Raw genomic sequence first — 54,875 nt, 5'->3', positions numbered from 1 at the left:
CTCTTTAGCATTTCTTGAACACTAGAGGTATCAAATGTATATTTGCTCACTCATTGTGAAAGCTTTTAATACCACTTAAAATTAAATGCTTTCTTTAGTTGTATTAGAAAAGGAAGCTTAGCACTAGAGACAACCTTGGAAAAAAATTGGGTAAGCATCTTGGCGGCTGTGTTCTGTGCCATGATATAAATGAGACTGTTGATCATCTCTTCTACACCTTTTCTACTATACGGAAGATCATTTGTTTTTCTCTTGGGGTGCTTCACCCTCAATTAAGTTTTGAAAATCTATGCATTGATTGGAGGTTGAACCATTTTACAAAATGTGCTCAGTCCATCATTCTTATATTGATTGCTACTATATGTTGGACCTGCTGGAAAGAATGAAACTCTAGAATTTTTCTAAATAAAAGATCTTCAATTGCCTCAATTACTATAGAGGGACTTAGATGTTTTAATGATTGGTCAAGGCTATGCAATTCTAATATGCAGATGGGGCTAGAAAGAATCTGGTCCAAAGTGAAGAATGTTGTCACTAGGCTTGTGGATGATTGATGAAGTTGAACAAAGTAGTGAATGAATTTTAGATCAGTTGGATTTCTATGCTAATTTTTTTCATGGAATGCTCTTATTTTAGATTGCTTCAACAGAGAATCCTATTTTTCCTTATCAGTATGGTTTTGCTTTGGTTGCATATGATAAAAGTTTCAGCCAACTGTATCTTCTATGAGATATCCTCTTGGAAGTCAAATATGATTTGAGCATATTATGCTCTGGCTACTATTTAACTGTCATGCAGTCCTTGAAAGAAAAGAAACTGTAAAACAAATCAGCCCCACCATCGACCTGTGCTTCAGCTGCAATTAGCCTCTTCAATGATTGAGGGATTGCAGCTTTATTTCCTTCAGGTACAACTCCTATTCAACCTCTGTTTACTATCATTTGCCATACTAAAGCTTTGGCCATTATCAAGGTGGTGGTTCAGCTGAGGTACTTTCATCTAGTTTTGCTGAATTCTCGATAGCACAGTATGCTGCCTTTGAAGGTCTATTCTTGTTTCTTCACTTAGTGGAGCCTCACAATAAAGAAAGGAAGTATTCTGATAGGGAGCTAAATTTAATTGGAAACCAGTCTGACAGGAAGCTGAACCTAACTCCTAACCATCGGCTTGGTGCAATCTTCTCTTCATCATATTGCTTGTTGTTTCTTCTACTTTTTCTCACTAATTGTTACTTATTCCCCTCGCGCTTCACGTTGTGCATTTCATCCCTATCTCCTTTGACTCTTATATATATATATATATATATATATATATACTTCTCTCACATATTCAATAAATTGGGTGGCTCAGCCTTTCCTTCCCTTCGAAAAAAAACGGTAAACAGAAATACTAGAAAAGCAAGATCCCTCCAAGAAAAGGATCGTCTATGTTGATTTTACAGTCGTGGTAGGGAATACCTTGAGCCTATCAACATTCGCATTATAAAATAGGGGAAACTAATGTCCGGTCCATTCTTTGACCGGACTGTAATGTTTAATCCCTGTTGAATATAACTTTAACAACCGGTCCATACCCATTTCCAATGCACAATAAATTTTCATAAAAAGACCATAATGCCCTTCACCTCCTTCATCTTCATTTCCCCTTTTTCTTCCCCTATTTTGAATCCTATTCCTTCCAAGCCATCCCGTAAGGTCTGCGTGTGCCCGCTCCGTTTCCGCATCATCGGCTCCGATCTCCAGGCTAAGTGCGACTCCCTCTCCGCCGCCGCCTCCCTTGCCCTCGACCTCCACCCGTGCTTCTTCCCCACCGTCGCCGCCTGCGAGAGAATCCGGAGAAAAAATTATCTCGGCCGTACTCCACCGGCCACGTCGCCGAGCCACCGCCGGCCTCGGCACTCTTCCGGCGCCGCCAGCCTCGTGGGAGGAGAAGGAGGGAGGAGAAGAAAGAAGAAAGAAGAAGAGGCATTGGGAAGAAGAGAAGAAAAAAGAAAAGAAAAAAAAGAAAAGAAAAGAAAGAAAAAGAAAAAAAAAGAAAAGAAAAATAAATAAATAAATGTATATATATATATATATGAATGAACGAATAAATAAATAAATAAATAAGATAATAAATAAATATATTTCAATAAAATAAAATAATAAATAAATAAATAACTAAATAAATAAATAACGACCGGCACTCTTCCGGCGTCACCAGCCTCGCGGGAGGAGAAGAAAGGAGGGAGGAGAAGAAGGAAGAAAGAAGAAGAAGCTTCGAAAAGAAGAGAAGAAAAAAGGAAAGAAAAAAAAGAAAAAAAAGGAAAGAAAAGGAAGGAAAGAAAAAAAGAGAGAAAAGAAGAAATAAATAAATAAATAAATAAATATATTTACGATGAACGAATAAAAAAATAAATAATTAAGATAATAACTAAATATATCTCAATGAAATAAAATAATAAATAAATAAATAAGAAGGGAGGAGAGGAAGAGAAGAAAACAGAAAAGAAAAAAAAAGAAGAAAAAGGAAGAAAAAAAGAAAAAAAGAAATAAATAAATAAATAAATGTATACATAATTATATCTATGAATGAATGAATAAAGAAATAAATAAATAATTAAGATAATAACTAAATATATTTCAATGAAATAAAATAAAAATAAATAAATAAGAAGGGAGGAGAAGAATATAAGAAAAAAGAAAAGAAAAGAAAGAAAGAAAAGGAAAGAAAAAGAAGAAAAGAAAAAAAAAAGAAAAAGGAAAGAAAAAGAAGAGAAGGAAAGAAAAAGAAGAAAAGAAAAGAAAAATGAAGAAAAAGAAAAATGATTAGTGAGTGGCAGTTAGGTTAGTAAGTTTGGTACACATATAATATAGTATGGCACATATTTAAATAAGCTTGACACACAGTTAGTCAATGTTTGAACACTTAATCTAGCCTAGCACACAGTTAAATCTTACTTAACTGTGTGCCGAGAAGATTTAATTATGTGTCAGGCTAGATTAAGTGTTCAAACATTGACTAACTGTGTGCCAAGCTTACTTAAATGTGTGCTATGGTATATTACCTATGTGCCAAGCTTCTCTGCACACACTTAAATCTTCTCTGCATATAGTTAAGTATTCTATACATCACATAGTTAAGTTAAGTATTATCTGTACACAATTAAGTCTTTTTTGCACGCACTTAAATCTTCTCTGCACACAGTTAAGTGTTATATGCATCATACAGTTAAGTGTTCTTTTTCTTTTCTTCTCTTCGTTTTCTTTCCTTTTTCTTCTTCTTTTCTTTTCTTTTTCTTTTTTTTCTTTTTTTCCTTTTCTTTCCTTTTTCTTCTTTTTCTTTCCTTTTCTGCCTTTTTCTTTTATCTTCTTCTTCTTTCCTTTTTTTTCCCTTTCCTTCCTTTTTTTTTTTCCTTTTTCTTTCCTTTTTTTCTTATTCTTCTTTTTCTTTCCTTATTTGCCTTTTCTTTCCTTTTTTCTTTTTTTCCTTCTTTTTCTTTCCTGCTATGCACACAATTAAGTATTCTTTGCATTACATAGTTAAATATGTGCAGAAAAAACTTAATTGTGTACAGAAAATACTTAACTGCGTGCATCACACAGTTAAGTATTTTTTGTAGGCAATTAATCCTTTTCTGCGCACAGTTAAGTGTTCTATGCATCACACAATTAAGTTAAGTATTTTCTGTACATAATTAAGTCTTCTTTGCACATACTTAAATCTTCTCTGCACATAGTTATGTGTTCTCTGTACACAATTAAGTCTTCTCTGCATACACTTAAATCTTCTCTGCACACAGTTAAGTGTTCTATACATCACACAGTTAAGTTAAATATTCTCTGCATACAATTAAGTCTTCTTTGTACACACTTAAATCTTCTTTGCACATACTTAATTGTGTACAGAAAATACTTAACTGCGTGCATCACACAGTTAAGTGTTCTTTTTCTTTCCTTCTATGCTTTTTCTTTCATTTTTCTTCTTTTTATTTCCTTTTTCTTTCTCTTTTTTTCTTTTTTTCCTTTTCTTCTTTTTCTTTTCTTTTCTTCTTTTTCTTTCCTTTTTCTTCTTTTTCTTTCCTTTTTCTTCTTCTATTTCTTTCCTTTTCTTCTTTTTTTTTCTTTGCACACAATTAAGTATGTGCAGAGAAGACTTAGTTGTGTACAGATAATACTTAACTGTGTGCACCACATAGTTAAGTTTTTCTGTACACAATTAAATCTTCTCTGCATATACTTAAATCTTCTCTGCACATAGTTAAGTATTTTATGCATCACACAGTTAAGTATTCTCTGTACACAATTAAATTTTTTCTACACACACTTAAATCTTCTTTGCACACAGTTAAGTATTCTATGCATCACACAGTTAAGTGCTCTTTTTCTTTCTTACTTTTCTTTTTCTTTTCTTTTTCTTCTTTTTTTCCTTTTCTTCTTTTTCTTTCCTTTTCTTTCTTTTTCTTTCCTTCTCTTCTTTTTCTTTCCTTTTTCTTCTTTCTTTTTTTTTCTTTTTCTTCTTTTTCTTTCCTTTTCTTCCTTTTTCTTTTCTTTTTTTTCTTTTTCTTTTTCTTTCCTTGTTTTCTTTTTCTTTCCTTTTCTTCTTCTTTTTTTCTTTCTTTTCTTTTCCTTTTCTTCTTTTTCTTTCCTTTTCTTTCTTTTTTTTTCTTTCCTTCTTTTTCTTTCCTTTTTTTCTTTTTCTTTCCTTTTTTTTCTTTCTCTTTCTTTCTTTTTCTTTTTCTTTTTCTTTCCTTCTCTTTTTTTTCTTTTTTTTTCTTTTTCTTTCCCTTCTCTGCACACAGTTAAGTCTTCTCTACACACACTTAAATCTTCTCTCAACATAGTTAAATATTCTATACATCACATAGTTAAGTTAAATATTTTATGTACACAATTAAGTCTTCTCTGCACACACTTAAATCTTCTCTGCATACAATTAAGTATTCTATGCATCATATATTTAAGTGTGTAGAGAAAATTTAATTATGTACAGAGAACACTTAACTATGTGGATCACACAGTTAAGTGTTCTCTATACACAATTAAGTCTTCTTTGCACTCACTTAAATCTTTGTTTTCTTTTCTTTTCTTTTCTTTTTTTTTTTTCTTTTCTTTTTTCTTTTTCTTTCCTTTTCTTCTTTTTTTCTTTTTTTCTTCTCTTCTTCCTTTCTTCTTCTTTCTTCTTTCTTCTCCTCCCGCGAGCTGGCGGTGCCGGAAGGGGGCCGCGGGAGAGGGCCTGACCGTGGTGGCTTTATTTATTTATTTATTTATATTATTTGATTTTATTAAAATATATTATTTATTTATTCGTTCATTTATATATATTTCTTTCTTTTTCTTCTTTTTCTTCTTTTTTTCTTTCCTTTTCTTTTTTTTTTCTTTTTCTTCTCTTCTTCCCTTCTTCTTCTTTCTTCTTTCTTCTCCTCCCGTGAGCCGGCGACGCCGGAAGGGGGCCGGGCCGTGGCGGCCGTTGGAGGGAGCTGCGGGAGAGGGCGTGGCCGCCACCGGCGACGGCCGCTGCTGGCCAGTGGAGAACGCCTCTCCTCCCGCGAGGTCGGCGGCTCCAGTAATGGGCCAAGCCGCGACGGACGCGGGAGGAGGACGGGTCGTGGCCGGCGACGGCCGCAGGAGGGGGCTCGTGAAGGGGCGGGGGCAGGGGCATTCCTGGCGGCGCGGCCGTGGGAGGGGGCGAGCCAGGGCTGGCGGCGGCTGCGGGAGGGAGCTTGGGCAAGGGCAGGCCATGGGAGGGGGCTCGGGAGGGGCCGACGGCAGCTACGGGAGGGAGCTCGAACGGGGGCGGGCCGCGGTCAGCGGTAGCCGGGCCTTTTTCTTCTTCTTTTTCTTCTGGGAACAGAAGATCAGGAGGGGCAGGGGCACGGGAGGGGGCGAGCCGGGGCCGGTCGCGGCCGCGGGAGGGAGCTTGGGCAGGGACAGGCCATGGTCAACCGGTCCGTACCTCCTCCTCCTCCTCCTCCTTCTTCCTCTTCTTCTTGGAATAGGAGATCAAGAGGGGCAGGGGTATTTTCGGCATTTTTTGAAAAAATAAAAGGGGCTCAGGGACCGGGAATTAAACTTGGTGGAGATATTGGACGGAACATTTTAAGAGTGGTCAACGGGGACTTTTTGTTATAACGCGGTCTTTTGGAGGGTGGGGAATTAATTACCCCTATAAAATAATAGATTATAGAGGATAGACGAGTGGCTCAAAGAATTTACCCTTGTAAATAGGTCGAGAAGATAAGGCCACAAGATAATTTCCCATGCTTGCTCTTACGAATTTGCAACTAATTACAAATAACCACTCGCGCGCGCGCGCACACTCTCTCAAAGAAAAGAAAGAAACTAATGAACAGTCTCTATTTTATTCATATTTTTATTTTTAGGTTTCATCATGTAAGAGATGGGTGCATGCATGCGATACTCTTCTTTATTCTTATTTTTACCTTTGACTCCGGGTTATGGGGCACGTTAGAGATGAGTGCATGCAATAGGTTTTATCAAGCACAGCAGTAGGTTTGTGCGGTGTTAAAGTTGGTTCACGGAGGTGAAAAGCTTTTGGAGGATCTACTTCCGAAATCCTCGGCTTTGTTTCCCTGGCATTCTTCCCTTTCTTTCACTGTTTTCTTTTCGTTTTCTTTCAAAACCTCCGTCCACATTCTAATATAAAAACATATAAGGGTATAAGTGCCAGATCAGCTGGACGGTAAAAGTGGAGCACAGCCTGTTGGAGGGAGGGACTGCCACGTATCCCAACCAAACCTTGCGTCGTGTCGTGCCTAGAACACCAACTTTTTTTTTTTTTTTTTTTTCTCTAAAAACGAAAATATCAAACATGAGAAGTATGAATACATCCAAAAAAAAAATTTTAAAAACATTACATCACAGAGTGCACTAGAGGATATGGTTCTCTGTATGGTTGATAACAAAAGAGGCCACCTAATCTATAGCTCCATTGGCCTCTCTAAACACGTACTTCATCTGGAGCACCATCCCACTACGGATTATGGTCCGGATATCTCTTAGCAGTGGATGATAATTACCGACCATAATCACCGACCCTCTGAAACTCAAGAGAAGCTGCAAACCCCACGGGTGCAGCCGGCAGTCGTACATGGAAAACCGTCATATGCACCACCAAATCGCAGGTAAGGATTTGGACTGATGTGGACGGAGATTTTAGCCAATGGTTGGGTTGGTAGGTGACACGCCCACGCGCCTGCCCGGGCCCGGGCCCCGGCCGGCCACGCCATGCCCTCATCCTTGTACTCCTTCAGGTCCCTTTCCCCTTCTCTGCCGACTTGGGCGCTGCTCTCTTTTCGGGCAGGGGATTCCCACCAGTTACCTTCTCTTTCGTTCTCAGCGGTCAAATTGATTGCAGTGCTACTTCGGGTATAGCTATGTTATCTTTAGAAGGATACAATTCCAAGAGGGATTAGGTGGAGAGAGAACCCTCTGGTTTAGTTGGACCTTGCCCTTTCTAGTGGTTAGTGAGAATTGCTTGATTACATTTCAAGTTGTGGTCTATCACACTCTCCAAAGATGATTAAATAAAGTTCTAGTCCAATGGTTGTTGCCTTTCCACTGGGAGGACATTTTATACTCAAACTTGAGAGGTCTTATTCTTAAACATATACAATGGTTGATAATACTCTAGTGTTATCATCCATCAAGAAAGAGCAAACTAGTTCTAAATTACTCCATTTCAGCAACTGACACCTGGTTCTTTACTCGACCATGTTGAAATATTTAGAAAAGAAAATAAAAGAAAAGAGAGAGAAAAGTGATTTTTTTCTTTGTTTTTTTATATTTGGTACATTTTAGGAGTTATATATACTTGCGTACAGATTTCATACATGAAAAATAATATAGGCTGATATAGATTCTCACTAACAATGAAACATATTATAAGTGATACAGGTTGTCATGTGATCCCTAAAATCACTCTAATAAGATTATGTTAACAAAGAAAACTAATACAGGCTAACAGAGAATCACGTTGATAAAAGAAAATATTATGAGTGATGTAGATTGTTATGTGATCCCTAAAACTATTCTAACTGCCCATATTATTTTTTGTTGATTGAAAATTTTGTTATCATCCCTTGATTTTGATGGCCATATGTGCACTTAAGTGTAAATACGTAAGTAATTGTATGCAAAAACGGATGCTGAGTCTGTGTAATTGTATGCATATAAAATGTTAATCATATAAGGAGGAAAAAGAAGAAGAAGGAGAAGAAGAATCATCTTATGAAATATGCTGATACCAAAACTTGCATGTATTAAAGCAAAAAATCTTCCAGTAAATGCGTGCATCGAGTACTCTTCTTGTCTTGAGCAAAGTGAAGAATGTGCTGCTTCGACCTACTGGTGAACTCAGGTGATTAGTGTATGACTCTGAGGAAACAAACAGCTAGAGCTGGTAGCTAATCCTCGGAGGGGTCTGTCTGGTTATCTTTACTTCCCGGGTCCCTCGAAAGAAAGGCAGAGAGAGCGGGGAAAGAGCAAGAGAAACTGAGAGATGGGCAGCGGGCAGGAATACAAGCTGGTTACTGCTCCCCTGAACGAGAAAAGAGAATGACAGCAATTGTACCATAATTGGCGATATTATCAGGCAGCACTGTATCAGTAGTACTGCAATCTATGCTCTTCTCATATTGATCTTTTCCTAGAAAAATAAAAAAGAATTTTATCCACCCTCATCTTCCCCTCGTAACATTTTTAACCATGCAAAATAATTGAAGGAAGGTGGGGCCAAGATGGATAAGGGTGACAATGGTGGTGGGTGGCAAGAATCACAATCATAGGGTGTAACATGAATTCGATAGCAGAGGGAAAGTAGGGTAAGGCTGGCTATATATGATCATTGAGGATGGTGGTACAGTGGAGATTAGATAATAGAGGTCATGTGGATAAAATAGTATAGCAATTGCTAAAGGGATATAGGAAATTTTTACATAAATGTATGGTAGAGGCATTGAAGGAGACAAAATAATGCTTTGTTAAAGGCTGGGTGGAAAACTTTGGCTGGAAACTAATACAGTCTATGATCACCTTATAATGCTCCATTGATCATGAATCTTGAGTTCCGCATTCTTAATAGATAGTTATAGTATGGATGCATCTTCCTTGCTTTCTTTCAAAAAGGACTAAACACAAAATTCAATTCCCAAGCCTTATATAAATAAAGTCACCATCCATAGTAGCAGCGAGTGTACCATATGATGATGGTAAACTTATGTTGATAAGAAAGAGGTTGCATCAAGATTAGCTTTGTACAATGCATCATTAGGTCCGAAAGGGCTTCGTCATAGCAAATCCAGGAGCAATATTGATTATATAAAAAAATGTGGGGGCTTATATGTAAAACACCTGGTTTGCTTCTGTATTGGAAAGGAATTCTTGCTGTTTTCGAATATAGTAATTATTTAGTATATTAAAACTCATCCATTAATTCTACAAAAAGGTAAGATTAATGTTTCACTGGCCAGGGATATCAAAGGCATTGGGGGAGTTGCTTTGTGCTCCACTTTTGGACACAAACTCTATCAATATCTCTAGATATTTATTTTTTTTTGGATGAATCGGATATATTATACCATACATGAATAGAAATACATTCATGAGTATCAGAATATAAATTATTCAAACAATCAAGAAAAATATTTGTAGCTGAGTCCCATAATATAGTCCATATATGGTTAGCTTCCTTGCACATAAATATTGCCTCCAAAAAGCTCCGTGATAACTGTCAAAGAATCCCTTTCTAAATAGATCCCTCTCGGCTGCATGAGATTTCGAGATACCTTGATCTTTCCCAATTCTAGTTCTCAAGGTCTTATCACTTTTTTTTTAGAGGGAGAAAAAGGCAATGAATTACTTCTCCCAATTTATTAAGTGCAGAAATTACATACAGAATGAAAAGAAAAGCAAAGATATGGAACATAAAGTCGAGTACATAAGCTGAGCAAGGTAAGACAAAATTGCTTGATAGCTCTCTCATCACTCATTTCAGATTGTGTACATCATAGAAAGAGCAGAGTGAATTTGAGAGAAATTATGCGACAGAGCTAGAAATTATGTGACCTCTATTTCTTCCTTCCCACGGTTGCAGGGGAAGTATTGGGCTTTATATATGTAGAGTAAAATCCATCAAGGCTTTATCTCCAGAGAAATAATTTTCTCTGCATTTTAAAGTAGGCACCTTCCACCGGTTCCTAAGGCATTTTGCCGGTTTGTAACTGGTCAAAGCCTGTGACAAGAACCGTAAGATAAGACATATTAATTGCTTGAAAATTTTTTTAGTGAGTATATCTCGAGGGAAACTTCTTCATAGTGATTGATTGGATACGGAGAGTGGATTGTTACGAAGATGGCCATTCGTTAATTAGTGAGACTCGCAAATTGGTAAGAGAGATAGAGTCATCTTAGGCAGCACATGTATTTCGGTAGACAAACAAAATTGTAGATTGGGTTGCCTTGTGCAACACTTTAGAAATTTTATTTAAACTAGGGTGGATGATATTTTTTTTTTGTATTTTTTTTTTTTTTTGATTTGGCTGGCCATACCATGTGGGAGCAATATAAAATGCCGATTTTATCAAAAAAAAAAAAAAAATCATGAGAGGAAAAGAAAAAAAAAAAAGAAAAACAAGGGGAACCAGCAAGCCTGCCAAGAGGGTGGTAAAAGCTTGGAGAGGTGAAAGTCTGTGCTTGGGAACTTGAACCGTGCTAAGTGTCTTCAGAGGACTCGCACAGAGTGATGGGATTCTGGAGCACTTTCCTCTATCGATCTATTTAACCCTCCCAAAGCTCCAATTGGCGAAAGGAACTTCGCAGCTACTTCACTCATGTCCTTTTCTGTTTATTAGTAGCAGCAAACCTCCTCTTCCTTCAAGAGCTCCGGAGTGTGGTGGAGGCAAGAAGGCGGCGACTACTTAAAAATGAACAAGCCTGGACGCTAGACCGAGAAAGAGGCTGTGCATTCTTATGATTCCCATCGGCAGAGGATCTTCTTTTCTTCTTTGAGCAACTCATTGACAAAGAATTTTGTTTCCCACTTTGTTTTTTTTTGAAAAAAACAAATTTTGCCAAGGATCTTGAAAGCTATCCTCTCTCTCTCTCTCTCTCTCTCAATATCTATATCAAATCTGGTCGGCGATATGGGGGTAAGGACCACTACTTGTAAAAGCTTTATTGTTAGATATAGGAGAAAAGATTGCGTTTCATTTGCTTGCTACTCTTGGTTTATTAATGGAATCCGTGGGTTTCATTTGGTGTAGATTTTGAGTTGGGTGCAAAATAAGTTCAACGGGAAACAAGAGAAGCACAGATTCGACGTTGGTTCGAGTTCAGCTCGTCGTAAGTGATCCACCATACGTTTGTATGCTTTGTTTGATTTGAGTGCTTTTTTCCGACCTCCCCATGGCTTTCCCTAAGTTGACTGGTTTTGATTTCTCGTATTGTCTTTTTCTTGATAACCTTGAGGATTGTGATGGTGAAAGGGAGAAATCTTGGTTTGATACCATGAGCTCTGCTGATAACGCTAAAGGAGCTTATTTCCTCAAGAGCCATCTCTTTTCTTAGTAGTGAATTCAGCTTTGAGCCATTTCTTTTGCTTGGTTAGCTCAGATGAGTCCTTTTTTCTTTCTTGATATAAGGGGGAAAAATGGCTTTTGATCTTGTTGATGGTGATTTTTCCACCAGAAGTTAGCCATATTTTTTGAGGGTGGATTGCCATATTATTATTTGCATCCTCACTCTATTGTTCTTCTTTAATTAGATACTTCGATGCAAGATGCCTGCAAAGAAGAATTCAGTGATTGGCCTCAAGCATTGCTGTCGATTGGAACGTTTGGCAACAGAGAGTCGAAGGAAGACCCACGGAGACATGAGCCCTCAGAAAACTTGGGTTCAACTCAAAATCTGCCGGACTTCACATTAGAAGAAGTGAGAAAGTTACAAAAGGAGCTAATAAAACTATTGTCCGGCAAGTCAAAAGCTGGCACCAAGGGAGTAGAAGTGGGAGAAGAAGAGAAGGCCAATCTCCCACTGAATAGATTTCTCAACTGCCCATCAACCTTGGAGGTCGATCGGACTGCTTCCCTTAGGCTGCATGAAGATTTGGATGATAACAATGGCGATCTCTCGCCCAAAACCAAGATCATCTTAAAAAAGGCAAAAGATTTGTTGTTCGATAACCACGACGCAGTCAAGAAAAAATCACTCACGTTTCTTCTTAAGAAAATTTTGTATGTCGAAGCGGCTTCTCACCAGCTCGGAGCTTGAGGGATCCCATTCCAGAGACAAGGATGGAGAAGGTATGTTTCATGCATGCATTATCTTGACAGATGTGTCTCTCACATTGGCAGTCTAAATGGTTCCTTAACCTTTATTTTTATCTTCTTTCCTCAAAAGATCTTGAGGACATTAATTCATAAGAAAATATACCCTCGAAGCTCTGCTTCATCTTCGACGAGGAAGTACTTGGAGGAGAGACCCATGGAGAAGATGCAGGCAGGGAAAAAGGAGGAGAAAGGGGAGGATCGATGCAAGTGGGTCAAGACCGATTCAGAGTGTAAGTTTCATGCGTCATCACAGCCTGAATGCATAGAAAAATCTATAGTTTCTGAAGCGCGCAAACATATGTTTGAATGGGCGCTTACTCTATTCTTTTCTTCTTCCTTTGCTTCCAGATATTGTTCTGGAGATCTGAACACATCTGATTTTGGTGAGTCCTCAGAGTTTAGCTCTTTTTCTTTGCATTGTTATTTCAGAAACTCTAAGCTAAAGTCATAGCAATGCTTGCTCCGTTTAAGCTTAATTTGCAGGTATGTTGCATTTGCCGAAATCCAAATGTCTCGCATCTCAAGCCATCTAGATGATTGGGGCTACAGTGTTGTAAAGGAAAGCTAATCAATGTACTCAACCATCCGTTGCATTGGTCACAAAGAATACAACCCTAATACAATGGTGGAATGGAGACTGAGCTTTTGCTCGAGCTTGTGCAGGTGTATGCCTAGGAATGTCTTGCAGTGCCATGACAGGATATTTTGCAATGTTCATAGAAGAATTTTTCTTTTGGCAAATGCCATGTATTTATCCTGCAATTTTACTTATGGTTCAGTCATCTCTTTCTCTTTTGCATCTTATAAGGTGACGCACTAAATTTTAGAGGCTTTGAGATATTTCTTTGTAGGAAGTTATTTCCAATGCAGGCTTGAGGACAGTCGGTATTTGATCGGAATACTTCGACACATATCAAATGCAAGAACTTGATCACGGCTAACACTGGATTTTTGGCATATGATCAAAGAAGAAATCCAACTTGAGCTCCTGTTTGCATTCCGGTAACAGATTTGGTGGGCCAGAAATTAAAAAATGAAAGCCCTTGATAGATTGTCCCTAGGACACTTGCACGAGCTAATCAATTCACCGTATCAACTTCTGTTGAAGTCCTCTTGTGAAAAATTGGCTCTCAACCACTCTCCTCTCTAGTGGTGACTAACTTTACCTAGAAGTCCCCTTTCAATGATGTTATAATCATAAACCTTGATGGCAGTGCACTGGAAAATGGAACCACCGGCGGCGTGAATTTTAATATCCAGTATCGCAACGGGTAGGTTGCAGCAGATATTTCTACTTCGGTAATATTCTTACAATAAAATTGAGAGCTGCCTGGAAAGGAATCGACCATACAATCACCAAATCATATATTACAAATGTATGGCTGGATGGTAATTCTCAAATGATGATTAATTAGATCAATCGATGGTCACAAGCTTATCCATCCTGCATGTTGATATTTGGCATGTTGGGGTCATTTTCAGAGGCAAAATAAGCTACTAATTGGGTTGTATCTTATATTGCCCGTCACGCAACTGACAATGTTTGGAACTCTGTCGATGCATGCCCATTGGAACTTAGAGATTGGTTGTTTTCTCTAATTATCTTTGCACTCTTGGGTTCTATTGCCATTTGTTATATCAAAAGGGGGGAAAAAATCTATAACGAACATAGGGAAAGCTCTTTTGCAAATAACCTCCCAACGAATTTGACGGCACTAAATATAGACACTGGACGTGCGGCTAATTATTATCGAATACATCTAAATCTAGTACTAGTAGTGTACGTGTCCAAATATGACACGAGTGTCATAGGGCCTATACGGCTGTACCCCACTTGATCGTATCCGATGCAGAAGCTGCTCCGTGGTGGTGTTTTTTTTTTGATTCGGGTAACAACTCCCTGGTGATTTTAGTCAAAGGAGCAGTTCTTTTCCTTGTCAGCTTCCACCTCCCGTCTCTCTTCCTTTCTTTTTCGATGGGAGGCGGAGAGAAAGGGGCTATCTTTTTCGAGAGCAGGGAAAACTTTCATCCTTCTTCCTAATTATTTTCCCTCGATTCCTTGTAATCGATCCGGCCTTTTCTGTCCCGTCGAGAAATTTCTGTTTTTGGGACTAGGGTTTTGATTTTCGGGTAAGTAGGGCTGGGATCTGGGAGCGTTTCGGTGGAAATTTAGGGTTTTGGCTTGTTGGTGGTGGTGCGGGTAAGGAAGCTAGGATTTCGAAGAAAAGTTGGTTTTTTTAGGGTTCTATTGGTTGAGGGAGAGTGGGAGAGCTTGATTTGGTGGTGGGTTGGTGAGGCAGTGGAGAATTCGGGCTGCCAATGCGATTTGTCGCGGTCTGGGTGGACTCTTCGGTGATTTTTGACAGGCCGAAAGGGTTGGGGCTCGATGTCGTGGGCTGGACCGGAAGATATCTTTCTATCTACCTCCCTTGCGAGTTATCTTGACAGTAAGCTTAAGCGCCTCTTTTCCCTTCTTTATACTCTCCGAGCTGCTGTAAATTTTAGGGAATTAATTTGATATGAGATTTCTTTTCCCTTGTTTCTTGGATACATTTATTTCGTTTTTCTATTTTTGATGGAATTATTAGCTGAAAATGATGTAATGAATTGTTGTTTATCTTCAAATTGTTCGTGAGCTTCCTACAAGTTAAGAAAGGTGTCTTACCGTTGTTTTTAATTGCATTAATGTTGGGCGAAGGTTGTGCTTCGCAATTATGTCGGACTGAGCTACTTAAGTTGGCGCTGGTGGTAATAGGTTTGCTATGTATTTTTGCTCTCAATTCAGCAATCCTTTTTGAGGTTTGTATGCATCTTGTGAAGGAGGCTTCTGGTCTGCTCTTGGCTTCTCCGGTTTTGATGAGGTTTTGACAAAGTAATGCAGTTTCTTAAATATAGTTGTTGCTGGCAAAAAATGACCTGCAATGCATGCTCAACTCTTGCACAACTAACTGCTTCCATATTTTGGTGTTTACTACTACTATTTAGTAGATATTTAGTACTATGTTGTTTAATACTAACTCTTGCACAACTAACTGTTTGCACATGCTTAACTCTTGCATTACTAACTCAGAAAAATGCTTGTAGATTTGTAATTTATTGCATGTTACTCATATGAGCATTGCTGATAAATCATAATATTTTGCTCAAGGTTATAATATGGAGAATAAGTAAAATTTTTGGATAAGGTTGACAGTTATGTTTAAAATGGAAACCATGCCTTATATGTTAAGTTTTTACAGTTGTACACCGGCTTGTTAAACTCTTTGAAGAAAAGGATTTGGGGTGAAGTTCTTATCTATGAGGAACATATAGTTTAGTCAGGGGTGTGGTATTTCTAAATCGTTCATCAATTTTTGCACATCATAGCCTATCAAATTTTGCTAAGGAGACCTGATAACCTCTGGTTTTAGGAATGATTTACATTTGAGACATGTTATGAATCCTTTATGAATTTGATAACTAGGCCACTTACTAATGGCATTTTTATAGTTTCTTCGGTCAAATGGGGCTGGCTTCCTGGAGAAATCAGCAAGCATGCATGTATGACAAGGGTGTCGTAGTTGGAATGAGAAGGATCTCAGAGGGAAACCTAAGGAATAGTTGATACATTAAGTGATTGAGAATTTTTAGGTGATTGTTTAGAGATCTATTTTGATTAATTATCTACATATCATGCTTTAGCTATAAGCTCGGTTGAGGGAGTCAGAGAATCACGAGGATTACATTTGAGTGGTTTACATCGAATGATGCATGGAGAAAATATTTGGGAAGTTAATATGAATCCTTGTTGCATTCTAGTCTTTATGGCCCTTGATTGTATCCTTAATAAACATAAAAAAGGCGACTCAAAAAATGTGGACTTTCTTTACAGAGCAGTTCAGTTTGGAACTATTGACGTGAGAGGATTTGAAAACAAATGGTGGCATGGATTCAAAATCAACGAAATGGGAGTATCATTTGGTACCATACTGTTCTGACATGAAACTGGCACTGATGCGGATGCTAGGCCATTGAGACCATCCATGTCGACATGTATGGGCTATGCCCGTGCATACCAGTGCATACCAGTGACACTATAATGATCACTGTATATTGACAATTTTTTATTTTCATTAATATTTTCAGTTTCGCTACTTATCATCGGTATTGGTACTATGCCATATTGTTTGGATAGAAAAGTGGTATGAGATTCAGTACCAGTATTTAAAATCTTGATGGTGAACAACCCTCCATCATTCTCACAGATTTGGAATATTATAGATCTGAATCATTTTATGCATGTCGTTGAGAGAAGGAACAACTATTAAAGGTGGTTAGCTGTTAGTTTAGATTGATATAAACGACGACACTTGTTTTGTTTAAGGCTATTGTGAACACTTTTTTTAAAGCCCTAGATCGAGGTATAAATTTTAGATGTTAAATCATTCAATTTTGCCCAATGTATGTAGATGCTGCTAAAGTTGCTGTGGCACTTTCATACATATTTCACTTCTAGATAGGGTTGAATAACTTGTTGATAACAGGATTCAAAGAAATAAAAAATCGGCATTCTTAGTTGCAAGAAGATAACCTTATAACTTCCTTGTTATGTTGAGAAAAATTCAAATCAAGGGTTTATTGGAAGATATCTGATTTTAATTTAACAAGAATGCGAAAGCATTAGTTGATGTGTCAAGCATTTTAACTATTTGAGTTTGAGTTGCATTGGGAGTTTGTTGGAATGCAAATGGTAGCCTGAACTAGGGTCGGGCTGATCTGACCTGACAAAAACTTTGCGTGGGCCTAAGCTTGTTTTAGGCCCACCAGGACCTGACTTAAGCCCATGGATTTTAGACATGCTTGGCTTGGTCATAGAAGTTTGATGTGGGCATCATCCAATTGAGGCCCGGCAAACTAGACCTACCGACTGCCCTGATTCAAATCATCACCAATCTTTGCATATAGAGTTAAGTCTCGCAGAAAAGAGCGGGAGCCAAGAAATCTCATGGAAAGGAGAACAAGAGACAAGGATTTGTTTACAAAGTGTTTGAGAAAGAGAGGAATGGCTTTGGACATTTGGAGGCATTGGGGGAGGAGGAGAAGCCAAAGGAGAGATGTAATGAGGTGGGAAGAGGAGGCTGGGTGTTGGGGGGCTCTGGAAGCAAAGATGAGAGAAAGTAGGAAGTGGTGATGTGGGTAAGTGGGAATTAGGTATTGAGCAAGTGGGTTTATTAGATGTGAATAATGGGAGGAGACGCCATACTTTTATGAGGATGATTGATAGCTATCCATTGATTAAGTAGGTGGAACATGTTGGAATTTTATCCTTCAAAGCAGCCATATTGCTATAATTTGTAGTTTTTCAAAAGTTTAATCTATCAAAAATTCAAAACAATGACAATTAACAAATATGAACTCATTTATTTGGCTGGGTAGGTCTTGACCTAGCCTGTTTTGAAATAGTTTTGGATTCATAATCTTGACACGACCAAACCCTTTACCTAGTGCAACCCATTTGAATCTCTAAGATAATCTATGGACTGTTTAGTCCTGTTACTCTATTCCATTTGACATGAGTTCGATCATGCATTCAAATCTCTCCTAAAAGAGAAAAGTTTCTTGTGTTTGCCTGTTATGAAGCCACATCCAATTGGCCCCTTTTTCTCTTTGGAGTTGCAGCAGTTTTTTATTTTGTAGGTAAAATATTTGTGTCTATGCCTAGATCAGCTAGAAGCATGTTGACAAAGGATTAAGAGTTAATTTGTACATGATTTGGCCTGGTTAAGGAAATAAGAAAAGTACAGAAATGTATTGTATATTTAAAAATATTAAAAGAGAAATGATTAAATAATATTTAAAGCACATGAGTGGCTAGGTAAAATTCAACAAGATTCACAAGCTATTCTTAATAAAGTTAGATGCTTCTTAGGGTTGCTGTTTTTTGAACATGTTCCCCTCTCCCTGACAGTTAAAATTGCATTTTTTTTTGAATTGGTAACTACTGCAGGAATTTCTCATTGGTTCAGAAAAGCATGTCATCACTTTGTTGCTCCTCAACCACCATAATTTTTGGGTAGTTTATTTTTTTATGGAGGGAAATAATAAAAGAATAAAAAAAACAAAATACCCTGTTTAGAGGACAAACACAACAGTGAATACCAGGACAGCTTTGGATTATTTTTTTTTAAATGGTAGGTGTTCCTCATTAGTACATTTTTAACCACCGTAGTGGGGTAGTTTATTTTTTAATGAAGGAAAATAGCAAATTAAAAAAAATAAAAAGATAAAAGTACTCTGTTTAGAGGACAAACATAATGGTGAATACCAGGACAGATTTTTTTTTATGTGGTAGGTGTTCCTCCTTAGTACACTGCGTATTAGTTATGGGTGGCCATATATATTGCCATAGTCATATGGTCATTAATTCATGGACAACTGTGAGAAGGATTTAAAATACCGTGCTTTTATCTTTTCAGATGATAAAACATCTACATGTGACATGCACTCATCGTTTTAAAAATCAGTTGCTATGGCTGCTATGGTAGATGCTATAGCTGTTTCAGCCCAAAACCCACTATGGTTAGTATCACTGCAATGTTACATGGGGCTTGAGTATGAATCACCCGATATAGCTAGGGAAAAACTGCTATGACGACTGCTATGTTACACTTGCAATTGGATGTGGAAATTTGGAGGAATAAGACTATTCTATGGAATAAGAGTTTTGTGTGTTTGGTTGGATTGATAAGTTTGGGGGTTATAGAAGAAAAGTTCTGTTGTGATGTTTGGTTGGCAGAATAAGCTGAGGGGTAAAAGGGATTTATGTTTGGACAAAACTACCCTTCCACCATTTGTGAAAATTTTGCTTACAATGATTGGTTGTTGAAATCTCAACAGCCTCCCCACGCTTCACGCTAGCTTCCTCAACCCTTGTGCCAGGTCCACTGGCACGGAGCAAAATTTATTAAAGTAAAATAGATGAAATCATACACTTTATATATCTTTTTTCTATAGTTGATGTTATGCAATTGTGGACATTATTATTTTATGGCTGATGTTGTGCAATTCTGGACATTTTAATTCTATATGTTATTATGTTTTATGGATGATGATATTTGTCATTAGAATGCAGATCTTTACATTGTATGGATGTTGTAATGATGTTAAGATATTAGATGGATGATGTTTTATAGCCTTGCCTTTGATGTTTTCATTATTTTTTTCATGAAATTGATGTGTATCAATTTTTGCTAAATAATTAAAAATACTGATAATTTATAGCAGCCTGCTTTGGTTACATAGTGCCCGCTATTTGCTACCTGCTATGTAACCCTCTGGCTGCTAATTGCCCAGTATCTGATTTTTCGTACATTGTGTTCACCATTGAAAATGGTGGCTGGGTAGTCAGAGCCTTTTTTCAATAGCTAGTGTAAACGTTTCTCTACTCCTTTGGTAATACATGGTCTATACAGCATCATCTTTATATGTGTGTGTGTGTAGATGTATAAATGTATTTATATGTTATATATGTACATAAGTATGTGTGTATCTATGTATATATCTATACATACATATTTATGAGTAGGATTGCATACTTTATGTTAAATGTTTCGGGAAAAAAAATAATGATTCAAAACCAATGATGCAATTCAGACCATTAAAGCCGATCTACACTATAAATATGCTTAGAAACCAAAAATCACCTACTTTGGTAATATCCAACGTAAGCATCAAGTGGATGGTAAAATGAATGATTTTGCTAGTATAATATTGTGTTTTGCTGGCATTTAATTATCAAAACCTGGTCAATTTAAATCTACCCATCTTTTAAGATGTGTAGATCATGATCAATAAAGTGGATTTCAATTTGTATACCCTATTATATATTTTGCTAGTGCATTTAATATCATTCATTTTTGTACCCACTTGATGCATAGGTTAAAGACCATCAAAATAGGTGAATTTTGGTTTGTATTTTGGAATCCATTAGTGACATGCATAGTACCAAGGTCTCAATCTGTTTTAAACAGTTTGTTATACTGTACTGTGTTGGATTGGACACATGCAACTCGTCCATTTTCTCATGTAATTTACTTCATTTGACAGAAAAGCTTCTTGTCTTGCTACGTGATGGAAGAAAGCTTTTGGGAATTCTTCGCTCTTTCGACCAATTTGGTATACATCTTTCATGGCTTTGTTTTACAAATAGTGTTGTATTTGTGCTTCCATGCGCAGATGCTTATTGTGGAACTGTCATCTTTTCACAGCAAATGCTGTTCTTGAAGGTGCTTGTGAGCGAGTAATTGTGGGAGATTTGTATTGCGATATCCCATTAGGTCTATATGTGATTCGTGGAGAGAATGTTGTGTTAATTGGAGAGCTGGTATTATTTTCTCTTGCTTAATTGACTATTCATGTGTTCTTGGGAATGTGGGTATTGCCTCATTTGGTTTCTTATCTTGTAGGACTTGGAGCGAGAGGAGCTTCCTCCCCATATGATTTGTGTTTCAGCTGCAGAGATAAGAAGGGTATAACTACACATGCTTGTTAGACATAATCTCTGTTTCTTTTAGTGCCTGTCAATTTACATATGTGGTCCTTTTGCACTTGTGTTTTGCTTTATGTTCATTTTCTTACTTCTGGATGCTGTCACCTGTGCATGTGAACTGAATGACTTTGACCTTGCACCAGCATCTGTGCCACTATTATGTAGACAGTTTGCACATGCCAAGTGTCCAGATTTTCTTAAGTTTCCAGCATCAAAACCTCCAGGGAAAACCGGAGAAGAGTGGCATATATACAATACATACATTTGAAACTATATAAACATATCAGGGATACATGTTAACTACTAGACTAAGTTGACCGTGCAGCTGAACTTTACATTAAACAGAAATTATGTTTATATTGTAAATCATATTTTTGAAAGGATAGAAATATAGGAGAAGCTTTACTGGAGTCTAAACATTTTGGGCTAATATTTTCTAGTGCTTCTAACGGTTGATTATTAAGTGCCTTCTTTTGTAGCTGACTTGAGGACTCTCCATTTCTCAGAGTACTAGGCAGTGTCTTGCTCTGTCATGGCCTCTTAATGTTAAAAAGTGCCAGCATGCAGAGTTCCTAAAAATCAAAGTGCCCATATACACATGGTATTTAGTGAACCTAAAAGTCATGGTTGTTAGGTGGCTCTATTTATATGATCATGACAATTTGCAAGCATATTGTGCATCAGGTTCTTTGCTCCTTTTATGCATTCTCTGCGCCCGAGTTGATGCCTAAATTCTGAAGTACAATAAGTAACTGATTTGCCCAAAAATTGGATTCAAAATCTTCACCTTTATGAACTTTTGGCTTGTTTTCCAGTGACTTTTCTAAAGAAATGCACTAATCTATCAAGTCCACTAGCTTCTATTTGTTTTTTTAATTTTAGTTTTTCTTTTTCAAGTGCCCCTGGGTCTAGCAGAACCAGTTAAATTCAGATGCACTTGGTCAGCTGTTAGTTTTTCCTCTGTATCTCATCTTGAAAATAGATATGTCATGCATCTACCCGTAGTTAGTACCCCAACCATTTTCTTCGTCAGTTCTGAACTGTTCAATCCTTTCTGGAGTAATGAAGTTGTTACATTTCATCTGCAGGCACAGAAAGCAGAAAGAGATGCTACAGATCTCAAAGGTTCCATGAGAAAGAGAATGGAGTTCCTGGATCTGGATTGATAGCGAAGTTATTTGCTCATGCTCACACACTACCGTTTTGGTGAGTGGTTATGTCATCTTACCCGCAAATTTTATCGCGGTTTGGTTCAGGGATGCTACCTAAAGCTTTTCTTGGCCCTTTTCCCCTTGTTTGCTGCAATATTTGCCAAAATGGTGGGTACCGTTGCTTTTCATAGTGTAACTTATCAAAGCTGTGGAGTGGTGCATAGTGAACGGATGGTTTTAGCATCAGGATGTTTCTTTTGATTGGATAAAGCCTGCTGTATTTCAGTTTAATGGTAGATGCAAATTTAAATTAACCTCAAGAGTCTTTTACCCAGCCAAGTATCATTCTGAATTCCGATTTTCATGCCTTTGTTTTCACAGAATGACTAATACAGCTCTGGTTGGCTAGGTCCATTATATATTACTGTAGTGTTATCTACTACTGGTCTACTGCTGTTATTCCTAATCTTGTTTGCTCCCAGCAAGATAGCGAACATTCACAGGCAAGAACCAGATTAACTGTGTATGATGCCCAACAATGGCTTGTCAAGAACTTTTAGTGCCCTAGGCTGACCAGTGACTTACCTAGATGTCAGAACTCTGGATGACTTGAGAATTGAGAGTTCCTATCAACAGCTATTTTAATAAACAGAATCTATAGATCTTGTAAAGTCGGCATGAATCGTTCTTTGCTGGTTATTGAGAGATGCATGCAAAGTAATGGATGCCAGGTGCATGAATCATTGCCGAGCTGGTTAAAATGAACCAATTTGCTAAATGTGCTTTTTCTTCTCCCATCTGCCCTAAAACTGCTCTGTGACTTGATTACTACAGTGTTATCATTAGAAACCATGTATTAATTAAGATGAATAATTCATATGTAAATGTTATAAATTATTAGGTGTAGAAAGTTTTGCACAGTTGCATTATTTTGATTTTGAAGTTAACCCAATTCGATCAAAGAGTAAATTTTGTGTTGAGAAGCTGCGCCCTAGCCAAGCAAATGAGGAAATTTTGTTAAGCATCACCGTTGCAGTTTTTGATAAGCTCGATATATTTTGAATTGGATGATTCGAGTACATCGATCATCTAGCTCTATGGAGGCTCTTCTTAATTGCCCCTCGGTTTGCATTGTTCGTGACTTGAAACAGCTGTTTGCACGCCCATATCCACGTGTGTACAAGTGCACGCACGGAAAATGCCAAACAAAAAAGAAGCAAAAAAAACAATTAAAAAACAAAGTAGGAGTTTCCACTACCATATAATGATATCAATGATGGTATTAATACTATGGACATAGAAGTTCATATGCAATGATTTCGTCAGCCAACCCCAGCTAATAGAAAACAAAACTGTTGCAGAGGTATAGCCTGCATGTTCACAGGGTGGAGTCAAACCCAATTAAAAACTATGTGGTGGGTATTAGAAGCGGGCTAGAAATCGATAGCATTCATTCACACTGCGTTGACAACAAATCTGAAAACGAAAAATCATATTATAAACATGTTAGGAAAAAGGTGAAAATTATGGTGATCAAAAATTCGCATCATACATGGGCCTGACTGATATTTATCGAAGGGAAATTTTTCGATAATAAATACACCCTGTTCTAGACAAATATTTTGTATAATATGCAGAATAATATTGTTAAAAAAAACTAAAGATTCTAATCTTTTTGATTAAACAAAAAATAATCATACGGATATTAGATGGAAACTTGAGTATTACTCAAACAATATTAAATTTTTGCTATGACTATTTGTTGTGGTGTAGCTACTGGGTTGGGGCCATACGGATGCTTATTAATGTTTTTGTACCGTGTTTTAATATCTACGTAAATAAAAATAAAATATAATGAAAATAAGATTATGATGTATTTTTATTAATACAAATAAATCAGTCCTAATTGCTGCATTCTAAGATTTTTCTCAACAAACCCTTTTCAATTTCAGGTTATGTTGGTATTCAGTCTATTCAATGATTGGTCTATTCTTCATGAAACAAGTTGCAGCATGAGCTCAAAGGAAAACCCTGCTCAATAAAGTCTCCGTTAACTGTTGCATCTTCGCCGTATTTACTGTTGATTTGTATTGACTGCTCTTCCGTTGGATCTTGTACTATTTGCCAATCTGGTTGTTATTGATTTGAAGACCCAAATTTGATACTGAATTGTAACTCTATTTGAATTTAAATAGATCCTTGTACTCTGCTAATTCTACTGTACATTCTTCTTATTCTCTCTACATAATTCTATTTCAATAAATTTGGATGGTCCATCAAAAAAAAAACTTCAAAATTTATCTGCAAGCAAATCTATAGTAAAATTTTACCATCCACTTCACGGTGATCCCAATTATTTTAATTTTTTATAAGATTTAAATCAACTTATTTTAACGCTACTTCCATTTAGAGATTGAAACGGTGCATAAGAGAGGTTGATATGGTCGATGTCCCCCAAACCAATTACCTACTTCCACCAATTTCATAACGAGAACTCCATAGAGATATGTTCATGAAGTTCTGCCGTTTCTATTTCTATACATGTTCATGCCTGGTATTTCGGCCCTCCATCTTTTCAAATCGGATCTCATCAGCAGATTTGGGTTAGCGGAGCCTGGTTTAATCGGTATGATCCGTTTCCAGATATACTTTTTTTTGGGGGGGTTCAAATTCCAGATATACTTTCCGTGTAACGATAGTTGCACTACATCAATCTCAAGGGTGTGCCATTATACTTTGTAGACCCTTGGCCCGGCCCTTCTTGGCTCTACTGTCCCCCTCTCTTTCCTCTCTTCTCCGTTTCTCCAAAAAACGATCAGAATTCTCAAAACCCTAGCTAGGTTTTGGAGTTCTCGATCTTCTATCGATCAGTTTGCCATCAAACCCTCTCAGCTATCGATCTTCGAGATACTCGGTGAGCGATTCCCGGAGCCATGCCGGACGTCCAGGCCCTCGTTAATGATTTCGTTCTCAAGCTCAAGAGACGGTAATCTCCCCCTCTCCGACTCCTAATTCTACTCCGTGGACTTTCCTATTTGCATTTATTTGATCTGGTGTTGTTTGTGACGCAGGAAGATCGAGGGGTCGCACGCGAGCGCGCGGCATACGGCGGAGCTGCTCCGGTCGGTGATCTCGCAACAGAGGATGCCACATACGAACCAGGCGGGGGCGCTGATCGATGCCGTTAAGGCGGTCGGCGAGCAACTTATCGCCGCAAACCCTGTCGGTGGGTCTCTCGAACTGGGACGAGCTTCCTTGCTTAGATATTTTTTCCGCTTTATCAAAATCTGACCAATTGTACCTCCCGCTATAAATTAAGGAACTTGCTTGTTTTTCTTTTAATCCAACACAGATAGTTGAAAGCAGTTGATTGTTTACGATATTTTCGTTATTTTTGTCAATGTTCCCTGAAAAAATCCTGGCAATCACAAGGTTTGGTTGCTAACTTGTAAGGTATAAGAGTTAAATCGCAAAATATTCTGTTCTAATGGAATCAACTTCCATTTAATATGCTAACCATTTAGTGCAATACATTATTGCAATATTCTATTGGCATTAGAAATTATTCTTTAACTAAGTTATTGCAGGTGATATATAAATGATGATATGAACAGTCATAAGGATGATGTATTTGTATCCTAAAAAAAAGGAATAGACAAGAAATTGGAAGGGGAAAATTAGCTTTTTCTTGAGATGAAAAGACACACTATGTGGTGTTGGCATCTAGGAAGTGGATGGGTTGAGGGATGCTTCTAGTGTTTAGCTTTTGGACTTTGAGAATATGAGCTTAGTCAGCTGTCATTTGTCTTAGTTGAAGGAGGTTGGTCCTCAAAATGTGAAGCCTATAAGGAAATAGATTGATATGAAAATATAAAAATAAATCTTTATCACATCTGCAAATAGTCAATGGTACCACTTGAGATTATGTCTATTAAACCACAGGCTGAATGGAGTCAGCAGTTTTAGTTTTTTTGTTTATCTTATAAGATTTTGGGCTTGATTATGTGTTTTTGAGGATTTTAAACATTTCTAGATTGGTCATTGACAACCTAAGTAGTCAAGGTCATATATAGGAAAGTCTGTATTTTAAACATAGTGTCGCTTTAGATCGATTCTGAGTCCTTTTCTTTTTTTTGGCTGAAGCCTTGAGGATCCTTTTTAGGATTAGAAATTTTGCAGCATATATCTTTTACATCATTTTTTGGGTTCAAAAATGTTGATTATTATAAGATGACATTTTTAGGGTTTTTTTTTGTAAGTTATTTTGGGGTGGAACCTACATGCCTTCTCATGTCTTCGTATTCTCTTCTATTTCTTCATTAGTACTAATTCCTAATTATTGAACTTCAGACTTTCATACATAACAGCTTGAGTCACGTTGAGAATTCTTTTTCTCAATAAAAAAAACTGAAGAATATAGGTCGAAGTGGGAAAGTAACTCATATTTATATGAAATTTATATTGAGGGGAGAAAAGATGACAAACACAAAGATCAATTGACTTAGTTTGGAGGTCAAGAATATGTGCTCAACATTGGAGTCTCGTGACATAGAGAACCGCCTTTGTCTCCTTTTAGTTAATGTTTTCTAGTCATGAGCCTTCTCCTTAAAACAACTTTTTTGTTAGAATAACCTATGCTATCATTCATGCACTGAAGAACCCATTTGTGAAGGGAAAGAATTTCATAATTTGAATGATCCACTTGAAATACACAATTTGTATTTCATATCTGACAATCAAAAAATCTGATAATCAAAAACATAAGAGGCATGATCTGAAATCACTATGTAGATATGTTGTGTGATTACAGTGCCATGGTTTGGGTGTCAACAAAGCCCACTATGCAATTTACCATGCTTCCTTCACACTCCTAGAAAATATGTTGTGGGACTAATTGGCAGGCTCCCACCCATTCCCTTATATGAAATAGTTTGTGTAATCTTCTATAGTTGTGTCTTTACTTAAACTGATAGACAATCATTATCTAAAGCTTTCCGAGGAATAATGATGCACTTGCATTTGAATGGGTTTCATAGAGCTTGCTGTGGGGAACATTGTGAGGCGTGTTTTGCATATCATCAGAGAGGAAGATCTTTCTTCAACTGCAACTGCAATTGAGGGACTGGGCCTATCTGCTGGTAGTGATGATGATGATGAGGGTCAACATGTGGATCACCCAGCATTATCTGCTGCAGCTCTTGCTGCTGCTGCCAGAAGCACCCTTCGTGCCCCTTCTTTGCAAACCCTTCTTGAAGACATACCTAGGTCTGCTGTTACTCCTCAGCCTCCTTCTTCAGGGGGTGATTCTGAAGGAAAAAGCAAATGTATCTCTCTAATCTATTTTTCAGGCTCTAATTTGTTACCTTTGAATTTATTTTCCTTCAATAGACTTGTTTTCTTAAATGTTAACCAGTCACCTCTGTGCATGAGGTTTTGGTTGTCAAGAAGTTAGCTGTATAAGGTTATAAAAATATGAACATACTTAAGATTTTGAATTCTGTATGATCTATTTCTCCCACAGCAGCAGATAAGAACTTGAGGAGCCGGAAGCTAAAGCATGATGTCATTGAGGCTATCAATGAACTGATTCAAGACATTGATACCTGCCATGAACAAGTTTCTGAACAAGCAGTGGAGCATATTCACCAAAAGTATCATCCCTCTCTCTCTCTCTCTCTCTGTGTGTGTGTGTTTCCCCCCTCTCTGGTGGTAAATCATGAATTTACAAGTATACCTTTTTCAGTGATTAGGTTTTATTATTGCGATGGACATTTTGTTTATTGTTTTGGTATATGTTGTCACATGCTTAAGTATTGGTAATTTATATTAAAATATAGTGAGTTTTATTCCTTGTCATATGTACATACATACATACATATATATCTATGTCTCTGTGTGTGTGGCATAATAGAATGGGGACATTGCCCTGCATCCATATCTCCATTACTGTGATATGTAAGCATGTATATTTTATATAAATCAGTAGGAATTCTGAAGATTAACAGAATTATTGTGCAAACATTCTAGTATTCTACTATTCACAACAAAGACTGAGATGTCTCACGAATACTAAACCTTCAGTTCTTACTCCTTTCAATAGCAGTGAATACATTGAAGAATATTGAGGTCCATGTTTTAGCTTCACCATGGTTTGAAGTTTTGCAGTCACAAGCAGTCCCTGAAAATTAAATTAAATTAATTTGGTAAAAAAATGAGTTCATCATTTTGTTGTCATTTTAGTGATGCACTGACCAAACAACTTTATACTTTGAATTTGATTTGTGTGTGGTTGGAAGATTTCAAACACTAATTTATTAGGGACCGCATTTTGTTAAATGTGCAAAGTTCAAGTCATCTAGTGTGATAATAAAGTCACTAACAACAACATTTTACCATCTATTAGATTTTTTGTTGTGACATTGTTTTGAAATAAATAATTTAGTTCATTAGACATCATGGACCTTCTTCAACACACTTGAAATATAATAACTACATGAAGTGAGTTATTGAAAATATATAATGAATATTTTTTGATGCATGTTATGAAGAAAAATGATAGTTTTTTTAAAACCTATGGAACTTGAAGTTTGGCGGTAAAATCTAAAACGGTGATTATTTTTAAGTATGTTATTGTGCATTGTTCTTGTTACATTCGCATTGTGTTTTCTCAAGTTGGCCTCGGTTTACCGGACTGGTTGATGCTACCCTGCCTTTGTCTTACACTTGTATTCTTATATACTTATTTTTTAGTGATTGAAATTTTTTCAACAGCTGTTATATGTCCAGATGCCCCCATATTGCCCCAGAATATTGGTGCTTGAGTTAATTTGTGTGACCATGATTTTTTTTCTTCCTGTCAGTGAGGTCATTTTAACTTTTGGCCGTTCAAGAACAGTCAAGGAATTCCTTTGTGCGGCAAAAGAGAAAAATCGATCTTTTCGGGTATTTGTTGCTGAGGGTGCTCCAAGGTTTGTACACCACACCTTGATCATTCTATTTTAATACACAAGGGAACGTCTTTCCTATATGATTTTAGACAGCAAGTCAATTGCCTTGAGCAGTTTAGTTTGTGAATCATTATGATTTTTTCCTGAAATATTCTGTTATGGCTCCATTGATATCATGGTTGCCAATCAGGTATCAGGGGCATGTTCTTGCAAAAGAGCTGGTTGGAAAAGGCATACAAACCACTGTTATAACTGATTCTGCGGTTTTTGCCATGATTTCCCGAGTGAACATGGTAGATTGGACAACCCTTTTCTTGTTAGTGGGAAACTCATTTATTTTCTTACATAACTCTAATACTTCATTATATAGGTGATAGTCGGAGCTCATGCAATCATGGCAAATGGTGGAGTTATTGCACCAGTAGGCATTAATATGGTTGCACTTGCTGCTCAAAGGCATGCTGTCCCATTTGTTGTGGTTGCTGGTAGTCACAAGGTTAGTTATCTTTATTTGGTACTTTATGCAATGTAGTGATTGTTCTGGATCAGTGATTGCACCTGCTTTGGACAGCATTTGCAATGTGTTTTGCTATATCAAAACATTTCAACACTATACGTTGCTGGTCAAAAATTTTATATTGAGTTCATGTATAGTACTTTATAGTAAGTCATCAAAGGTGGAATATAATGTAGTAGGTATCCTCTGTAATAGGTTTCTTTGTCCCTTTTCTGATCAGACTATACTACTGCTAGAGTTGGTGTCATTTCTACTGCAGCTGCTTTTATTATTATTCACATGAACTTTCTGTTACATTAAAAAAATAAGCCAGTGTCTGGTGTTATATTATATTGATATCTGGTTGATAAATTGTGAGTGGTAACTTAAGTTAAGTACTGCAGACATTGATTTTACAAGAAAAAAAGGAAAGAAAAATATGGAAACAGTTCGATAAATTTTACTCTAAAGTATTTCATGTAGTAAATGCACTTTGAGAAGTCCTTTCATACATCCTCGGGCAGACACTCTTATTAAAAGAGAACAACCACACTTGAAATTCTTGAAATCTCAAGTCCTTAGGAAGTAGATTACACCATACAACATGAACCTCACAGAGCACATCTTACTACTCTTTCTTGAAGTTTTGAGTGGACTTCAGAAAACTTCTTGAATTTAAGAGAAATTTTCCTGATGAAAGTAAATCAGAGCTACAATTTTGTGACTAATTCATTCACTTCAATTACATATGTTCAATTTCATATTTATATAATTACCAAATAAAATTACATATGTTATATGATTAGATCATCGTTTCTTTTTTTCCTTCTTGCTGGAACTGTTTTAATTTTTGCCTTTTTCCTGGAAAGTTATCATCGTGACATCTATGCTTATCCATCACATCAGATACGTGGTGCCAGAGTTACATCCTTATGTTATTTGTTTGTCCATTGTCTTCATGGCAGTTGTGTCCCTTATACCCACATAATCCAGAGGTTCTGCTGAATGATCTCAAATCTCCATCTGATTTGTTGGATTTTGGGGAGTTTTCAGATTGTATGGATTTTGGTAGTCATGGCGGGTCACCTCTTCTTCATGTTGTTAATCCAGCATTTGACTATGTGCCTCCAAAGCTTGTCAGCCTTTTCATTACCGATACGTAAGTTATTTTCCCTTTCTTTTTTCTTTTTTCTATTCTTGCATGCTGATGGAGAAAAATAGGAAATTTGACCCCCTTTCTTCTCAACTTTGTAATTTTTTGTAAACGGGAACTGTAGAGCATGTTAACTTGTTCTATAAATTGCCAGAGCATCTTTTATCCTGTATGCACAACTCTATCAAATGTCAATACCAAAATAGCATATCATTGAGGTGTCATTAAATTCCCTTAAATGTACTGGTTTCATACAACGAGGCAAGGTTACTATTATAACAAGTATTTTTTTTTTCTTTTTTTTTTGAGAGGAAATGAGCCACAGCCCAAATTCATTAAGAGAATGAAGGGTACATCCTCCCAAAGGATAAGAGGTTATAATGACTATAATTACATGACAGATAAACTAATTTATAGCTAGTGACCACTGTTATCATGTGTATAGTTACCTAACAAACGAGAAATATCCATTTAGGATTGGTTATATGAGTTATTTTCCCCATTCACTCGTGAGTCATGTCAAGCTTAAACCTCTGTACGATATTGTGGACCCAACTCTAATCCATATTTTTAGGTCTTTGATCTCTGCTCCACAGATGTATATTCTATCCTATCATGGCAGATTCGAACAAATCATTGCACAGAGTGTTATGATTTTGGTTGAATTTCTATCACTTAATCATGGCATAAATTAGTCTACTTCTGATTGCATTGTACTTTCGAATATTTTATTTAGGTAATGTTTATTTCTGGTTTTAGAGTCCTATTTTAGCATGATTGTTGTGCAAAGTCCTACTTTAAAGTCATTAAGAATTAATTTTGGACAGTGACGGTTTGATTTAATTTTGTGTATTAGGAAAGATTTTGAATGTCCATTTTGAGATTCATTGCTTGGGTTATTAAGAAACCTAGGTCACTTTTAAACACGTCGTGAAAAGGCTATTCTCTTAGCTCAGATTTCTATTAATATTATCTTATGCTTAAGTATAATTTTTTGTGATCTGTGCTTTTGTTATAGCACCACTCAGGGGCGGCCCAATGCATTTAGGGGCCTAAGGCGAACTCACTAAGAGAGGCATTTTTTCTAAAAAAATAATAAAAAAATTTAATAAGTGTAAAATACTTTAAAAATAAATTAATGAAACAAAACAATTAAGACAATCACTACAAACAAATCAAAATATAAGAGAGTTGAAAATGATAAAATCCGAAATGTCAAGAGAAGCGGTGCTGGACTCAATGACGAACTTAAGTCCTGACAAGTGGCGCCGAACTCGACAGCGAGAAGTGGTGTCGGAGCTACTGTCAATTTTAATGGGGACCCTAGACATGAAAAGCTACTGTCAAATTTTAAGAATAAGCATAAAGTTATACCCAAAGCAATAGACAATAAAATATGCAAAAAATCATGCCTATATTAAATTCAAAATTCTGCTCATTTAATTACAAAGATTCCAACTTTCTACTCTTTCTTTCTTCAAACCGTGCCTGACCCACTTCGCAAACCCACTCAAACTACGATCCAAACAAGCACACCGTTCCAGAACATAAAAACCAGAAGCTAGTAATAGCTAAAAGGGCCTCATCCCAAATAGATGAAATACGAAAAAGAATCTAAAACAAGTTTAAATTAATTTGAGAATCACGTTTCTAGACTCTAGTCACATGATGAATCCAATCAGTTCATCATCCATACATACCACTGCACGAAATAAAAAGCGGAATCTTGCAAGAAAATGCCCGAACAGTCTGGAAGGATCGGTAATTTAATTCCAAGAGGCACGAGACCAGCTTTTCTATACTCCAACCCCAATTCTCAAAAACCTAATCAGGCTATCATCCAAACACACCAAATACTTAGAAATTCAGGGAGAAATAGACAACCATGGAAGGCGGAAGCTCATGCTGCTCACCTGGAGGTTGGAGAGGGCGGAGCCGCAGAGGGCCGAGAAGAGACGCCATCATGTCGCCTCCCTGAATCCTGATCCCTCGTCACTCTCTTCGGCTGAGTGCCGACGGCGGCCGACGGGGGAGAGTGAGAAGCGAGAAGTGAGAAGTGAGAACCCAAGGACAACGAACGGGCGAAAGATGGAAGAACAAAGAAAGCAGCAGCTGTTTACCCAAATAGTGGGGAAGTATGGGAATGGGATGGTAGAGCCAAGCGATGGCTGGTGAGTAGATGTTTCTTTTGTTAGTCTTTTTGTCAATTGACCTTAACTGCAATGTAGTAAACAATCTTTAGGAATAATGTGGAGAGGGCTTTGGTGGTTTATGTTTGATCTTCTTCGGAAGGATGGAAGAACTAAAGAGGTCCGGAGGAAGGAAAGACCGAAGAAGAAGAGTTTAGAAGTTAGAACTTTAGATGGATTGGCCGCTCTAGTCCTCCGTCTTCTAGACGACTATGGCGGATGGAGAAGACACGGTATGGTCCTATGGGCTATGGACGGCAGGATGGAGAAGACGTCTTGTCCCCTAAGCCGTAACTCTGTTGTCCGTTGGCGACGCCTGGAGGCTGGATTGTAGGCAGCAGGCAGCTATGCTGGAGTTGCTCGTAGCCTCGTAGGCAGTAGCGTGTTCCGAGTTCCGACTTCGGCTTCGGCGATCCCAGTCTCCCGGGAGGCCTTAGGCGACCGCCTCGATTGCCTAGGGCTTGGGCCAGCCTTGGCACCACTATGGACTACTGCTAAGGGACAAATTACCTTCAAGAAACTAGTTGTTAGGATCATACCTCTTCTAAATGCCTAAATCAGAAATTCTTGGCCATTATAATTTTTACAATTCCTAGCACCACATGTTCTGCCTTGTTTTCTGTAACCGGACAACAAGGTGTCTTGGCATGGTTTGAAATTCCTATCAGATATATTGTCTTTTTTCTGAGATCTCAGATATTTCCATCATTGAAGAAGGTTTTGTGTTGCACTATATGGATCCTTGAGTTTGTCCCTTTCTTTTTCTTTTTCTCCAAGTAGAATCATTTTTATTATAAAGTCCTTCTGTAAGGACCTCTCTTTGGCTGTTGTTTGCATCTCACCTTATTTTGCGCTCCTCATTGTCATCTATTCCATCCTATTTATTTCTATTAAAGGAATTGATTATTGTCATACTGTTTACAGGCAGTTTGAGTTGATATTTTTAAATATTTTCAACTAAAATCAAAGGAAGTAGGATAGGTTTTTTTTGGTTAAAATAATAACTGCTGGTGACTACATTTCCTTTTTATTTCATTTGTTAACATAAAACATCCTAAATTTTATTAAGGTGTTGTGGTTCATAAGGTTGACATTCCTGACTTTTTGTCCCTTATTTTTACAGGGGAGGGCATAATCCATCTTACGTGTATCGGCTCATTGCAGATTATTACTCTGCTGATGATCTTGTGGTGAAGCGAAGATCAACTTCATGAATGCAAATGAACAAATACTTTGATATCAGCACGCTCCGGTAAAATTTCTTTCATTTTTTAAACTCATATTAATATGTTTTTTCTCATAATCATGCCCAACTCTTTTTTTTACATGTTTTATTTCCGAGTTATTTTCTCCTAAAATTTTGCAACAATTAGTTACTTGTTATCAGTTCTGTTAATGACAGGAACACTTGGAATTAGGATCGATCTCAAGAAGCTCAGGACAGCAGATGAAAAAATTGTCAACACCATCTGACGTTGGTTTAACAAGTCACCGGAAGCACCATCAAGTAAAACATTGGCATTAATACTACGAATCTAGAAGCTTTTCAATGGAGTTGATGCAGCATAGTTCTTTAGATGATTGACAGGCTTGAGTTTTTGATCAGTGAAAGCGATTGTCTAAATTGTGCTGCTGTGGGTGTTTTTTCCCCCTTATTTTTCAGATTAGGACATCTGTTTGCATTGTGGGAGCCTCATACAGCTAAAATCTAAAATCAGCAAACATATTGACATCGAAAGCTAGGATGACCCATCTTCCTGCATCTGGAGTGTTTGATGGAATCCATTCATTCTTCAGACAGTGGCCAACTACATGACTTTGTTTCGTTCTTTTTCTATAATATTTTATCATATGAACCATTATTAGGTGGAAAGCTTTATGTTGTGAACTTATGAGTGATGCATACCAGCAGCTGAGGATTTGTTATTTTAATTGATTTGCTCGTATGTGTAGAAGCCGTATATGAAAATTTTGAAAAATCTAAAGTTACGTGGTCTTCCAATTGATTCTTTAAGCCTCCGCATCTTAGATTGTCTGCAACAATTGCCTATAGAATTTTCAAGAGGTACGAGTCGGGAAAAATATTATGTGTATTTGTGCTTTGTCTAGAGCTGGAAAACAGAAGGAAATATTACTGAAAAAATGGATCTTGATCATGCTGATATTAAAAAGTGATTGTTAAATTTCTTGGAAGAAAATGTTGACGGCAATCCTACTTTATGTGCTTTCAGGTTTTCAGATTCAACAATACTATCCCAGTAGAACCCACTCAATTAGTTAATTCGTCTAGAAATTCCCTTGTGTTGCATATCATTATTGTGACTTAAGAACTAAATCAATGTTCATACGTGCTCGCATCTCAAGAAATGAATTTTTAGTTGGCTCGTGGAGAGCTTATAAAGGAATCATTAACTGTTAAACCTAAACGGTTCTAAGCTGAGGAATTCAGGATGATTGGATCTCATCCCTGCCTCACTAGCCTGGAAAGGCAGCTGCTGAGCACTCCATCGTTTAGGGTTTTACAAGAACCTTTTTCAGTAAATTCATCTTTCTTGAATTTCATTTCAGTAAACTCACTCTGTTGAGGCTCAAACTCTGTATCATGTCTATAGGAGTTAGTTGTGCATACAAAATTAATTGGACTGCACTCATTGGAACCGGGAGAGAGTTAAGGGGAGGCTGCCATTACATGGGCAATAACTTGGTTCAACGAACGTTCATACCTAGCTTCTGCAGAAATTGATTATTTTGGAACCCCACATTGAGTGTGAGTCAGAGTTTCATAGGGCACGAACCAAGTTGCATGGAGCAACAAGGCTTCATAAAACTCCCATGTCAGAAAGACAGAAGCTCATAACCAACGGGGTCGACTCACGTTGGCCGCAACAAGGAAATATGAAGAACAAGGAGTTCAACTTCGGCTTGTCTTTCCAATTTATCTTTATTTTTTAATGAATAAATTACAATACAAGGTTACTAACTTTTGCCTCTCAGACAAAAGCCCATACACATCAATTAATATAAAAGCATGTGTATCGGATCCTAGGATTCAATTCTCAAGAATAAATATCATACCATCCAATCAAAATTGCATATAATGAACACTGTGCGCAATCGGTATCGCTGATTTTATGACTTTGAGATGCAACACTTAACCTTCATGCGAGTTTGTTTAAGCCCTCACGGGCAAACATTGACTGAATACGCGACACAGATTCATGAAGGAACACAAGGTGGCAGCCATGGCGATGAAGCTTTATTCATCGTTCCTTAGACAAGAAAAAATGCAGTAAATAACTTGGTGCAAAATTCCTTGATGAACTCTTCAAACCAAAATCTGCACTATTGATCATGATCTCATCTTAAAATATATCATTCATAACTAACATAGTTACCACAATAAGCCCTGTAGATAAACAATTCTCGGTATTAATCATGGTCCAGCCAAGTTAATACATATTATCTCAAAAATTTTATCTAAATCAGGCACTTCCAAAGTATTAAGTCATATCAAACCATTTGCTTATTGCCATCTATTCCTTTTTTTCACACGACAGGTTATAGTGTCCGTACAAAACAAGCAAGCAAATGTAAACTGCATGCCCCTTTCTTATATAATGCTAAGTTCCCTCCTTGCACTCACTGTGTTTGAGTTCTTACAGTCATTTCATCCTAGCAGGAATAAAAATGAAAGCATATTAAATAAAAGTTCATCTCACACGGATATCATCAAAGAGGATACTCTTTACTGTAACTATTATTGTATGGGAATGGGAGAGGGAAGCTGGAAAGGCTGCAAGAGATCAGCATCAGGCAAAGTCAAAGGAGGCAGCGAGAAGTGACCATAGGTGGAGCTTCCCTTCCTCAGTTCTTCCATGGTCGCAAGCGCAGCTACCGTGTTCCTGAAGATGCTCTGCTCTGCTGCCATCAATGCCTCCCTCTCGCCTCGCTCAGCTTGCTCTCGAGCTACCACCGGGAACACGGCATCCATCGTGTTCTCGCATTCCTTGACCAGTTTGGAGACGAGGTCGGTCGTGAAGAAGGGCTGCTTCAAAACCTTCTCGATGAATGGCAATCTCAGCAGCCCTCCTGTCCGCTTGTCATATTTCTTCAGTATCTTCGCCAGCCCTGCAACACTAAAATCTTCAAACCTCCTCACCTTCCCTTCAGAGATTTTGGACGACGCAATTCTTTCAAGAAGAAAAACTCTTACGCAGGGCTTCCTTGCGAATGAATTCTAATTCAGTATTTATTAACAATTAGTTAATCTAAAGATGCCAGATGTTTGCACTCGTAGAGATTGAATTGAGTAGAGGTCAGAAAATTTGCGACACTTCATTTCAAATTGTGCATTAGTCTCTTCACTTGATTAAGAAGGCAAAGAGCAGCAAAATGGAGGCTCACCTTCGACTCTATTTGTAACAATCCAGGACCTAATCCAAAATAGTTAGCCAAAAAGTATTTTTGGATTTTTTTCATCCTTTATAAATATCCAAGTTCTACCCAGCAAACAACCAATGTGGGACTAAACATACGCCCACAAAGATTCCCAAGCTCACGATCAACTCGTGGTTAGCCTCAATGAGACCATGCTGCAGTATTCCTTACTCCATATGGGTTATGGATTGGCTCCGTTATGATACCATTTATAATAACTTAATTCCATGCTAAAAATGGCTAGCCAAAATGTATTATTTGGTTTTTTTTGATTCTGTATGAGTATCCAATATCTACCTAGCGAATAGAGAATGACCAATATGAGATTAAACATATGTTTGCATGGGTTCTCACACTATCACAAGCAAATTATTGATGGAAATGAGATATCCTATAATGCCCGGGAGTAAAAGAGAATTAAGGACCTGTGTAATTAATACTGCTGTAGTTCTCCAGTAGGACCATTTCGCCATGGAAATTAACGATGTCCTTCCTTATCCTCCCCATCTCCGCCGCATACTCCGTCTCCGACGGCTGGCTCCCGCCGGGCCCGAACGTCTCGATCACTCTTTTAATCCTCTCCTGCAGCTCCTGATTCGATACAACCAACAACAAAACATAAAATTTCCGTCTAGCATCTAAGATAGAAGTGAAACCGCATGCCCCAACCTTTGGCGGATGATGAATTCCTCCTCCTGCTCGACGAAAAAGGCGTTGAACTTATCGATCTCGGCATCGAGAAGATCTGTGAACGCCATCTCGGCCTCGGTAGATGGGTTGGTGCTGGAGATGAGGCGGACCAGCTTCTTGAGATCCTTGTAGGAGAGAAACTTGTCCCTCCACTCTGGGAGGGTCTCCTCTATCTGCTGTTTTAGCCTCTTCCCAAACTTCATCACTCTTTTTTCTCCTCTGAAGCTCTTCTCTCCTATCTTACATGAGGATGACTATATTGCTTGCGGCCTTGTTTATTATAAGAGGAAGAGGAGGGGGGAGGCGGAGCCATATAGGGAGGAGTGAGGTTTTGGGTGAGGTAAGGAGGGGAATATTTGAGAGCATATGCCAAGCGTGTTGGCCAGGGAGAGAGAGTGTGTGCAAGGGTGACGGACAGCGAAGTTTTGATTATTGCCGTTGTCCCATTAACTATAACGGATCCCGGCTTTAAGGCTGCTTTTGACTGGATTTTCTTTCTTTCTTCCCTTCTTCTTCTTCTCTTTTTTCTTTTTGATGGTGGCAAAAGGAAGGTGAGATAAGGCCCAAAGTTATTCCACCGAATACTATCCATGCAGTTATAGCATGCCATATGGGATGGCAGAATTGCTGCACCATGCCACAATCTTGTTACCAATTGACCTAGCCCATATTATAGCATGCAGTTAAGTAGTTACTGTTTTTTTGCCTCATACTAGCTGATAAAATTGAAAATAGTATTCTAATAAAAAAACCGAAATTAATAAATAATAATGAAGTGATGGCTTTGTTTGACAAATCAAAGCCTATAATTTATATAGATAGATAGATGTACTCGAAATAATTAGTGTTGATAAATCGATGTAAAAAGCAGCAAGGGTGGCGTACTCTCCTTGTTTTTTAATGAAAGATTTACTTTCATATGATATGTATAACTTGCTGCAACTTTTGATTGGTTCTACCATGCACCCATGGAAAGAACACAGAAATTGTTTTTTAAGTAGTGTAACTACTAGAAGTAGGCTATTGATGCATGAATAGTAGAGCTTAACACTAGATTTCTTTTTTTTTTTTTTGTTTTAGTAATATGAATAGTAAACAAAAAAGTTGAAATAATGGGACAAATAAAAGCAGCTGATATTTAGATATCCGTGGGATATTCCTGAAAATTGTACAGTAGCCGTTGCAACCGTGATGCCCGTTATTTAAAACGACGAGAGAGGAAGTTGGGGAAATAACTGAAGGCAACGAGTCTTTGGAAGGAGACTGAAATGTTAGCCCATTCCTCAGCGCATAAGCATATTCCGTAAAAGTTCGGTCTCCAAAGACCTTTCTTTGCCTTAAACGTCTTTATTTTATAAGGCAAAGCCGGTGGGCAAGATGGGATGATTCCAAGGAATCTTCTGATCTACTGTTCAAGGATTCCTGAAGTCATGAGGTCGTGGATTTGTTCATTGCTCTCTAGAGAAAAGGAGGGGAGAAGTTGGTTAGAAAAATATAAGGCGATTTAATTGCGTCTCTTTCAAGGTTGAGTAATATGTGGACAGGATCCGGGTTTATGCTACTATGGATATCCTTTGAAATGGACCCTCCTCAGTAGTTTATAGTCCTATAATTACTATGGAGTGGAGTTTATGCTCCGAGGGATGCCCGTTCCCACAACAATAGGATATTGGTTTTTAGTGCAACGTCTTCGTTGTTGTTTTTCCTGCCAACTTCTCCCTCTTCCTGATTGGATTTATAGGAGGAGAAACGCATATTCTTCTTTGATGCTCTTGGATACCTTCTATGTGGGCTATCAAATGCAAATGATTCTTGATGAAATAAAGCTTTGACGGGTTCCTCCCTTTCTTTTCTCACAAATAAAAACAAAGTTTGAATTAAAATGATGGAGCCCATGCGTCATGATAACAAGTCGTGTAGATTGGTTCGCGTCGATGAAACCAAATAAATCTAAAGCATCACTCCGTACATTGTTGCTTCCTTCATCCAGGATAAAGGATAAGGTGCCATGCTTGAACTTGGCCGCTAGCATGATGGCCAAAGGGATCTCGCAGGTTTATATCTCATCAATAGATATCGTGTTATTTTGATCAACCCTTTACAAGGGTAAACACTATTTTAGGAAGCAACTTTCCAACCCAAAATTAATGTAACCTCCCAAATCTTCTAGCCTACCGGCAAACTTCTTTTTTTTTATTATTTTTGCTAAATTGGATGATTCATACAATTCTAGTATGGATACATCCAAAAAGGTCAAAATATAGCATATCCTGGGGTATACTGTGCAGCTCACTCTTTCCAACCCAAAGGGTATCTCCGAAGTGGTTGGCCACGAGGCCACCCAGTCTGCGACCATGTACGAGGCCACGTTGGCCTCTCTGTAGACATGTTTAGCCTGGAATGCTACCCCACCGCAGACCATGGCTCGAATGTCTCGGATCAAAGGGGTAGCACTCGTTCGCATCGCCAACAATCCGCTGAACCCATCCAATGACCGTAGCCGAATCCCCCTCAAGTAGTATCGCCCTAGCCTGCAACACACGTCGAGCATAACCAAGGCCGGCCCACGCCGCCATCAGCTCAACCTTCGGGATCAAGGTATCAAAGATCTGGTAGCCACCAGCCACAATCACCTTGAAATTCGGGCCTCCGATAATAAAGCCAGTACCTCTCCTCCTGCCACTATCCAGCATGTATCCATCGAAATTGACCTTGAGGAAACTCGGAGGTGGGGGCTCCCAGGTAAAGAACACCATCCGAGACACCATACGAGCAGAAATAGAGCCTCAGGTGCCTCGAGCTATCAAAAGTCCATCCAACATATATGCCTGACTAATGTCTGCCGCCTAACCTCGAGCCCACTCCACAACAAACCCCGAGGAAGGACAGCTCTTGCCAAAGGTCCAAGACTTCCTAGCTAGCCAGATCTGATAAGCAGTATAAGTCACCCCAATAGCCGTCTGCTGAGACTGTGAGTGACCCCAAACATCTAGCGGGATCGCAGCTAGCCTCCAAACTCTCCTAGCATGCTCGCACTGGAACAGGACGTGGTCCACAATTTCATCCACCTGGCACTCAAAGCACTAGGGGTGAATGCCCAGTCCTCTCCCACTCAACACCACTTTCATTGGGAGCCGGCCTCAGGCCACCTTCTAGAGGAATAAGATCACCCTCGGATGGAGACCAAACCTCCAAATCCAAGCACAATCCAGCCCCGGCCGCTGCTCACTCTGGAGTAAGCAATAGACATCACCCACTTTGACTCCGGCTCTGCAGGACGTACTCCACACCATAACGTCCGGGCTGGCAAACTCTGGGATCAGAATCGACCGGATCCTCACTGCAAGATAGTCCCCAAACTGCTGATCAATCCGGGTGATATCCCACCCCCCCTCCCCAGCCGAGCGAAGAAGATCGCAGACTCGAAGTCCATCCACGGTCTCGATACGTTGACCATAGTTAGCCAGAGCCTCACCAAGAGTGAGTCCATCCAAGGATACTCGACCACATCTACACTCCGCCCATTACCGATCAGCTACCTAAAGTTAGACATAGCCATAGGCACATACCTGCAATCCCTTGCCAAATAGGGGAGCACATTCGGCTCTCTTGAGCTACCTCACCACGTCGGACCATATCGGGCTGTCATTACCTGCAAGCAAGCCCAATTCATTCAATGGCTGAATTTTACTGCATCTTTCTCACTTTTTCCAAGCATTTGCTGGCACTTGTGGGGTACATATTTAAGAAGGTGTTTGCTCCACTACGTACCTCTATTGCAGGAGATCAGGAGATCCCCAATTATTTTTTTCTTGGATCATGACACTAGGGGGGATTCACTGGTCCTGCTTACAAGCTTGCCCTACAGGGGAAATTGGGTACATTGATGTATTGCGGGATAACAATTTCTCCAATAAGCTAGGACATCTTGTAGTTGATGATGTCTTCGCACTCTTCCTGGCCAAATGGATGGGGCACTCGTCAGGCTGCAACATAAGTTAGATTTGGATCTAGCCCAAATCTAGCCTAATTTAACCTGATGGCATTTCCGACTGGGGTTTATTTTAAAAAAAATGTGGAGTCGTACCACTTTTATTATCCGGACGAAGCAAGCAATTAAAACACCGGTCCGAAGGACCGTAAAAAATAAGAACCCAGATCCAATTCTCGTGTTGGATAAGAAATATCACACAATCCTATATTCGCCATCAAGATACCGGACCTTGTACCAGTATCATATTAGCACAATATCGATATGCTATAGCACAAATTTTTTTGGCACATCGAACGTCGGTATGCCACCCATATCAGATACTAGTATAGAACCAGTATGGTATGCCTCGAACCGCCTAGTTCGGGTCGGTATGGCATACCTTAATGAAAAGTTTTTCCAAAATTAAGGATAGCCATTTGGGCATAGCCCCATTTCATCTTTGCCAGCAGCTGTAGTAGACATCCGTTTAGATGCCTTTCCATGTGTCTGCGCTGCATCAATAGCATTTCTTCCATTCTGGCACCCTCATCCGGTGGAGCAAAACAACGATTAATTTGTATCTTAATAGTGCTTTTTCAGGTCTCAGAAACCATTCAGGTGGTGTTATTAACAAGAATATCAAACTTGCTGCATCCAAATTCTGCAAGTGTATCAGCAGACGACTACCGTTCATGCTTACCGTTGTTTTGCCTACTTTCAGAAACTACTTATAAATGCATCGCATGAAAATTTGCAAATTTTCGGGATCTCAGAAGTCGAAAATTCTTTATTTACCAAAAGCTGAGTTATATCAACATCTTGATAAAGAAGACAGACTGAGCAATGAAACACCAAAAGCATTCCTCATGGAGATTTACAATACATGCTTTGGGACCTTTCAACCCTGAAACACCCTCCTCACGACTCCCTGCACCGAGTTTCCCATGCCCGCTGCAACTGCCTCAGCTAAATAAGCAGCCTAAGAAAGCGTTGTTTCATAGCATTAGCAAATACCATAGCCAGTCTTTGGATGCAAGAAAATACAGTGCAAATAGGAGAAAATAGCACATAGTAACGTTGGAATGATGAATGATACCTCCTGCACAGTCTTCTGAAGATCAAAAGCATCTTTAATCCGATGGTCCAAGAACTTCCATGTATCACGAAAATCTATCACAACAGCCATGCCGGTACAGATGGCATCCATGTGAGGGCCAAAGATGAACAGAACTTTGAAGTTTATTGTTTTTTTTTAAAACATCACTAAGGGCTCCAAAGATAAATGGAGTAAGCCACTCAAAGCAAGATAAACAACATGAACAGGGAAACTAGTGGCTACCAAAAAGTTAATAACTGTTAACAGAACCATATTTCATATATGTACCATAAAAAAACAGAACCATATTTCATTTATCTGGCAAATGAGTAGCTATGAAGCACACTAGCTAATGCTTTATGGGTGCTGGTGTCACAAAAAAAGAGAGCATTTTATGAAATTGTTCATAGATGTCAATTAAGTACATAAAAGTTATGCACAAAGTAAAGCTCAGAGCAGAAAAGGGACAAATCAAACAAGTTAAAGAAAGGACAAACCTGGGGAATGATCAGTCACCATATACACCTCAGATGTCGAGTATATACCTCCAAGTACTGTTCGCTTCACATACCAGTCAATATCAGAGCCCGTGTGCCCAACAGCATGCCAAATCTCATCAACCAGTAATGCCCGCTGCTTAAAACTTGTCGGGAGGTTCATGGGTTGTGCCTGTCAAACAGCAATATAAGTAGCTTTAAAATCAATCTTTACATTTGATACAGCTGTAACCCCACAGATAAATGCAAAAACTTATACCTGGATGCTCAGTGCTTGAGGCCATTTTGATATATAAGGTGCTTGCATCTCCAACCGGATGCGGATAAGCTTTGAAAGGCGGTCACTAAGTATTGAATTCTTCAACTCCTCTCCAGAATCAATTCTATCGATAAGTCTCTGAAGGCAGTCATCCATGAAAAACTGCATGGATAGCAAAAAAAAAAAAAAGAGAGAGAGAGAGAGACATCAGACCAAAACAAAAATGAACCATCATATAAAAAGCGTACGAGGACATGCTTAAGATAGTTGATAAACATGTCTTTAAGTTACATCATGAATATTCTCCCATCGCACAGAACACATTGGTGACCCCCCCCCCCCAAAAAAAAAAAAACATACTGTCTGCACCATTAACCAAGAATGATACAAAAACAATAAACTAAAAGGCCTCCATAATCAAATGATTCTCTTGACAACATGCATGTGTCATTATATAGTAATCTATTTATAGAGCCAATGCCTCATGATCTTTATCTTCTCAAACACACCCCAAACGTATTCATGCTTGTGTTTCAGCCTTCAGGGAGGGGGCAAAACTAGTAAAAATATGTCAAATGATGCAAAAATTGCACCACATTGTGCAGACAATACAAGTCCCCGCTTAAATTTAGTTTGCTTGCTGCGGGATATATCAGATTGTAGGCATCCAAACAGAACCTGAGTTCAGACTCTTGGATCTCAGGTACAATAGCTAGTTAAAGTGAAAGTAGCCTGTAAGACAGGACAATGAATCAAATTATTCAGAAATTAATGCACACTAGAGGTGAAACTTATATAAATGTGCTTAATAAATAGGTACTAGAAAAAAGGAGCGATTTTGAATTGTCTTTAGTTAGCAAACTATCGATAAGAGGGATCTTACCAATGCAATTGCAAATCTGAAGACAACATCATTGGGGTTTACACCATTCACTTGCATCAATTTTTTGTAAGTCTTGTTATCCAAATGTACTTACATAGCAATCAATTTGAAGTTTTTTTAACCAATACAGTGCAGATCCATTGGTGATCCTTCAAATACAACCAATCCCTCCTTACCAGGGCGTTTGCTGATTCTCATTACACATAATCAAACCATTTCAACTGGTGTACCTCACTTTGTCCCTCTCAAGTGTTCCATGTATGAGCAATTGAGCATGTTTCTAACAAGTACTTCACAGTTGTCATGACCCTACCCAAATATTGGCATCCCCATTATGCATCATAATGTCATGCAGCTTATTTATGTTTGTCTACATGAAACTCTGTTCATATGATATGGTTGTGTAGCATGTTTTTTTACTGCTTTGCATGTCCATTTCTCATCTTATTTCCATGAGCCAGTCAAGCAAAACTTCAGAAGCGCCTCAACACTTGACTCCCTTCAATTTTAATCCCATTGCAAACATCATATCTGATTCCAGCTTCTGTCTATCGTAAAGCCAGAATCCCGGAAATTGGTCCACTGCAGGCACCTCCATTCCATCATTGCAGATTTAAGACCATCTTCCTCCATACTTTCACAAAACAAGTATTGGATTTAGGGGCATCTACACAAATCTCTTGTTCAATTTTCATCCTACAAACTCTTTTTTTGTTTTTAAAGCTGGTTTAGTCCTCTCCTGTAACTTTATATCCAAAATATATTTTAGCATCTATAACTATTAATCAAGCAGCAATGTTTCCACAGCAGGTAGGTATCCAGGGCTTCATCCTAGAGAATGCTGCTTAATTCAGCTTCACAAGTTAAAACAATTGTGAGGCTTCATACCTCTAAACCTTGAAAAACTCCTTATAACTAAAGGCTAAATCCCCACAATTCTTAACATTTCACATAAAAGCAATAACGAGTTCTCCATATGTACCCTCAACTACGTCAGCACATCCCCTTGCAATGTCTTTTCCTTAAAACCCATAAACCTTCTTCTTGGTAATTAACCATACTATCTGATGAAGCAAACTGAAACTATTTAGATTATTTTCTTCTTCCTTAACACCTTTTCCAACAACTGTCAAAGAAAATAGCATCAGAAACAACTGCCTTGAAAAGTTGATCGTGAGAAGATATATGATCTGCATTGCTAGACACACAAGTTCCATGCATGCCCACCAAGGATGCTCGTAAGAAATCATTAATGTAGCATTGTCAGCATGACTGCTCATCTGCTAGGAATACGGTGCTGAATTTGATGACACCACTCTAGAAATTTGTTAAAAAGATATACTTAATAAACAGATGAGCGACATTCCTTCACTAATCTAATCCACCACAAACACCAACGTCCACAAAGTTTTATTATAAAGGTCCTGACGAAATGTTCTTTTGGACAAGACAGCTAAGTAAGCAAAATTAAAAATTGCATTTCTATGAGATTCTACTAAAAACTTAGACATCAATAACAAAATATAGCCTTATGAGACCCCCCCCCCCCCCCCCCCCCCCCCCCCCCCCGCGCGCCACGCCCAGTGGGGAAAAAAAGAGAGAAAAAAAAAACATTTGCAGATGAGCCAGAAAAAGAGAGAGAATAACTTGAATGTCGCTAAAATCCATGTTCACCATTTTCTCCCTCCATCGACAACTATAAGACTTGCTTTCATTGTTCATTTAAATATTTGTACTTAGAAATTTTTCTCCCGACCACTAAATAGTAGTTTTAAGCAAGATTATAACAAAAGAAAAAATGTCTCCTTGGACCCTGCAACTTCCAAAAGTACTTCTAAGCATATAATGGAAGTTTTTGGTGAGCAAGATTCATTGTTTAATAGGTAAACTAAGGACAACCCAGTAAAAGCATGGATTATATTTAACAAAAATGAGCGTTCCACAAGCAAAAGATGTATGACTTTTAGTTTGATAAACCCATGTCATTCAACACCACAATATCCTAGTTGCTGCTGAGCTGAAGATGGCCTCATAGCATAAAACATCATCTAAATACATTTTAAAATGTTCTGCCAATTCTTCACAACTTGGCATCATATAAACGCAACGCCAATTAGATCTTTGCAACAAACGCATGCTTCCACACTTCAGTTCCAATCAACCAAATCTAATTGCTTCATAGTTGCGCGTTACATTTCCAGAAGCAAAACTCGCATTTATTATACTATTAATAAATTCATGACAAAAAGAGTTAAAGTAAGCTAATAACGAGCTAAAATCAAAGAAAGAACGAAGTTCTTTTCACCTCAACAAGAGCCGCCTCTTTACGAGGAAAAGAACCGACAATGGAAGGGGAGATGCCCACATCCCTTGCGCCAGCAATCATCGCGGATTCGCTCCATCCAAACCTCACCTGTCCACAAAATCTCCCAGACAATAACACAATCCAATCACATAAACAACCGAAGAAAACACAGCACAAAGAAAAAACAACGCTAGATATAGCTGAAGATGGGCGGATCGGAGACATACGACATGAGGAAGGGCCGCGCGGAGAACCCGGGCCTGCTCCTCCTCATAGTCCCCTCTTGCTCGTGGTCCAGGGCCGGCCCTCCGCGGGTGGGTCCCGCCATCCTCTCCCGTGGCTCTCGACGACGCCGACGCCCCTGGTGTTGGATTTGGGGGTTCTCCTTGCGGCTGTTCGGAGGAGGTATGAGGCTGATTCGGCTGGGGAGAGGCCGGGGTTGAGAGGCGGCGAAAGGCCGGAGCCGCGGCGGAGCGGCCAGGGGAAACGAGGTGGGCGAGTAGACGACGAGCCGCCACCGATCGCAACATATCTGATAGAGAGGCGATCCCGAGCGCCTTATCTGTTCGACGAAATGGCCAGGAGAATGGGGACTGCGAGCGAGATAAGGAGAAGAGACCAGAGTACCGGCCGTTGGGCGATCCGATATATAATAGGAAACGGGCCAATGAACGGCTGGGAATAGGACCGATCACCCCTCGAATCGCGGATTGTTTTGTAATATTATATATAGAGATAGACTTTATATTAACTTCTTTAAAAAATAATAATAATTTAAAATTAATTATAGGTCATTTAATTCAAGTTCCAAACTATTAAATAATCTACACCAATAAAAAATATAGAAACTAAGATTAATATACTTTGATATATTAAAGTATAGATCAAGTTGATGCAAAAATAAAAGATATCAATTATACTAACATGATAAAATACATAAAAGAGCATATAAATTAAAAATTTATTTTTTAGATCGTGACCTATATATCTTTAAATGTAGGCAAATTCAAGCTATTCCAATTGTCACAATGAACATATTAAGCATGAGGTAATCCATCTTGTTTTCAAGTGTGTTGATTAACTTTTAAAATTTATTTTTTGTTTTTTTGTATGATTGCATCCTAACTCTTGGATAAAATTAATACTGACCATGTGGGTAAGGAGTGAAAAATTAGAGCATGTTGCAATTAAAAATCGTGATATAATTAAAGAAACTTTTTTAAAAAATAGATAAATAAGAAAAAAAGTTTTTCATCGTTATAATCGGCTAACCAAAAGCTACGTTGGCTTGAGCCATAAGAGGTGTTGTAAAATATGCAATTAGAATTTGAAAACTAATAAACTCTCCTACTTATTAGAATGCTAGACAAAAAATCACTTGCAGCTTGTGTAGATGCATGGTTCGATTAATCACATAGAAATCATTAACTCTCTACTTTTCATATTATCATTACAAAGATATTTATATAATCACATGGGAATCATTAACTCTCTACTTTTTATATTATCATTACAAATATATATATATATATATATATATACATAATCCAAAATTAGGACCTCTGCTCTGATACCATATTAAAATTACCATTTGTTCCAAAAGCTTAAGCTTATAGGATGAGGTAGATTTATTTATATATTTTATATTTTTTTATACTAGGATTGGCCTCGGTAAATCCTGCAACAAAGGACTAGGAAAGGAGTACCTCACGTTCACTGTTTTTTAAATCATGCACCTATGTTACTTATTTTTGGTTCGAACACTATATATTAATTTGTTGCGAGCCCAATCACATTACTTTCGGCCTAGTTTTGTATGGTTTGGATGCACAAATGAACAATTATGTGAGATTTTCTTACAGAAACTTTTGAAGGAGTTTCAGATTTTCCAGATATTATGCATCATAGCTTCCATTGCACCATTAATAATTATCAAGAAGCAAGATTTCCCTCTATTTCTATGTTACGATCTTTGATTGACACCAACTTTTTATAGTTGTGGCCTTCTCTATAGTCTAAACTTCCTTAGGCCAGCTAACTCAATTAACGGGCCAGCTCAAACAGACCTGATTCCAGCCGTTTACACCTGCGAATGACACTGATCTACATCCTAATGCAACCTATCTTAATGTCTAATCTGAATGATGGACTTCAGCGATAGGCCAATGTAGAGCATAAATACTTGCAGTCTCTGTTGGCAATAAATTTGAAGCAGAAATAAAACTAAACTATTCTACTTCAATAAATAATAGGCAGTAATAGGCTAAAATAAAAAATTAAAGGTAAAAGTAGGAAAAATGGAACCCGAGATGCTGAGGCGTGGTATGTTGGTCACTTTCCTTGAAGTAGATTTCGCCGCCTTACAGTGCACTAGGCTTGGATGGCGTTCTACTCCTGAGATACAACAGCCTCTCGTTCCTTCTGCCTCGATGATTTGCACGGATCAAAGAAGGCTTTGAACCCAGAATCAATATGCTTCAAGCCCGTTAAACAATTTTGAAAGAAATATTTTAACTGGTGGAAGAGAGAGTAGAGAATGAAAAGAAATTTGGAAACCTTTGCTTTTGTCTACAGAATTGTGTTTCTCTAATCTGTTGAGGCCTTCTATTTATAGGCTTTTAACAGACGTTTGGCTGTGGGCGCGTCTTTTACGTGAGGTAGCGTGGATGGGTGCGTCCCGCAAGAGAGCGTCCGTGCCTTTTGCACGGTCGTAAAAGCAGACGGGCGCGTCCCGTGCCTTTTGCACGGTCGTAAAAGCAGACGAGTAGACGGGCGCGTCTGTCTCCGCGCGTCTCCCTTTTGCACGGTCGTAAAAGCATCCTTGCTTTTACGTTCGTGCAGCAGCGTCTTCCCCAAAAAAACAGTGGAAAGAAGGACTCGAACCCATAATCTTGTGAGTACAAAACCCACAAACAAACCAACCATACCACCAAAGAATTGTAATAATATAAAACATTTAATCATTAATAAATACAACAATCCCCCACCTGATTAAAATGTTTTTTTTAAAAATAGTCATACCGGGCTTTTATGTCACGACTTCAATAAAGGTAGCTTGCGGCTTTGAACCTTTACCTAGTGAAAGTATACTTCCATCTGAAAGGAATAGTGGTAGCTAAAAAACTTTGAACCAAATCCTTTAGTTCAAATTTCCATATACTTCACTCATGACAAATGCAAATACTGGGTTCATCATAGGTGGTGCTTTTTGGCCTCATGCACCAATATCTCAGTTTCATGAGCGCTCTAGGGGTTAAACCCTTATCCCCATAGACTGCGGCCACACAGTCACACTCACATAGGTGAATCCTCCAAGGGTGCTCGCAGCATAGCACCTTGTCATAGACTCGGACTCATTCAGAGTTTTAAACTCTTCCGTATACCTCTGCTATATTTAGCACTCACATCATAGGGAGAGACCAAATGACATAAAGTCATTTTAATAATAGTGCTAACTAATCATTAAACAACTTGTTTTTCCCGTTGAACCTTTCGTCTTGGGATCTCCAGTCAGAATAGGTTGGGTTGCCATTGTCAATGATTCTTTATGGGTTTCAGTCCCATCCCCCTTGATGTTTCTATGACTTTGCTTCTAGCTAGTCCTTTAGTCAAAGGATCTGCTAGGTTACCTTCAGATCTAACAAATTCCAAAGTCACGATACCATTTTTAATTAGGTATCTAATTGTCTTATGTCTCACACTAATGTGTCTTCTGTTTCTTTTGTTATATTCAGTATTTCTACAAGTATTAATTGCAGCTTCATTGTCACATAACAAAGAGATAGCAGGTATAGGCTTTTCCATAATAGGAATTTCTGACATAAGATTCTTAAACCATTCTGCTTCTTGAGATGCGGAATCTAAGGCTACAATCTCAGCCTCCATAGTGGATCTGGTGATCACAGTTTGTTTGGATGATCTCCAAGCAACAGCTGCACCACCCAACATGAATATGTATCCACTAGTTCCTTTTCGGTTCATTGAATCAGTGATCCAACTAGCATCACTGTATCCTTCAAGTACAGTGGGAAATCTTGAGTAATGTAAACCATAAGACATGGTACCTCTCAAGTATCTAAGTACTCTGTCCAGTGCTTCCCAGTGACTAAGACTAGGGCAACTATTAAACCTACTGAGCTTTCCTATAGCATAGGAAATGTCAGGTCTACTTGTATTTGCAATATACATCAGTGTCCCAATAATCTGAGCATATTTTTCTTGGGCTACTGGATCACCTTTGTTGCACTTCAAGTTTAAACCATGCTCATAAGGTGTACTCACTGGTTTACAGTTATACTTATCAAATTTCTTCAAAATTTTCTCAATATATTGTGATTGATCAAAGATTATACCATTAGGTATTCTGGTAATTCTGTTACCAAGAATTACCTTTGCCTGACCTAAATCTTTCATATCAAAATTATTAGATAAAAAATTCTTGATATCAGTTACAATATTTATATCAGTACCAAAAATTAAGATATCATCAACATATAAACATAAGATAACACATGAATCATTTTCTAACTTAGAATATAAGCATTTATCAGATTCATTTACTTTAAAGCCATAAGAAACAATTATTTCATCAAATTTTCTATGCCATTGCTTAGGAGCTTGTTTTAAACCATAGAGGGATTTGACTAACCTACAAACTTTTCTTTCCTGTCCTTGAGCCACATATCCCTCTGGCTGATCCATATAGATCTCTTCCTCTAAATCACCATGAAGGAAGGCAGTCTTTACATCCATTTGATGAATTATCAAATTATGGATTGAAGCCAGTGCAATTAAAGTACGAATTGTGGTTATCCTAGTCACAGGAGAATATGTATCAAAGTAGTCAATACCCTCTTTCTGAGAAAAGCCCTTAGCAACTAATCTTGCTTTATATTTTTCAATAGAACCATCAGGTCTTAATTTCTTCTTAAATATCCATTTACAACCTATAGCCTTACTACCAGGTGGTAAATCAGTTAGAAACCATGTTTCATTAGTCATAAGTGAATTCATTTCACTATTAATAGCTTCCTTCCAAAACATAGAATCTAATGAGTTCATGGCATCTTTATATGTTTTAGGATCATCTTCAATCATAAAGGTATAAAAATCAGATCCAAAATCTTTCTTTTTCCTAATTCTTTTGCTTCTACCAAGTTCATTAACATCAATAAGTTCATTTTCATTTTCATTAGAAGGTGAACTACAAGATGCATTATTAGATCTATCTATTATATGCTTTTCTATTTTATTTCTAAAAGGAAAGACGTCTTCAAAGAAAGAAGCATCTTTAGATCCAATTATAGTATTCTTGTCTATGCCATTAATATCAGAACTAATGACTAAGAATCTATAAATAGCACTATTAAGAGAATAACCAAGAAATATAGCATCAAAAGTATTAGGTCCTAATTTTCTTTTCTTAATTAAAGGAATATTAACCTTAGCCAAACAACCTCAAACTTTTAGGAAGCTTAGGTTAGGTTTTCTTCCTTTCCAAAGTTCATAAGGAGATTCATTAGAACCTTTAAATGGAACTCTATTAAGCAAGAAACATGCAGTAAGCACTGCTTCCCCCCACCAAACCTCAGGTAAACCCGAGTTGGCTAGCAAAGATCTTACCATATCTTGCAAAGTCCTATTTTTCCTTTCAGCCACTCCATTAGACTGAGGTGAATAGGGAGGTGTTACTTCATGTAGAATTCCATTAACTCTACAGAATTCATTCAAGTCATTAGAGGTGTATTCTCCTCCTCTATCTGACCTGAGAATCTTTATTCTCTTGTCAAGTTGATTTTCTACTAAAGATTTATAAGACTTAAATATCTCAATTACTTCATCTTTAGTTTTCATCAAATAAACTTGACAATACTTAGAATAATCATCTATGAAGGTTATGAAATACCTTCTTCCCCCTTTAGTCAAAGTTCCATTTAGTTCACATACATCCGAATGAATTAATTCTAATAAGGTGGAATTTCTATTTACCATTTTAAATGGTTTTCTAGGTTGCTTAGACTGAACACAAATTAGACACTTTTCTTTTTCATCTAATGAAACATTAGGTAATAAACCAGAACTAATCATTCTTTTAATAGTATTATTATTCACATGTCCTAATCTAGCATGCCAAAGAAATGAAGAACATACTGAAAGAATAACTTTATTATTACTATAAGAAGGAATATCCAAAGGTACATCATTCATTTTATTAATTACATATAAGCCATCACACTCATAGCCTTTGCCTACAAATGTTCCATTCTTTGTTATAATCACTTTCTCAGATTGAAATAACAAAGAATAGCCACTCCTTATCAGAAGAGATCCGCTGATCAGATTCCTCCTTCCTTCGGGTACATGGTACACACTAAATAGAGGAAGTACATTCCCAGATGTAAGCCTTAGAAGTACTTTCCCAGTTCCAAGTACTCGTGCCGAGGTGGAATTTCCCATAGTCACTGTTAGGCCGCTCCGGACCTGATAAACAGTAAAAAGGGTACGATCAGTACACATATGAACATTCGCACCTGTATCCACTAACCAATCGGTAGAATGAATTGCCAAATTTAACTCTGGACTTAAAGTTACATACCGATCATCAGTACTAGTAGGACCAGTACTGGATAGCACCATGTTGGTTTGTGGATTGGTAGGTTGAGGAGGTGCATGTTCATAGTTCTGATACTTCTTCTTCTTTATCCGGCATACTCGTGCTATATGACCGGATTTTCCACAATTGTAGCAAATCGGCCTCCGATCATTCTTATTGATCTGGTGTTTTGGCTTCATGGATTTTCCTTTGTTCTTAGGTCCACCCTTTTCAAATTTGGAGTTTTTGAACCTATAGGTTTTATTCTGGCCTTCTACAAAATTCACCTTAGTTAGAAACTCAGGGTTCATAATTTGCTCATTGTCTTTTTCAAGATGTTGCTCTTGGATCCTAATGGCAGATAGTAGGGTTTTCATGCTCATTTCTTCGGTCTTATGTTTTAGAGACAATCCAAATTCTTTCCAAGAAGGTGGAAGCTTGTCAATGGTACAAGCAACTTGAAGGCTCTCAGTTATACCCATTCCTCTTAAGCCTAATTCATGATAAATCACTGTTAGCTCATGGGCTTGGTCAACTATGGGCTTTGTGTCTACCATCTTATAAGACAAAAATTGACTAGCGGTATATTTGTCCATTCCGGCATCTTGGATACCATATTTTTTATTAAGATCATCCCAAATCTCCTTAGAGGTTTTCAAAGTGCAATAGACATCAAAAAGGGGATCAGAAAGATAGGACAAAATCCTACCCCTACACAGGTAGTCTTTCTTCCTAAATTCCTCTAAATTACAAGTCCTAGCCGGTTCATTCTCATCCTCATTTGGAGGAGAGTCAAAAATTATGGAAAATAATCCAAGCGTGGTTAAAAAGATTTCCATTTTCTCTCTCCAACGCTTAAAATTAGTTCCATTAAACTTTTCAGGAGGAACCGGGTCACTTGCATTGGCCATTGGGGTAACTCTAATTACTAGCCTATTATACGTAGAAATCTACTTCAAGATTGTTGGCAATAAATTTGAAGCAGAAATAAAACTAAACTATTCTACTTCAATAAATAATAGGCAGTAATAGGCTAAAATAAAAAATTAAAGGTAAAAGTAGGAAAAATGGAACCCGAGATGCTGAGGCGTGGTATGTTGGTCACTTTCCTTGAAGTAGATTTCGCCGCCTTACAGTGCACTAGGCTTGGATGGCGTTCTACTCCTGAGATACAACAGCCTCTCGTTCCTTCTGCCTCGATGATTTGCACGGATCAAAGAAGGCTTTGAACCCAGAATCAATATGCTTCAAGCCCGTTAAACAATTTTGAAAGAAATATTTTAACTGGTGGAAGAGAGAGTAGAGAATGAAAAGAAATTTGGAAACCTTTGCTTTTGTCTACAGAATTGTGTTTCTCT

At 38.0% G+C, this 54,875-nt stretch overlaps 4 protein-coding genes and 1 pseudogene across 7 annotated transcripts; 3 read left to right on the top strand and 2 right to left on the bottom strand.

Moving 5' to 3' along the window:
• The first annotated feature begins 10,742 nt into the window (after positions 1–10,742).
• On the top strand, positions 10,743–13,104 carry LOC108511617 (annotated as a pseudogene).
• A 1,127-nt stretch (positions 13,105–14,231) lies between these two features.
• Positions 14,232–24,213, top strand: LOC103716310 (sm-like protein LSM1B). Its single transcript, XM_008804258.4, has 6 exons — positions 14,232–14,769; positions 20,408–20,476; positions 20,569–20,684; positions 20,767–20,829; positions 21,938–22,055; positions 23,953–24,213. The coding sequence occupies exons 1-5, from the start codon at positions 14,709–14,711 to the stop codon at positions 22,013–22,015; spliced, it is 387 nt and encodes a 128-aa protein (XP_008802480.1). The 5' UTR covers positions 14,232–14,708; the 3' UTR covers positions 22,016–22,055; positions 23,953–24,213.
• Positions 24,214–24,707: 494 nt separating this feature from the next.
• On the top strand, positions 24,708–34,799 carry LOC103716312 (translation initiation factor eIF-2B subunit beta). 4 transcript variants are annotated; one of them, XM_008804263.4, is made up of 10 exons: positions 24,708–24,986; positions 25,072–25,226; positions 27,037–27,324; positions 27,525–27,651; positions 28,861–28,968; positions 29,138–29,240; positions 29,318–29,443; positions 30,409–30,602; positions 33,909–34,037; positions 34,188–34,799. In XM_008804263.4, exons 1-9 carry the CDS (start codon positions 24,934–24,936, stop codon positions 33,997–33,999), a joined length of 1,245 nt encoding a protein of 414 aa, XP_008802485.1. In that variant the 5' UTR covers positions 24,708–24,933; the 3' UTR covers positions 34,000–34,037; positions 34,188–34,799. The 4 variants fall into 4 exon arrangements, with proteins under 4 accessions (XP_008802485.1, XP_008802483.1, XP_038990279.1 ...); XM_008804261.4 differs by having other exon boundaries at positions 27,522–27,651; positions 34,173–34,799; XM_008804260.4 differs by having other exon boundaries at positions 24,709–24,986; positions 27,522–27,651.
• A 1,454-nt stretch (positions 34,800–36,253) lies between these two features.
• LOC103716313 (SPX domain-containing protein 5) lies at positions 36,254–38,282 on the bottom strand. Its single transcript, XM_008804264.4, has 3 exons — positions 37,891–38,282; positions 37,648–37,813; positions 36,254–36,913 (listed from the first exon to the last, which is right to left on the bottom strand). The coding sequence occupies exons 1-3, from the start codon at positions 38,113–38,115 to the stop codon at positions 36,543–36,545; spliced, it is 762 nt and encodes a 253-aa protein (XP_008802486.2). The 5' UTR covers positions 38,116–38,282; the 3' UTR covers positions 36,254–36,542.
• A 4,369-nt stretch (positions 38,283–42,651) lies between these two features.
• On the bottom strand, positions 42,652–47,610 carry LOC103716314 (ubiquinone biosynthesis protein COQ9-B, mitochondrial). The gene is made up of 6 exons (XM_008804265.3): positions 47,153–47,610; positions 46,926–47,033; positions 43,738–43,899; positions 43,479–43,650; positions 42,982–43,055; positions 42,652–42,864 (listed from the first exon to the last, which is right to left on the bottom strand). Exons 1-6 carry the CDS (start codon positions 47,453–47,455, stop codon positions 42,784–42,786), a joined length of 900 nt encoding a protein of 299 aa, XP_008802487.2. The 5' UTR covers positions 47,456–47,610; the 3' UTR covers positions 42,652–42,783.
• Positions 47,611–54,875: the final 7,265 nt, after the last annotated feature.

The sequence above is a fragment of the Phoenix dactylifera genome, chromosome 15 (genome assembly GCF_009389715.1).
Source record: "Phoenix dactylifera cultivar Barhee BC4 chromosome 15, palm_55x_up_171113_PBpolish2nd_filt_p, whole genome shotgun sequence".
Taxonomy (NCBI): Eukaryota; Viridiplantae; Streptophyta; class Magnoliopsida; order Arecales; family Arecaceae; genus Phoenix; species Phoenix dactylifera.
The sequence above is the reverse complement of the archived record's forward strand: the minus strand, read 5'-3'. Positions and strand labels throughout refer to the sequence as shown.

What these genes read in the sequence shown, in the direction of transcription:
- LOC103716314 (XM_008804265.3), bottom strand. Translation starts at nt 47,455, where the DNA reads ATGTTGCGATCGGTGGCGGCTCGTCGTCTACTCGCCCACCTCGTTTCC. An exon ending in GCGCGGCCCTTCCTCATGTC is followed by an intron (nt 47,034 to 47,152) that starts GTATGTCTCCGA and finishes TTTTGTGGACAG; the next exon opens with GTGAGGTTTGGATGGAGCGA. An exon ending in GGTGACTGATCATTCCCCAG is followed by an intron (nt 43,056 to 43,478) that starts GTTTGTCCTTTC and finishes CTGTTGTGATAG; the next exon opens with ATTTTCGTGATACATGGAAG.
- LOC103716313 (XM_008804264.4), bottom strand. Translation starts at nt 38,115, where the DNA reads ATGAAGTTTGGGAAGAGGCTAAAACAGCAGATAGAGGAGACCCTCCCA. An exon ending in AATTCATCATCCGCCAAAGG is followed by an intron (nt 37,814 to 37,890) that starts TTGGGGCATGCG and finishes GTATCGAATCAG; the next exon opens with GAGCTGCAGGAGAGGATTAA. An exon ending in CAGCAGTATTAATTACACAG is followed by an intron (nt 36,914 to 37,647) that starts GTCCTTAATTCT and finishes TTAGTGTTGCAG; the next exon opens with GGCTGGCGAAGATACTGAAG.
- LOC103716312 (XM_008804261.4), top strand. Translation starts at nt 24,934, where the DNA reads ATGCCGGACGTCCAGGCCCTCGTTAATGATTTCGTTCTCAAGCTCAAG. An exon ending in GTGGAGCATATTCACCAAAA is followed by an intron (nt 27,652 to 28,860) that starts GTATCATCCCTC and finishes TCTTCCTGTCAG; the next exon opens with TGAGGTCATTTTAACTTTTG. An exon ending in TGGTTGCTGGTAGTCACAAG is followed by an intron (nt 29,444 to 30,408) that starts GTTAGTTATCTT and finishes TCTTCATGGCAG; the next exon opens with TTGTGTCCCTTATACCCACA.
- LOC103716310 (XM_008804258.4), top strand. Translation starts at nt 14,709, where the DNA reads ATGTCGTGGGCTGGACCGGAAGATATCTTTCTATCTACCTCCCTTGCG. An exon ending in CCTTGCGAGTTATCTTGACA is followed by an intron (nt 14,770 to 20,407) that starts GTAAGCTTAAGC and finishes TTCATTTGACAG; the next exon opens with AAAAGCTTCTTGTCTTGCTA. An exon ending in TCGCTCTTTCGACCAATTTG is followed by an intron (nt 20,477 to 20,568) that starts GTATACATCTTT and finishes ATCTTTTCACAG; the next exon opens with CAAATGCTGTTCTTGAAGGT.